Source organism: Phaseolus vulgaris, chromosome 1, assembly GCF_000499845.2.
Source record: "Phaseolus vulgaris cultivar G19833 chromosome 1, P. vulgaris v2.0, whole genome shotgun sequence".
Lineage (NCBI taxonomy): Eukaryota > Viridiplantae > Streptophyta > Magnoliopsida > Fabales > Fabaceae > Phaseolus > Phaseolus vulgaris.
The window spans coordinates 11,058,969-11,131,057 of record NC_023759.2 but is presented as its reverse complement, the minus strand read 5'-3'; the positions used below and the strand labels follow the sequence as shown (position 1 = coordinate 11,131,057).

General features: G+C 33.8%; 2 protein-coding genes and 1 pseudogene across 2 annotated transcripts; 1 reads left to right on the top strand and 2 right to left on the bottom strand.

Annotated features, from left to right (window-relative positions):
* Nucleotides 1–14,010: 14,010 nt before the first annotated feature.
* LOC137813564 (cyanogenic beta-glucosidase-like) lies at nucleotides 14,011–17,161 on the bottom strand (annotated as a pseudogene).
* Nucleotides 17,162–19,383: 2,222 nt separating this feature from the next.
* On the bottom strand, nucleotides 19,384–22,533 carry LOC137813563 (cyanogenic beta-glucosidase-like). The gene is made up of 13 exons (XM_068615896.1): nucleotides 22,323–22,533; nucleotides 22,163–22,232; nucleotides 21,960–22,018; nucleotides 21,762–21,837; nucleotides 21,596–21,673; nucleotides 21,413–21,500; nucleotides 21,054–21,309; nucleotides 20,811–20,926; nucleotides 20,474–20,691; nucleotides 20,329–20,360; nucleotides 20,128–20,230; nucleotides 19,896–20,004; nucleotides 19,384–19,802 (listed from the first exon to the last, which is right to left on the bottom strand). Exons 1-13 carry the CDS (start codon nucleotides 22,491–22,493, stop codon nucleotides 19,607–19,609), a joined length of 1,572 nt encoding a protein of 523 aa, XP_068471997.1. The 5' UTR covers nucleotides 22,494–22,533; the 3' UTR covers nucleotides 19,384–19,606.
* A 13,426-nt stretch (nucleotides 22,534–35,959) lies between these two features.
* Nucleotides 35,960–55,815, top strand: LOC137813562 (amino acid permease 8-like). The gene is made up of 7 exons (XM_068615895.1): nucleotides 35,960–36,221; nucleotides 36,983–37,216; nucleotides 38,663–38,756; nucleotides 39,077–39,294; nucleotides 53,405–53,532; nucleotides 53,813–54,034; nucleotides 55,253–55,815. Exons 1-7 carry the CDS (start codon nucleotides 36,158–36,160, stop codon nucleotides 55,673–55,675), a joined length of 1,383 nt encoding a protein of 460 aa, XP_068471996.1. The 5' UTR covers nucleotides 35,960–36,157; the 3' UTR covers nucleotides 55,676–55,815.
* The last annotated feature ends 16,274 nt before the right edge of the window (nucleotides 55,816–72,089 follow it).

Sequence of the window (72,089 nt, the reverse complement as noted above, 5' to 3'; positions counted from 1 at the left end):
CATGAGACATTGCCTTAGGTGTAGTTTTAAAACAAGAAATGTATCTAGGGTAATGTCTTTGAACCTCCTTTCTCATGGGTGACAAAAGTTTTCCTTTTAAAAGCTCTAGAGTTTTATCAACTCTAATTTGTCCCATGAGTTCTCCTTCATGAAGAATTTTTCTCTTATGTGTAAAGGTAGTCTTGTTGTTGTTGAAGATGGTTGTTGCCCCTTTAAGATTGTGTTTGATGAAGACTTATATGTACATTTCATTTGTATTTTGCTTTGCTTTAAGTGTGTCTTAGGTAGTGCTTAGAGGTTGTCTAAGAGTAGGCTTTTTTGCTGAGTAACTCACCTCATAACCACTGGCCATGTCATAAGAACAAGCATAAGTTTTCTTAAACTGTTTTTCACATGTTTTACATAAAACACGTTTACTGCATAAAAATAAATCTGTTGTTTTCTAAATAAACAGATTCATTTTTACACTGATGCCTTGGCTAAGTCTTGTAAAAAATTAGATTTTGTGCATCATGTATTTTGACTAAGTCTTCTATCTTTCAAAACGACTGAGTTTTAAATAGTTAAACTTTCTCTGTTTTCGTTTTGAAAAATAAATTTGTTCATCTGTAAATGAATAGATTCTTTTTGTCTCTGGTGCCATGTCAAGCTTAAACGATTTTCAGTTTTATCTCAGCACCAGAATGGTTGACTAAGTCTCCTCACTTAACAAATTCTCTAACTGCTTTTTGAAAATAAATCTGTTCATTTTATTTTCAATCTGTTCATTTTATAACAGCTTTAACTGTTTTTCAAAAATCTGTTATAAGTTGGTTTTCTATAAAATGCAAACTTGTTTCTGAGTTTAATAATCATTCATACATTTGCAAAAACAAGTTTTGACAGCAGAGAATTAAGTGTTTACAAAGGATTAGCATTTGTTCTTCAAAGATTTCAAAAATCACAAAGTGCTTGTTCTTGGTTTGGTTCCAAAAGCTTGGTGTGAGGTGCTGCTACTGTTCTAGCAATCTTGCCTACTGGTTTAAGGAAGATCTTTGTATCCTCAATCAGGTGTAGTCGTTTCACTTCTCATTTCTTGTAATAGTTTGGTTGAACACTCTTCTTGATAGGTTTTCTTGGAGAGTGTGTGTGTGAGCTGAAATAGGTTTTTTCAGCAAGAGTACCTAAGTTCTTGTAGGTTTCAAGAACAGTGGGAATTGTACTTGGTTGTACTGTGTTTTAGTGATTTCCACCTGGTTTTGGTGAAGACTGGATGTAGCTCAGTTGAGTGAACCAGTATAACTGCTTGTGTTCATTCTCTCTCACTCTCTGCAATTTCGTTTCTGCATAATTGATAAAACAACAAAGAAATAAATCTGTTCAATTGAAAATAAATCTGTTCTTTCTGGGCACTGTGCATACTGTTCTTAATTTCTGAAAAAGTTGTTTGAATCTGATAAGAACATATAAAATCTGCTAAAAGCCACTGGAACAGATTGACTGTGATAGGTTGTTCAAGAAATTGTCAAAGCTATTAATTGAACCTTAAACAATTGCTTAAAGTTGAAGCTTGCTGTTCTGTGATTCATTGTTCTTAATTCCTGGTAAACTGTCTGATTTCAATAAGAACACTGACAATCTGTTAAAGGCTAATCAAACAGGTTGTGTGTGATAAATTGTCTCACTAATTGTCAAGCCCTTAACTGAACCTAAATCACACGAATTGGAATTAAGGTTTGCTGTTTTTTGTGTTACACTGTTTTTCAATCTGACATCTGTGTGTGTGCATCTGGAAATTCTATCTGCATAATCTTGTGATTAACCTTGCTGTATTAAAAGTTTTTCAAACAAAAACAGTGCTGAAATAAATCTGTTCATTTTCACATAAATCGATTTATTTTCTGTAAAACTGTGTTAAACACTGTTTCTGCGAGAAAGTTTTAAAAGGTCAATTCACCCCCCCCCCCCTCTTGAACTTTGGCACTATTAAACCCAACAGTTGTTACAACCATTGTTTATGAGAATTTGTACATTTTGCAATGGTTGTCTCAATAAGACATGACAAGTTTCTTTAGGCACTAGCTCACATAAAAATTTGTCTTTGTAGATGCCTATAGATAACTTGACCTTCACTTGGTGATATCTTAGCACATATGAGAAATAATCTACTTCATCTTTATCTATGCAAGCTTCTTTTAAAGACTCTTCTTTTTTTTATTATGCTTGCAAGTGTTCATTTACAAGAGGTAAGGCTAGGTTGTTCAATAAGAAGCATATTTTCAAAGTTATTTTTAATTTGCTTGTCTTGTTGAATGACCTTATGGGAAGGAACACTCTTCTCCCACGCCTTTTGTTTCCCAAGGGTTTTCTCTTCATCCCTCTTATGTTTCATTTGTATTTGGTCTTTTACCACTTGGGAATGTGGTAAAGGGCTAAGTACAAACTTTTTGTGCTTGTGGATGAAGGAAATCTCGTTAGTTAGACCATCATGCAAGGTTTTCTTATCAAATTGTCATGGTCTACCTAATAAGATATGGCAAGCTTCCATAGGTACTACATCACATAAAACTTTGTCTTTGTAGTTGCCTAAAGAGAACTTGATTTCCACTTGTTTGTCTACACGTAGTTCCCCATTCTCATTGATCCATTGTAAATTGTAAGGTTTAGGATGAGGAACTACTTGTAGATTTAGTTTCTCAACCAATCTAGTGCTATAGCAATTGCAACATGATCCACCATCCACAATGAGAGAGCATATATTTTCTAAAACATTGCATCTTGTATGAAAGATGTTCTCTCGTTGTGTTTCGATGGATGCACTACGTTGATTGTGGAGGATTCTTTGAATCATCAATAAATCCCCCTCTAAAGGATTTAACCTCTCATCATCTTCCCTTTCCTCTTCTTTTTCGCTAGGTTCATCCTCACCACTAGTGAATTCATTTTTACCTTTTAAGAACAAAGATCTTTGGTTTGGACATTGTGCTTGCACATGTCCTCTCCCAAAACATTTAAAACATTTGGTGTCCCTAGCTCGGATGGGTGGGGTGGAGGTATCCTTCACTAAAGGGTTTGGTAGTTTCTTTTGGTTCCTCTTTAGATGAACTACCCTCCCTTTTATAATCTTTCTTGGGATAAGAGTTAGGATATGAACCTACTCTTTGACTTGAAGCTTTTCTTAAATTTTGTTGTTCAACTTTAATGCAAAGTTGAACCAAATCATTCAAGTCTTGATAGGGAAGAAGTTCAACCCTATCTCTTATCTCAAGAGGAGCCCACTTAGGAATCTTGCTATGGTGGTGGCTTCTTCCTCTCTAATAGAGGCTCTTTGTTGGAGTCTTTGGAGCTTGTCCATCAACTCCCTATTGTAGTAGGAAGGTATGTGGTGACATCTTAGGGCTCCCCTAAGGTCATTCCAATATTCAATGGGATGTTCCCTATGAAGACGTCTATCTCTCTCTAAAGAGGTCCACCAATACATGGCATTTCCTTGAAAGCTAAGGGTGGCTAAGGGCACTTTCTTCTCTTCACTTACCTTATGGCAAGCAAAAAGTTGCTCTACCTTCATCTCCCAATCTAGGTATACTTCTACATCTTCCTTACCATAGAAATGGGGTAGGTCTACCCTAACCTCCCTTGGGCTCTCTTGCTCCCTTTGCCTAGTTCTTCTAGGGGGTGGTTGGTAGTAATCATTGTTTCTAAGGCTTTCCTCCCTTAGAGACTCATTATCTTTAGAATGAGATGCATGAGTGTGTGATTTTTTTGAATTTTGAGATTTCTCTTCCTTTGCTCTAGTCAATTCATTGATTTTAGATTCATTCTCCAATTGTCTATAGGAAATTAATTGAACATCCTTTGCAAGTTGTTTCAAAAGGGATTTTATGGACTTCATATCACTTTCCATAGACTTTGCAGAATTAGAAGACATGACTAGAACTTTGTGTATGAAAATGTTTTACCTTGAGAAAAATGAGGGAAGTTAATGAAGGTAGTTTTCCAGGTAAGAGAGGTGAGTCACAATGGACTACTTAAATACCAAGTCTTGCCTTAGCCAAAAACTATCCCTCAAGATCTTCACACAAATCTTTCTCTTGGTAAATCACTTAAAACACAATGAGGATGTAGAAATCCAATTTTTTAATGCAAAAAACAATGCAAACTATCTAACAACCCAAGCAAAAATTATCAAAGCTTAAACAAGACAAAAGCAAAGCAAATAAGCGTAGCTAACTAAAGGCAATTGATGTAATTAAAGCAATTAACAAATGCTAAGCTAGATAGTTTTAAGCTAGTCGGCCCTAGGTGAGGCTTCTTGGACACTTGGAGCCCTTGAAGACACACTCACCGTCTAATTGCGTGATTAACAAGTAATTAACAAGAGTTTAAATGACACTCCCTTTGTTGTTTTTCCAAATGCACTCCCTTTGTTGTTTCTTCTTTGTTGGGCCTTCCAAGGTGTGTGGTGTATTTAGTATGTGTTTGTTGCTGCCCCTTGCCTTTGATGCTCTTGGGATTAGGTAATTAATTTCTTCAATCCAGCACCTATTAAGCAAAACTAGACTCCCCTCAAGTCAATTCCCACTCAACAAGTACCAATTGATAATTAATCCACCACCAAGCTTAGAGGTCAAAGAAATAAAGCAAGAAACAAATTAATTTGAAAAACAGTACCACACAAATGGAATTAAATGTGACACAACTTAGAAAGAGTTCAAATGAAATTAGACAAGAAAATAAAAAGGCACTCAAAGAAATGGATGGCACACAAAAAGGAACCTATGGAATAGCACTAGATTTGATTTAAAAACCAAAAAACAGCACCACTGAAACAAAAAATGTTGTGGTACAGAATGCGTGACTTTCACAGATTTATGCTGAGCTGGATCTTTAATATTTGCTTCTGAAAATTGATACTCAAACAAATCAAGATCTTAAAAAATATTTGGCGTTGGTTTCACTCCAAACGCATGCACCAATTAAATTTAATAATTTTTTTTAAAATCAGTGCTTAGAACCACCAGATGTAGCGTCAAGATTACACACTTTTTTTTGTAATATTTATCTTTTTTTTTCTATTTCTTTTTTTTCAAGTTATTCTTTTTTTTTTCTTTTTCTAACTCCTCAATCTAGTGAAATCCAGAGGCTCAGAATTTTCTGATGTTATATTTAATTTTCATAAGCAAAATCAGCCAAAACAGAATGGTGGAAAACAGAGGATTCTGAAAATCTGGAAACAAAAAACAGAATGATATACCAACAAAAACACAATGGAATTAGTGTAATGGAATTTGTGTGGATCTAGCACACAAATATGAACTCAAACTAAAAATAAAAAAGCACCAAAGGATCAAAACACAACAGATTTCAGATCAAGCATTCAAACAAAAAAAAACAAGAAACAAATAAACCAAGAAAAGTACTACTAGGATTTGTTGACAAATATGGAAACACATGACTTAGACAAAACTTATGGATTCATAAAATGAAAAGACTCAAACACATTAATATGAACAGAATGAAATTGCAATCAAGACTCATGCAACCTAAAAAATTAAAAACAACAACACAAAGTATCAAGAATCCTACACAAATTTGAAATAAGATGTTCAAGCACAATTTGAACAAAAACTACCGATTGAATTGAATAGAAAAGCATTCAAATCATATTAAAATCATAAAAACAACAAGATAAGATGAACACAAGATGAACAACTTGGAAATAAGAAGAACTCAAAACAAAAATTGCAAAGAGATACTCATCTTTGAAGAACCATAGCTTATGATACCAAATGATGGCATTCCTATGAGCTCTTCTTTGCTTTTTGGAGATGAAACTTGCAGAAGCTTAGTGGATGAGATGAGCAAGGCCTTCCTAAGAAGTATGGGTGCCTTGAAGGTGCATGAAGAGTGGGGAATTGGGGAGGTTCGGCCAGCCCCTTTGAAGGTGATGAAGTGAAGATTAAAACCTAGATGCTAGGCAAGGAGTAGTGTATGGCACAAAATTGGCAGCATAACAATACTCTATTTAATCTTGAAAATACATAATGTTGGCTCCTCCTTTTATAGGCTAAGGAGGACCATAAAGGTTAACCTAATGATAAGCAAATGCCATCTAAATGAAATGTAAATGACATCACAAGGAACCCATGGCACATGGCCGACCCTAGTGAAGGAATCCTTCTAGAAACGTAGCAAATCTTCGCAAATCTAGGTCAAATCCTCATGGAATCAAGTTTGTGCTATTTACACTACAACTAATACTAAGCTACTCTTGATGGGCCTTCATGTAGCATATACAAATAGCTCTCTCTTCCATCCGTAGCTTGGTCCAAGTCTTCATGGATTCGCTTGGCCATGGACCTAGTAGTTGGTCCTAGACGCTCTCCCCTTTGCACTACTCGCTCTTCTTTTGGATGCTCACGTCTTGGCTCTAGACGCTCTTCACTTGGCTCTAGACGCTCTTGGCTTGGCTCTTGTCTTTCATGGGAGGTTGAGCTTGGCCCTCTTCCATCAATCTTAAGGAGTGAATTAACAAGTTTCAAACAACTAGACAACACACACACACCCAACAACAAGGTCTTCAAGCTTTCCTCTTGGATTTGGAGACATCAAAGCATCTTGTTCAACAAATTATTGGTGGTCTTGAACACAAATTGGATGGCTTGTTCCAAGAGGAGGTCACCGATGTTAGAATATATGGCCTTAAACGAGAGAGGGGGGGGGGGGGGGGGGGGTTGAATTGTTTAAGAGGGGTTTTTGAAAACTTTTTCAGCTAGAACAAAATCCTTTGTATGAAACTCAATCAGAAATTCAGTTAGCCAAGATATTGAGCACGAAACAGCAAAGCACCAGAAAAACAATCGGTTGTTTATACCAGCAAAGCAATAACAACTGAATTTAAAGGAGTTTAAGGGAAGAAAGAGATACAGAAACAGTTTATACTGGTTCACTCTTAAACCAAGAGCTACATCTAGTCCCCATAATCCACTGAGCAATCCACTAAGCAATCAATACAAATTACACAAAAACCACCAAAGAAGTGACCTTGAACCCTTCAAGAAACACACTTCTTTTGGCACAACACACACCAAAACTGTTGATCTTGACAACCTCAAGAGCACACAACACTCCTTGGCAATAACACCAGAATTTACAAAAAATTCAGAACGAATTACACTTGTTTACAGAACAATCTGAAATCAATACAGATGTAATCCTATTCCACTCTCTCTTGAGAAAACCCAAAGCTTGAAGTGAATGTTCAAAACTTGAAAGCAATCTTTCACAACTGAAAAACTCAAATCTGTTTTTCTTGTTGTTATAAAACATAAACAAACTATTTATATCTTTCAAAGATTGGTCAAAACATTTAATAGAGGAGCGTATTCAGTTGGAAATCATTTAAAGCACACTTAACTAACCAAACATAATTCTGTTAGGATTTTCATGGAAACAATCGATTGAAACCACAAAACAATTGATTGTTTTGGTGTGACAGAAAGTCAACCAACCAAAACAGTTTTCAACCTTTTCAAAAACACCTAATAGTAAAACAATCGGTTGTTTCAATAAAACAACAGGTTGTTTTTCACTTAGTTTGAAAAACACTTTAAAACTTAAAAAGGTTTTAAAACACATTAGCTTTAGATTCAACAAAGAGTGGATTACACAATTAAACTACCCAGATCCTATCCTAGACGCAACAACACCTTTAGCCTTGCATCAAGCACACTTGGATTTGGATTCTTCAAAGCCTTTGATCACTCTTGATCAATAACCGGGTCCTTCGAGGACGACTCCTGCTCCACATGCAGTCTTGTTTGAGGAGTCGTCGATGTATAGCATCCATCCAACCGAGAGGTCTGACAGAGGTGTGAGCTCAACGGAGAAGTCAACCAAGCATTCAGACTTTATGGCACCTCTCAGCTCGTACCGGATGTCGAACTTCGAAAGCTCAACTGACCACCCTATCATTTTCCCTGCAAGGTCGGGTTTAGATAAAATTTTGAAATGGGGTAGTCAGTTCTTACTGTGATGAAGTGGTTCTGGGGGTGAGGGCCACCTTCTCTATCATCTGGTATCTTGTCTCAGCTGCATGGAACGTCCAACTGACAGAGTATATCAGTCGTTCTTGGTTCTCCACCTCCTGAACCAATGGGGCGCTGACCGCTTCTTCAGAGACTGCCAGATACACCACAATGAGTTGGTCAGGTCTCTACTTCTAGATGAATTCCGGCATCAACAAAAAGTCCTTTAGTTGTTGGAAGATTTCTTCACACTTCTCATCCCAACTGAACTTAGCTGCCTTGCGAAGTAGCTACACCATCGGCCTCGTTCTGTCGGCCAACTGGGGGACAAATATGGAGAGGGCAGTAAGACGCCCTATCAGCTGCTTAACCTCCTTTATGTTTTGGGGACTTCACATCTTGGTGATCGTCCGACACTTATCCGAATTGGCCTCAATCCCCTGGTGGGTTAGCATGAAACCAAAGAGTTTTGCTCCTTCAACCCCGAATGTGCACTTCTCGGGGTTGAGCCTCATGTTCGTCCGTCTGAGGGATTCAAAGACCTCTTCAAGGTCCTTGGTGTGTTGGTCAATCGGACTTCACCACGATGTCATCCACGTAGACCTCCAGATACCAACCGATAAGACCCTTGAAGATCTTATCCATGAGTTATTGGTAGGTTGTGTTCCTGCCAGCTGACCAAATCGTGCTTCGTGCGTAGCTAAGACTCCGACGCTCAAGTCAGTGTGGTAGTAAACACCGTGCACCTCTGTATCGAAACACCGTAACTGTAGTGTTCTGAAGGTGCGTAATTGTTTTCTAACTAACTTCTCTCTTGTGCTCCAATCACTCGTGCGTACAGTGTGTAAGCTAGAAAATGATAAAACGTACCTCACTAAGCTTTCAGAAAAGCTTATATACCTTGGGTTTCAGTGCTACTGCCACGTGTCACTTATGACTTAAGCGCAACTCCACGTGAAGGCCTTACGACACTGTAACCCAACTTAGGGAAATCCCAACGCGTAAGTCTTCCCTCCTCGAAGTGCATCCGGTGCAGGGGATGACTACCTGGGTGCCAACTCATGCGCCCCAGCCTCTAGTCACTCGCCCTGGGAGTATCCCAACCTTCCTCTCGTACCATGCATGTAGATTACCCCTGGGACGTGGCCCTCTCCCGGGTCGTGTCTATCCCAGCGGCTCTCCAAAGGTGGCGTGCACTGCCGCGTCCCTACACCTCATGTATGGGTACTTCACGAGTTAGGTCACTCCCTGCTGGTAATGGGAATATGGCCTTGAAGCCACCTTTCTCTTCTCTTTATTACTATTCTGAGGTACCGAGGTCCGAGGCCTCCACGCCCGTACCGTGGCCTCTTACCGTGCCGCCCCCTCCACGGTCTTCCCTACCCGTGGGTATCGGGGGGTGGCCCCTCCTATCTGTGGGCGTGTCCTATGGTGCCGCCTCCTCCACGGTCGTTCCTACCCGTGGGTATCGGGAGGTGGCGCCCATCGGATGTAAGCGCCCCTTGGTTCAAACCCAGTCAACGCCCGAGGCTGGTCAACGCCCGAGGCCTGACCATCTTCCTTCTCCTCTCCCTGTGCCTTTGATGGGTCCCACCCAGTGTTTACTTTGGTCAACGCCCGAGGACGTGTCGGTACATAAGCCCCCCAGTCTTGAGCTGATAACTTGTTTTTAGCAAAAAGACTAAGGCTTCGCCCTACCGTCCTACGTGGCATTCTAGTGATGGGACGTTTCTGCGCTGTGGCGTGATACCTTAAGTCGCGCTCTAATCTCCCGACACGTGGCCCAATCGCACGACCACGTCTTAACGTTGTTTGCGCTTCTTATGTTTACGTTACTGTTTTCAAAAACGCGAGCTCCAGTCACTGTTCCATCACTTGTATTCTCACTCACTCTTCGTCTTCCTCTTCGAGCTTTCTCTGAACTCTCTCCTCACACCCAAATCTTCATTACTTCGATCATTCAAAGGTATGGCTTTTCTTCATCGATGGCTATTTCTCTTGACCTTTTGTACTGATATAACTGCCTGGGTCTGTTTACATTTCTCGTATTTTACTCTTCCCTTCTCATTTTCTTTGTTCCCCTATTTTCTGAACTTCTCGTGTGGGTAGGGTTTTTCTAGGTTTCCTTTCACCTTTGACGCCATAACCCCTGTTTGCTAAACCTCTGTTATTCTCCTTCTCAACTTTCTTTGCTTGAGCCATGGCGCGCACAAAAACCACAGCCAACCCTCTTCCTCCCAGAGTCAACTATAAAGAGCTATACTGATGGATTTCCTATGAGCTCTTCTTGGATGTTTGTTGAAGATGGTGCGGAAGCTTAATGGAAGAGATGAACAAGGTCCTCCTAAGAGGTGTGGAGACCTTGAAGGTGCATGAAGAGTCTGGAAATGGGGAGGTTCGGCCAACCCCTTTGAAGGTGGTGAAATGAAGATTAAAACCTAGAAGCTAGGGAAAGAGTAATGTATGGCACTAAATTGGCAGCATAACAATACTCTATTCAATCTTGAAAATACAAGGTATAGGCTCCTCCTTTTATAGGCTAAGGAGGACCATAATGCAACCCTAATGCTAATCAAAATGAAATGCAAATTTACATCACATGGAACACATGGCCATGTGAAGAATCCTTCTAGAAAGTGACCAAATCTTTAGCAAATCTAGGTCAAGTCTCATGGAATCAAGTTTATGCTATTTACACCACAACTAATACTAAGCTATCCTTAATGGGCCTTCACGTAGCTTATACAAGTTGCTTTCTCTCCCATCCACAGCTTGGCCCAAGTCTCACATCGGTAGCTTGGTCATGGACCTAGTAATAGGTCCTAGACGCTCTACCCTTCCTCCTAGACGCTCCACCTTGTGCTAGACGCTCATCACTTTGGCCTAGACGCTCTTGGTTTGGCTTTGGATGCTCATGTCTTGGCTCTTGTCTTTATATGAGATTATGCTTGGCCCTCTTCCATCATCCTCTCCCTCTTGAAAAGGATTTGTCCTCAAATCCAATGCTTTTTCTTCAGCTAGGGGGATGGCTGTGGCTGGATGGTGTCTATCATCTCCTCCTTCTTGAGAAGATCTATCCTCAGATCTACAGACTTGATCTCGAATAGCAGCCTCTTGCTTCGTCAATGTGTGTCCTCCCAAATCAAATGTCAATCTATGGGAATCTTGAAACAAAGGAAAGGAGTTAGTGTGAGCATTTGGAGAAAACTTAATTGTGTGAAGTTTCCATTTTTGTTTTTCTTTTGTTTTTGACAACTACTCACAATATTTCCCTTTTGATGATTGTATGTGTCCTCTAATCCTCTTATGTTTTCTAAAATTTCCAATAGTAGTTACTTTTCCCTTAGGCATAATTCCTTTAGGAGGTGGTAACAACTTTAAAAGGGCAAGAGGACCATGTTCACATACAACTTCAAATGTAGAAATATGAGTAATCTTGTGGACTACTCCATTGTATGCATGGTCAATAGGAAAAGGATTCTTATCCCAAGAATTGTGGGTGTCCCTCATGATTTCGTGAAGCATAAAAGGAAGAGCTATGTTTTCAAATTTTGGAGCTCTATCCATCACTATTTTTGAAGATAAATCATGGAGACTTGTCACTTTTCTTAGGAAGAGTTTATCCACATCCATGAAAAAGGAATCAAAACCTTTTATTGTCCTAGGAAGCTCTAATATGAAATTTGTGTCTTCCCAAGGATCATTTACAAAAGATGAAGGAGTATAGAGTTCTTGAGACTTTGCCTTAGGTGTAGTTTGAAAACAAGAATTGTACCTAAAGTAATGTCTTTGAACCTCTTTTCTCATGGGGGACAAAAGTTTTCCTTTTAAAAGCTCTAGAGTTTTATCAACTCTAATTTGGCCCATGAGTTCTCCTTCATGAAGACTTTTTCTCTTATGTGTAAAGATAGTCTCGTTGTTACAACCATTGTTTATGAAAATTTGTACACTTTGCAATGGTTGTCTCAATAAGACATGACAAGTTTCTTTAGGTACTACTTCACACAAAAATTTATTTTTGTAGATGCTTATAGATAACTTGACATTCTCCTGGTGATATCCTAGCACATATGAGAAATAGTCTTTATCTATGCAAGCTTCTTTTAAAGACTCTTCTTTTTTGCTTATGCTTGCAAGTGTTCCTTTACAAGAGGTAAGGCTAGGTTGTTCAACAAGAAGCATGTTTTCAAGGGTATTTTTAATGTGCTTGCCTTGTTGAATGACCTTGTGGGAAGGAACACTCTTCTCCTACGCCTTTTGTTTCCCAAAAGTTTTCTCTTTTTCTATTTTCTCTTCATCCCTCTTATGTTTCATTTGTATTTAGTCTTTTACCACTTGGGAATGTGGTAAAGGGCTAAGTACAAACTTTTTGTGCTTGTGGATGAAGGAAATCTCGTTAGTTAGACCATCATGCAAGGTTTTCTTATCAAATTGCCATGGTCTACCTAATAAGATGTGGCAAGCTTCCATAGGTACTACATCACATAAAACTTTGTCTTTGTAGTTACCTATAGAAAACTTGATTTCCACTTGTTTGTCTACACGTAGTTCCCCATTCTCATTGATCCATTGTAAATTGTAAGGTTTTAGATGAGGAACTACTTGTAGATTTAGTTTCTCAATCAATCTAGTGCTACAACAATTGTAGCATGATCCACCATCCACAATGAGAGAGCATATATTTTCTAAAACATTGCATCTAGTATGAAAGATGTTCTCTCGTTGTGTCTCGAAGGATGCACTAGGTTGATTGTGGAGGATTCTTTGAATCATCAATAAGTCCCCCTCCAAAGGATTTATCCTCTCTCCTTCCCCCTTTTCTTGTGTACTAGGTTAATCCTCACCACTAGTGTACTCATCTTTACCTTTTAAGAACAAAGCCCTTTGGTTTGGACATTGTGTTTTCACATGCCCTCTTCCAAAACACTTAAAACACTTGGTGTCCCTAGAACGGATGGGTGGGGTGGAGACATCTTTTACTAAAGGTTTGGTAGTTTCTTTGGGTTCTTCTCTAGATGTGCTACTTTCCAGACTATATTTTGCTCAAACCAGTCATCCCTTATGATGGCAGAGGGCCCAGCTCAGGATCAACCATTAGAGCTATGGCAATGAGGATACAAGAAGATTGAGACTATGCTACTGATGGCAGAGACACCTTTTTATATATGTTCAAAAATGTCATAACCTAGTGTAACTTTTCTAGAGTATAATTTATTTTTCTTGCTAAAATTAGTATAGGAAATTTACTTGCATTTTTCTTAAGTGAATTAGGGTTAAGTTAGATGTATAAAAACCTACTTAGGGTATAATTAGGGCTTCATTGCAGCCCATATTTACCCTCGGCGGGTCCTTTAGACCTTATTAAGTCACATGGAGCACACTTGAACATGCTTGCCAAGAGACTCTCATTTAGGTGCCTAATTCAAAGTCCCTTATGTTTGCAAGTCTACATATCCACTTTCCTAACAATGCTATATTAAATATTTTTATATCTTCTACCTTTAGGCCTCCCGATTCCTTAGGTTTACACATTGTATCCCATTTAACCCAAAGGATTTTTCCCCTTTCAAGTACCTAACCTCATAAAAAAATTCTTTGTATTTTCCTCAACTCTTTTTCAATCCTTAAAAGAATCTTAAAAAAAAAAAAAAAATAGGGAAAGGACCGTAAGGACTTATTTGAGTAAGCATATTCTCCTTGCAAACGAAAAATATTTACCTTTCCAACTAGTTAATCTTTTCCTCACCTTCTCTGTAATAGGAAACTAGGTCTGGAATTTTTTAGGTAGATCGAATTTTGCAACAATGGAGATGCTTTGTAATATATTACATTTTTTTGCTGATAAAAGGAAGAGGCAATTAATCAGATATTTTTTCTTCTTTGATGTGTTGCTTCCTCAGCGAAAATGTGTGTATGTATTTTAACTCAAATACATGCAAGAATTTAATGTTAAATGTTGTTGGTTGCATATATTGTATAAATGATAAAGATGGTAAATGAAAAATTTATAATAACAATGTTTTTCATTCTCTTGGTAACAACTGTATCAATTACAAAAGATCTGTAACAAGTATATGTATTTTTTTCATCTGAGTCCAATAGGACTTTACAATCAAAGAACAAAATAAATCTCTATTTTAATGTCTATTTAGAATAAAAGAATGTCAAATAAAAAAATCAAATAATTAGTTACAAATATAACAAATTAACAAAAATATTTCATAATATTATTTACTAGAGTCATAGAGTTTGGTTTCTTTCTCGAGGAAGTTCTTGTACCACATTGCCGAGAGTTTGTTATATCTTTTCAACCCATTTTTATAATCTATGAAGATCATTCCGAATCGTGATGTATAGCCTGAAGACCACTCAAAATTGTCGAAGAAAGACCATACATAATACCCTTTTACATTTGCGCCATTCCTATAATGAATAAATGAAATAAAAATAAATTAAAAATTATTAAGTTAAATAACAACATAAGATAAAACATTTGTACAAATAATAATTACTTACCTAATTGCCGATAGAAGATAATAGAGATGACGATAATGATAATCAATTCTGAAAGTATCCATGAGAGATTCTTCAAGTGATAAAGAGGGTTCATTATACTCATTTACACCTATAAAAGTGAAGAAGAATATATTCAAAATTAGGATACACATTGACCTTAACAAGATAGGGATACTGAAAATGATGTAGAAATATGTTAAATTGAATATAGACATGAAGAATAGTCATTTACCATTCTCTGTGATGTAAAATCAAAGGATTATTGTACTTTTCCTTGGTATATAATAAAAGATCACGAATTCCTTTTGGATAAACATATAGCCAATCAGAAGCAATCTGCATATAATTACAAAAAACGGTTAATTATATATTTTATAAAAATTAAAAGGTTGAAATCGTAGAACATTTTTATTTCTTAGTGAGTATAAAAGTACCTTTATTCCAATAGGTTTCCCATCACGTTCAACTGTAATCAATCAAAAACATAAAACACAATCTATTGTTAGTCATGATCATATTCAACTATTTATGCATCAAATTTAGGGTATTGATAAAATCTTAGAAAATTGAAGTCCTTACATGAAGCAGTGACAAGAGAATCAGTTATGTAGCTAGGGTTGGCATTGCTTAGTTGAGGTGCATCAGAGGAATATGTTGTAGAGTAATAGTTTAGGCCAATAAAATCGAATGAACCAACAAGTAATCTAGCTTGCTCTGTGGTGAACTTTGGCAATCTTGTTCTCACAAGTGATCTCATACTTTTTGGATAGTCACCAAAAGTTAATGGATTCATAAACCTGAAATCATTTAGCATTCAAATTAGATTTTTATTCACCAAACCAAATAGAAAATTTGTCAAGTTCCTATATGAAATTCTTAACACATCGTTTTGATAGAGTGTGAAAGGAACTCTTACCATCCATACATGAAGTCAATTGCTCTTTCAGCAGCCTTTTGATCAGATTTGGTATCTCTGAGTGGCAAAAACCAATTGGCTACCAAGGTTATGCCTATCACACCCTTTTGAGTTGTCTGCATATATCATATTCAGATATTAAGTTTTAAAAACAAATATACAAGGAAACCTTAAAGAACATGGCAAAGTCTACTCAATTTTAACATGCCTAAAAATTCAAGAATAAATTAATAATTAACTAACCTGATACTTGGTCTTGTAGACACGAACAGCTGCTGCATGAGCAAGAAGTTGGTGATGTGTAACCAAATATGGCTCCGTTGCAGAATCACCACCAGTGCAATTTGAATTCATCCATGCAGAACAACGACCTGGTGCCATCCCTCCATTTGCATAGCCATTTTGACTGTAACTCCACGGCTCATTCAATGTAACCCAATACTTCACCCTATCACCAAATTCCTTGAAGCAAAGTTCTGCATAATCTCGAAAATCCTTCCTGAAGAACAATATATGTTTGATTGTCAAATTATATTCCTATTGAGATGTTAAATGTGCTAAGCACTTATACAAGCTAAATTAATTTCAGAATTGAAACTTACACTATCAATGGACTTAAGAAACCACCATACTCGTCTTCTAGTGCTTGGGGAAGATCCCAGTGAAAAATAGTCACAAATGGTTTTATACCTGTAGTTGTTAATAGTTAACTAATAATGATCATGAAATATTATAAAACTAAAGTCCAAATACGATAAAATTTAAATCAGAGTTTAAATTCTAACCATTAGCGAGTAGCTCATTGATAAGGTTGTTGTAGTAGTTTATTCCTTCTTGATTTATTCCTCCACTTAGTTTTCCTTCTGTAAATAGTTTAATAAAAAATGGTTAATATAAAAGGAAGAATCAACTATGAAATACTTAGTGATTAATTACAAGAAAATAACTTACTGGGAAGAATCCTTGACCAAGATATGGAAAATCTGTATGAATCCAAATTCGCATCCTTCATCATTCCAACATCTTCCTATAGACACAGAAAAATATAATATAGATAATTTATGAACACCGATAAGTATATATGTTTTTGAAATAAATAATTCGTATATAATAGAATACAAAAATAAAATAAAAGTGCTGTGATCAAACCTTGTAAAGATGATATGAGTCGATGGCCACGTCTCCGTTGCTTCTATCCTGGATCTTACCTGCATATTAATAATTAAAAATTAGAACATATATTTGTTTATTATTGAAGATGACTCAGAAAAAAATATTATTGTTTATTAATTCTCTTCCACTCCCATTCTTTGATCTGTTTGTATGGGGGAGAATCGGAGACAGTGAGTTACCTGGATATTTATGAGTGAAAGTATCCCATACACTTGCTCCTCTACCACCTTCCATTGCTGCACCTTCGAACTATATGACAAACATAAACGAAATCAAAATCATGCAAGAAAGTAAATCAAAATCCCTTTAATTATGTGTTTGTTTGTAAGAAGTATATACCTGGTAGGAGGAAGATCCAGCTCCAAAGATGAAGCCTTCAGGGAAAGAGTTCCGATTGAGTGAAATGTCAATAGTTGGAGAAACTGAAACTGCTTCTTCGCATGTAACTTTAGAAGATCTAAGAAGAAGAAGAGCAAAGAGACCCAGAAAGTGAGAGCTGTAGAAGGCCATGTTATTTTTCTTAGAGGTTTGATGCTGTTTCTGTGAATGCTTCACTGTCTCTTTAAATAGGAAGGAATGCCAACTACCACCTCATACTTTGACCACTTGATTTCATAATAATATATATAACATACTATTTTTGACTTACAAGTTTTTGACTTAGAAGAGTGACTGAACTTGTACTTAGTTTGTATTTTTTATGAAACCATTACTAAATTCCCACGTTTCAAACTTTTCCAATAAAGTTTAATATCCAAATAGGCGGCTATGCAGCAATTTTTTAACAAGAAAACACAACTTTTACTATTGTTTTCAGAAAACACCCATGATGTTTTTAACACGAAGTTGCATGGAAAAGAGAAAGGGATCTGTGTCTAATAACTTTTACAATCATATTCTATGTTAAAAAAGATTGTACACCTATAAAGAAAATAAATTCTAATTTAAAACATATTCATTAAAATAACGCAATAAGTAACATATATAACAAAATCTGTAAGTTTCTGTAAAACAAAAATCTCTAAGTTAGAAGCAGAATACGTTTTTCTTTGCTAAAAGAATAACAGTATAAGCTAGGGAAAGAAATTGAAGAAACAATAGTTTATTTTATTTTTTATATGACCACTTGTGTCTCAAATAATGCTAATTATAACGACTTCCTAATGATACATACATGACGTATAATATATACATCAGTTAATTAATATGATGTCATTAACTTTCAAAAATTCCCCATAAGATGCAATAAAATAAATTGACAAATATTTGTAAATGACATCTTCTTTCTTAACAAAAGAAAACCTTTTACAACACACATCAAGTTAACTTTCTAAACCAAGCCAAGTTTAATATGATATAAAATTTAATTTTTTAAGAGTTAAAAATCATAAAGTTCACATGAATATGTCTCTTATGTCAATGTCTATTACAAGAATACAGTCAATTTTAAGTTGATGCTAACTTTTCAATAAATAAAAGTATTTGTGAAAGTGCTAGAGCTGATGTTACCAGACTCCACTCAATGTTAGACACTAATAGAGTTGACATGGTCAACTCTAAGTCATTAATAACTATTTTTAGCTTAATTTTGCTAGTATAATATTAGTGTCAACTTAGTCAGTATAGTCGATACTGGCTGAAATAAATACTAAATATAATTAAGGTAGGAATTAGTCTAATAGACATTAATGTTATTTAATTGAAGTTTTTATAAAATCTTGGGTATTTTTAATTAATGGTTCTTCTCTAGCCCAACTCTTTGTGCAAAAATAGAACTTCTCATCTTTACCTACTTTCCAGACTATATTTTGCTCAAACCAGTCATCCCTTATGATGGCAGAGGGCCCAGCTCAGGATCAACCATTAGAGCTATGGCAAGGAGGATACAAGAAGATTGAGACTATGCTACTGATGGCAGAGACACCTTTTTATATATGTTCAAAAATGTCATAACCTAGTGTAACTTTTCTAGAGTATAATTTATTTTTCTTGCTAAAATTAGTATAAGAAATTTACTTGCATTTTTCTTAAGTGAATTAGGGTTAAGTTAGATGTATAAAAACCTACTTAGGGTATAATTAGGGCTTCATTGCAGCCCATATTTACCCTCGGCGGGTCCTTTAGACCTTATTAAGTCACATGGAGCACACTTGAACATGCTTGCCAAGAGACTCTCATTTAGGTGCCTAATTCAAAGTCCCTTATGTTTGCAAGTCTACATATCCACTTTCCTAACAATGCTATATTAAATATTTTTATATCTTCTACCTTTAGGCCTCCCGATTCCTTAGGTTTACACATTGTATCCCATTTAACCCAAAGGATTTTTCCCCTTTCAAGTACCTAACCTCATAAAAAAATTCTTTGTATTTTCCTCAACTCTTTTTCAATCCTTAAAAGAATCTTAAAAAAAAAAAAAAATAGGGAAAGGACCGTAAGGACTTATTTGAGTAAGCATATTCTCCTTGCAAACGAAAAATATTTACCTTTCCAACTAGTTAATCTTTTCCTCACCTTCTCTGTAATAGGAAACTAGGTCTGGAATTTTTTAGGTAGATCGAATTTTGCAACAATGGAGATGCTTTGTAATATATTACATTTTTTTGCTGATAAAAGGAAGAGGCAATTAATCAGATATTTTTTCTTCTTTGATGTGTTGCTTCCTCAGCGAAAATGTGTGTATGTATTTTAACTCAAATACATGCAAGAATTTAATGTTAAATGTTGTTGGTTGCATATATTGTATAAATGATAAAGATGGTAAATGAAAAATTTATAATAACAATGTTTTTCATTCTCTTGGTAACAACTGTATCAATTACAAAAGATCTGTAACAAGTATATGTATTTTTTTCATCTGAGTCCAATAGGACTTTACAATCAAAGAACAAAATAAATCTCTATTTTAATGTCTATTTAGAATAAAAGAATGTCAAATAAAAAAATCAAATAATTAGTTACAAATATAACAAATTAACAAAAATATTTCATAATATTATTTACTAGAGTCATAGAGTTTGGTTTCTTTCTCGAGGAAGTTCTTGTACCACATTGCCGAGAGTTTGTTATATCTTTTCAACCCATTTTTATAATCTATGAAGATCATTCCGAATCGTGATGTATAGCCTGAAGACCACTCAAAATTGTCGAAGAAAGACCATACATAATACCCTTTTACATTTGCGCCATTCCTATAATGAATAAATGAAATAAAAATAAATTAAAAATTATTAAGTTAAATAACAACATAAGATAAAACATTTGTACAAATAATAATTACTTACCTAATTGCCGATAGAAGATAATAGAGATGACGATAATGATAATCAATTCTGAAAGTATCCATGAGAGATTCTTCAAGTGATAAAGAGGGTTCATTATACTCATTTACACCTATAAAAGTGAAGAAGAATATATTCAAAATTAGGATACACATTGACCTTAACAAGATAGGGATACTGAAAATGATGTAGAAATATGTTAAATTGAATATAGACATGAAGAATAGTCATTTACCATTCTCTGTGATGTAAATCAAAGGATTATTGTACTTTTCCTTGGTATATAATAAAAGATCACGAATTCCTTTTGGATAAACATATAGCCAATCAGAAGCAATCTGCATATAATTACAAAAAACGGTTAATTATATATTTTATAAAAATTAAAAGGTTGAAATCGTAGAACATTTTTATTTCTTAGTGAGTATAAAAGTACCTTTATTCCAATAGGTTTCCCATCACGTTCAACTGTAATCAATCAAAAACATAAAACACAATCTATTGTTAGTCATGATCATATTCAACTATTTATGCATCAAATTTAGGGTATTGATAAAATCTTAGAAAATTGAAGTCCTTACATGAAGCAGTGACAAGAGAATCAGTTATGTAGCTAGGGTTGGCATTGCTTAGTTGAGGTGCATCAGAGGAATATGTTGTAGAGTAATAGTTTAGGCCAATAAAATCGAATGAACCAACAAGTAATCTAGCTTGCTCTGTGGTGAACTTTGGCAATCTTGTTCTCACAAGTGATCTCATACTTTTTGGATAGTCACCAAAAGTTAATGGATTCATAAACCTGAAATCATTTAGCATTCAAATTAGATTTTTATTCACCAAACCAAATAGAAAATTTGTCAAGTTCCTATATGAAATTCTTAACACATCGTTTTGATAGAGTGTGAAAGGAACTCTTACCATCCATACATGAAGTCAATTGCTCTTTCAGCAGCCTTTTGATCAGATTTGGTATCTCTGAGTGGCAAAAACCAATTGGCTACCAAGGTTATGCCTATCACACCCTTTTGAGTTGTCTGCATATATCATATTCAGATATTAAGTTTTAAAAACAAATATACAAGGAAACCTTAAAGAACATGGCAAAGTCTACTCAATTTTAACATGCCTAAAAATTCAAGAATAAATTAATAATTAACTAACCTGATACTTGGTCTTGTAGACACGAACAGCTGCTGCATGAGCAAGAAGTTGGTGATGTGTAACCAAATATGGCTCCGTTGCAGAATCACCACCAGTGCAATTTGAATTCATCCATGCAGAACAACGACCTGGTGCCATCCCTCCATTTGCATAGCCATTTTGACTGTAACTCCACGGCTCATTCAATGTAACCCAATACTTCACCCTATCACCAAATTCCTTGAAGCAAAGTTCTGCATAATCTCGAAAATCCTTCCTGAAGAACAATATATGTTTGATTGTCAAATTATATTCCTATTGAGATGTTAAATGTGCTAAGCACTTATACAAGCTAAATTAATTTCAGAATTGAAACTTACACTATCAATGGACTTAAGAAACCACCATACTCGTCTTCTAGTGCTTGGGGAAGATCCCAGTGAAAAATAGTCACAAATGGTTTTATACCTGTAGTTGTTAATAGTTAACTAATAATGATCATGAAATATTATAAAACTAAAGTCCAAATACGATAAAATTTAAATCAGAGTTTAAATTCTAACCATTAGCGAGTAGCTCATTGATAAGGTTGTTGTAGTAGTTTATTCCTTCTTGATTTATTCCTCCACTTAGTTTTCCTTCTGTAAATAGTTTAATAAAAAATGGTTAATATAAAAGGAAGAATCAACTATGAAATACTTAGTGATTAATTACAAGAAAATAACTTACTGGGAAGAATCCTTGACCAAGATATGGAAAATCTGTATGAATCCAAATTCGCATCCTTCATCATTCCAACATCTTCCTATAGACACAGAAAAATATAATATAGATAATTTATGAACACCGATAAGTATATATGTTTTTGAAATAAATAATTCGTATATAATAGAATACAAAAATAAAATAAAAGTGCTGTGATCAAACCTTGTAAAGATGATATGAGTCGATGGCCACGTCTCCGTTGCTTCTATCCTGGATCTTACCTGCATATTAATAATTAAAAATTAGAACATATATTTGTTTATTATTGAAGATGACTCAGAAAAAAATATTATTGTTTATTAATTCTCTTCCACTCCCATTCTTTGATCTGTTTGTATGGGGGAGAATCGGAGACAGTGAGTTACCTGGATATTTATGAGTGAAAGTATCCCATACACTTGCTCCTCTACCACCTTCCATTGCTGCACCTTCGAACTATATGACAAACATAAACGAAATCAAAATCATGCAAGAAAGTAAATCAAAATCCCTTTAATTATGTGTTTGTTTGTAAGAAGTATATACCTGGTAGGAGGAAGATCCAGCTCCAAAGATGAAGCCTTCAGGGAAAGAGTTCCGATTGAGTGAAATGTCAATAGTTGGAGAAACTGAAACTGCTTCTTCGCATGTAACTTTAGAAGATCTAAGAAGAAGAAGAGCAAAGAGACCCAGAAAGTGAGAGCTGTAGAAGGCCATGTTATTTTTCTTAGAGGTTTGATGCTGTTTCTGTGAATGCTTCACTGTCTCTTTAAATAGGAAGGAATGCCAACTACCACCTCATACTTTGACCACTTGATTTCATAATAATATATATAACATACTATTTTTGACTTACAAGTTTTTGACTTAGAAGAGTGACTGAACTTGTACTTAGTTTGTATTTTTTATGAAACCATTACTAAATTCCCACGTTTCAAACTTTTCCAATAAAGTTTAATATCCAAATAGGCGGCTATGCAGCAATTTTTTAACAAGAAAACACAACTTTTACTATTGTTTTCAGAAAACACCCATGATGTTTTTAACACGAAGTTGCATGGAAAAGAGAAAGGGATCTGTGTCTAATAACTTTTACAATCATATTCTATGTTAAAAAAGATTGTACACCTATAAAGAAAATAAATTCTAATTTAAAACATATTCATTAAAATAACGCAATAAGTAACATATATAACAAAATCTGTAAGTTTCTGTAAAACAAAAATCTCTAAGTTAGAAGCAGAATACGTTTTTCTTTGCTAAAAGAATAACAGTATAAGCTAGGGAAAGAAATTGAAGAAACAATAGTTTATTTTATTTTTTATATGACCACTTGTGTCTCAAATAATGCTAATTAATGACTTCCTAATGATACATACATGACGTATAATATATACATCAGTTAATTAATATGATGTCATTAACTTTCAAAAATTCCCCTTAAGATGCAATAAAATAAATTGACAAATATTTGTAAATGACATCTTCTTTTTGAAAACCTTTTACAACACACATCAAGTTAACTTTCTAAATATTATTATGCACCAAGCCAAGTATAATATGATATAAAATTTATCTTTTTAAGAGTTAAAAATCATAAAGTTCACAATGAATATGTCTCTTATGTCAATATCTATTACAATAATACAGTCAATTTAGTCAATTTTAAGTTGATGCTAACTTTTCAATAAATAAAAGTATTTGTGATAGTGCTAGAGTTGATGTTACCATACTCCACACTAATAGAGTTGATGTGGTAAACTCTAAGTCGATACTGAGTATTTTTAGCTTAATTTTGCTAGTATAATATTAGTGTCGACTTAGTCGATACTGACTGAAATAAATATTAAAAATAATTAAGGTTAGCATTAGTCTAGCTAACATTACTGTGATAGTGCTAGAGTTGATGTTACCATACTCCACACTAATAGAGTTGATGTGGTAAACTCTAAGTCGATACTGAGTATTTTTAGCTTAATTTTGCTAGTATAATATTAGTGTCGACTTAGTCGATACTGACTGAAATAAATATTAAAAATAATTAAGGTTAGCATTAGTCTAGCTAGCATTAGTCTAGCTAACATTACTAAGTCAATTTTAAGTTGATGCTAACTTTTCAATAAATAAAAGTATTTGTGATAGTGCTAGAGTTGATGTTACCATACTCCACACTAATAGAGTTGATGTGGTAAACTCTAAGTCGATACTGAGTATTTTTAGCTTAATTTTGCTAGTATAATATTAGTGTCGACTTAGTCGATACTGACTGAAATAAATATTAAAAATAATTAAGGTTAGCATTAGTCTAGCTAACATTACTGTTATTTAATTTTAGTTTTTATATGTTTTTACGATAGCGTCGGTTAGACTGATATTAATTTTATTTATTTAAGTTAATGTTGATTAGGCCGACTTAATATAATATATCTTTCATATTTATTTAAGCTAAAGTCAAATTATTATAAGAATATGTGAGTCTTCATGACAATGAACAAAAATCATAGATTATTTTTAAATCCAAATACACAAATTTAAAGATGACAAATTTTCTCACTCAAAATTTCACTCTCTCGCCTTTTTATATCAATCTATTCACTCTCACCTCATTCATCAATACACATCTCCTTCAATTTTATTTCTTTTCTTTATTGTTTTCTTTCGATTTTATTTTTGTTGAAGCGATAGAAGTACTGTGTGAAAAACTATTTTTGACATTCTAAGGTGTTTTGAATTGGTTTCTAGACTTAAATTCAGTTTTATTAAAACCAAAATAGGGGGTGTGAGGGTGGAGGCAAACCTAATACAAAGGTTTTGGAAAGTGTTGAATTGTTACATTATGTCTTTATCTTTCATTTACCTAGGAATGTAAGGGGAAACCTAAGAAACTATCAAATATGGAAAAAAACCTTTAGAGAATATAAGGGAAAAAAAATCACTTGGAAAGGAAAGTATTTATGATTTGTAGGCAAAACATTTTTCCTGAAATATGTAATTACTACATTGTCACCATTTTATTTATCCTTTTTAAAAATGCTTGCAAGAGTGTATAAGGAACTACAAAAAAATAGAAAAAGGAGTTCTTATGGAGGTGGGGAAGATAAGGTCAGCGATAACTTAGGTAAGGTGGGAAAAAATATGAAAGGCTAAAAATCCAAAAGAAGTGAGGATCACTGGGAACATATTCAAAAGATAGGTGACAGGTTACCCTAGGCCAAATTAACTCAAGAACAAAAACTCTCCCCTTGTTTGTCATTTATTATTCATGAATGATCAAACAGTGAAAGACAGTTCAAAAATGAAAATTAGTTCAAAAACAAAAAACTAGTGAAAGAGGAACCGTACAGTGAAATCAAATATAAAAACAACAAATACTACATGGTAAAAACAACACATATAAGATAAAAAAAAAAAAAATAAAGTTCCTATTATAAAAATAATAGTTGAAAATCTATGTAAAAATCATGTTAGGTAGACAAAAACGACTCATTAGACGTGTTGAGCACAAACACAATTCCCTAATCTATGAAACCCTCAAACGTAACATGAAAATGGAGAAAAATAAATTTCATGGAAGAAGAATGTAAAACAAGGTAGAATAGAGTATCAAGAATCAGACACAAAACCATTTAACGTTGTTATACAAAAAGGCCTGTCTACAATAAAAAAACATAATTTCACTATGAATAATATTTGAGACTAACACACTAACTTTCTCTCAAGTTTCACAGTGAACTCTTGACTCTCACATTAAAGAATAATCGTCAAGTTAAAGTTACTATATACAAGACAAAATTGTCTTACAACTTCCAACTAAGGACGTTTCTCATAAGAACCAACCACATGTACAATGATTTAGTTACAATAAACGGGAGGTGTCAGTAGTTGCTGAGAAGTTCTTGAAAGAGGTAGACGATCCAAGATTTAATCTTCAGGTTCTTAGACCAAGGCTAACTCATCATACAATGACAAACCACTAGACGTTTTTTAGACCAATAGATATGACGAACTGATAAATGATCTCAAATCTCTAGACGATATAACACCTCTGAAACATCTAGGAAACCAGAACTTAGATTTTATCTAAATCAATTCTTCGCAAGAGGGTTACCTACTAAAATGACCCTCTAGACGGTCATTGTCTAGTCTACATAAAAGACCGTCTAAAACAACAAAATTTAAGACAAAAGATTATAAATGATGGAAACAAAAAAGAAAAAAAAACACTTTTATAAAAAAAATGCATGTTAACTAGACGATTTACTCTTTACTTATGAGACTGTATACTATGTACAAAAATCGAAAACAACAAAAACTCCTCTGACACTTGAGTCAAACATTGTCCTCAATGTGGGGATAGATGGAAAACTAAAGAAAACAACTTAAACAAACAATTAAAACAATGAAACAAAAGAAAAGGTTCAAAATCATAGTGTAGATAGTACAACATACTATTGTCCACATTTTAATAACAAAAACTGAGAATAAACTCTTAAGCCTTTTCAGTTTATGATTAACAAATATTATGTCAAATTTATGCCCATAAGCATTGGGTTTGTTGTTCTTGTCTACATATAATGGCTTGTGTTCATGTTATAAATGATATGACTGACTTCATGAAAAAAGGAAAAGTAAGAGCATCAACATAAGCAACTTTAAAATCAATAGATGCAACATCCTTGTCAGTGTGGTTATGAATATGATAAAGGATTATATCAATTGCTGCATTCAGCTGCTCTGGCCAAGAATCTTCACTTGCAAAATGGTGAGACATTGTATGTTTTATGAAATTAATAAAAGTATTAGAAGAGATATCGGCAGGCTTAACAAGAATATTAACAACATCAGGTGTATCAGTAAAATCATGAACAAAGTCAGCAAAAGCAATATTCTTGGTATGAATAGGTTTAGCATAATTATGAACAATAAAATCAATGTTCATCAATGAAGGTATGATCTAAGTCATTAAATTTATGAGCATAAACGGGAGAATCAACTCAAGCATCACTAATGAAAGCATAAAAAAACATAACCACAATTATCAATTACAAGTTCATTCATTATATCGGTAAAGGATTCATCTGTTAGAATAAAATTTTCCAAACAAGTGTTGGTCAAGTAATCTGGTAAAAAATTAGGTTCTAGTGGCTATCATTGATGAAACAATGGAGGATTAGTTGATATTGGATGGCTAGATGATATAGGAGAGATGTTGTTAGTATATTAGACAATGTGGAGTTATAGAGGCATTAAACGATATGTGTATATAAGACATTATGGATACACTAGATGATATAGGGATGTGCACTTTAATGTTAGACTTTATGGAAATGCTAGACAATATGGGGATGCTAGACACTTGATGGGGATTAGACTCTGTGGAGGGAGTAAACAACCCATGGATAGTACAAGGTATAGAGATTATAAACAATATATGGTTAGATGTTGATAACAAATATGGAGTTAGAAAATAAAGAATTAAGTGATAGCAGCGTTGGGTGTTTCTACGTTTTACTCGCTCAAGCGAGCTCAATCTCGCTTGAGCAAGAATTCACTTAACCTAAGTTATTTAGGTTAAATAAGCGGCTTGGGGCACAACCCTAGGTGTGCAAGATTGAGAGGAAAACACCATTGAGTCAATTGTAACCCAATTTGGAGAATATGGGGTGTGAGAAACATTAAAAGAAGCAGTTGTCAAGGAGAAACATCCTGGATCTTCTTTTCATGCTCTCCCTCCTTGTAACAGTCATCATGTGCGACTAATTCTACCCTTTGGGATTGGCAATAATTTGTTGAAACTCTTGTGAATTGAGGTGATATCTAAACATAATATTTTGTTCTTGATTGATGATTGGTATTGTTATTTTGTTTGTAATGCTTGGTTTACCATGATCTAGAATCTTAAAACTGCCTAGAAAGTACTTTCAAGGTTCTTACCAAAATGATAATACTTAACATATTTGAATGCTAGGAATTGATTTGAAATGTTAATTGTTATAAATGTTTGATCTTAAGGATAAGTTGTTTTTATAAATATGCGAGGAATTGGTATTTAGGAAAATCATAATAATTTTATATGCGAGAAATCTGTTAGAATTGATGGCTTAAACAAGAGGGGGGAGGGTGAATTGTTTATAAAAGTTTTTCGCAAATGATAACTAAGAATGAAGTTCTTTAATGATTTATAGAAAGGAGAATCAGAGAAGCCAAAAGAAATAAGCTATTAAAATTGTTATCAGTAAAACAATCGATTAATACTACGATATAACCGGTTGTTTATATTAGAGAGATAAAAGCAAGTATAAGCAGTTTATAAAGCATGAATATCAATCGGTTGAAAATACGAAATAACCGGTTGATTATGATAGCAAATCAAATATCAAACAAATTATAATAGAGAGAGAGATAAAGAGATTCACACAATCAGATTATACTGATTCACGCAACCCTGAGCTACATCCAGTCCTTAGAACAACCTCTGAGTATTCCACTAGCAATCAAATCCAGATTACTACAACACACCACAAAGAGGTGACTTTGAATCCCACAAAGCCTACTCACCCTCTTTGCAACAACACACCCATCAAGCCAGAATCCCACTGACTTTACAAGATTTTACTAACACTTACACAGGTTTATCAAAGTACAATTACAGGAAACTAAGCAAGAATAGAAAACACCTAGAATTACAAAATCAGAAGCCCTATGATCAGTTCTTGCACCAGAGCAAAGCTTTAACAAAAATCTTGCTAAACTTTGAAAAACTTCTTTCAAAAGCGAATCTTTAAACTCTCTCTTGATTTTGCAACAATGTGTTAAACTTGTATATTTAAAACATTTGAAAGAAGGCTATATTTATATTATTTGAAATCTAGCTGTTTAAGGCAACATAACAGAGTAAAATCAGTATTGTTCTCATTAAAACAGTTGAAACAGGTTTTCAAAAAACTGTTAGCAAAGCACTCATTTAACCGGTTGAAACCACGATTTAACCGGTTGAATGGATCAGGTAGTTACATAACCAATTCAAAAAACAGTTTTGAAACCTCATTGCCAGCTAAGTGACAAACAACCGATTGTGTCGACAATTCAACTGGTTGTTTTCCCTTTGCATGGAAAAACACTTTATTTCTTTTAAAACTGATTGATTAAGCTTGTGTAGGAATCACGGACTGATCTTTGCAAAGATTCTAAACACCCTAATCTAAACCCAAACCTAGAAAGCAGAACAGTTTCAGGCTTCATGTGGATTTGACACATCAAAGCTCCCATGTTCAAAAAAATCGATATAAATGATTTTTATACGGGCATCAATATCAATCAAAGGGCACAATATTGTCATGTTAATCAAAATACAAAAGAGTGAGAAGGATGAAACTCAATCCCTATTTTTCAATTGAAACAACAACTTTTTGACTTGTTTTCTTGCTCATCCTTACCAGCCTAACAAATCCCCACAAAACTTTTATTATTCTATTTTATATTTAGTGAATCTTTTACTTTATTGTTGAATTGTTCCTTGTGGGTTTGATATTTTTCCATAGGAATAAATTATTACTTCTGACAACGCGGTGCACTTGCTGTAAAAAGTCATCAATTCACTGACATAATTTTCATCTCTTCCCAAATTTCTACAATCCTTCATGCTTATGCAATAGTGTTCATCATCCGTAGAAGATACTCAAATCAAAACAAATGAAGATACAAGCTAGGATTGCATCAAAGATCTAAGAAGAAGAAGAACAAAGAGACCCATAAAGAGAGCTGTAGAAGGCCATGTTATTTTGCTTAGAGGTTTGATGTTGTTTATGTGAAAGCTTCATTGTCTCTTTAAATAGGAAGGAATGTCAACTACCACCTCATACTTTGATCATTTGATTTCATAATAATATATATTTTTGACTTACAAGTTTTTGACTTAGAATAGTGATTGAACTTGTACTTAGTTTGTTTTTTTATGAAACCATTACTAAATTCCCACATTTCAAACTTTTCCAATAAAGTTGAATATCCAAATAGGCGGCTATGTAACAATTTTTTAAATAGAACACACAACTTTTACTATTGTTTTCAGATTTATGTGGTTAGAGATAAAACACGATTTTGTTTTTAAAGGGTATGCCCATGATGTTTTTAACACAAAGTTGCATAGAAAAGAGAAAGGGATAAGTGTTTAATATATTTCTTTTTCAATTTTTTTCTTAGATAAATCCTCCTCCCTCAAGATTAGATGGTTGGAGTTATGTCCCTCAATCTTCATACCTGTAGGTCCTAGGACATTTGCATTGTTCTTTGGAGTTTACCTATGTATTGGTCGTAAATTCTTTATCTTGATGTTCTGCTAATTTCTTGGCCAACTACCCCATTTGTGTTTCCAAGTTCTAGATGGAATATTTAGTACTTTTTTTATTCTTTAAGAAGGCTTGCATAAATTTTTCGAGTGTATCTCTAACTTTGATGTTCTTTCTCGAGTGAAGTATAACATTGTTGTTGATATGGCTAGTAGGATTGATTTTGTTGGAGGAAACAATTTTTTCCATCCGTAGTTCTGGTTTTAATTATTCCTCCAGCCTTGCGTTCCTTGATTATTTAGATAATGAATTTGTCGAGTGTATTCTCTAACTTTGATGTTCTTTCCTGAAGTGAATGATAACATTATTGTTGATGTGGGCTAGTAGGATTGATTGTTGTTGGAGGAAACATTTTGTTTCCATCCATAGTTCTAGTTTTAATTATTCCTCCAGCCTTGTGTTCCTTGATTATTTAGATAATGAATTTCCTCTAATGTTGTGAGGTCACAAAAATTTGGGAATTGATTTTTCCCAAAGTCTTCACATGTCCTTGGCTGATTAGGATGTTGGGGAGGGTTGGTGGCATGTAGTTGTTGAGGTTGTTTTGACATTTGCCTTGTTAGGGCTTTAATCTATTGCGTTAGGATTTTGTTTTATGCAAGAAGTGCATAAGTTGTGTTTAATTCCAACACTTCTTTCTTGTTTTCAGCAGTTGTGTCATCTTTTGCTTGATAATATGTTGAAGCTAAAGCATCTATTGTTTTTGTTGCTTGCTTTGCATCTACAATCATCATGGTTCCTTCCATTGTTGCATCTAGGATCATTTTTGTCTAAGCCTTAGACCATTGTGAAAGATATTTAGTTGGGCCACGTCTTCAAAACCATGGTAAGGGTATTTTTTCAATAGTGTTTTGAAGTGCTCTCAGTCTTCACATAAAGGCTCATTTGCTCCTTGCCTGAATGTGGAGATATTATATTTAGATTTAATAAAGCGACAGAATGGAAAAACCTCTTTAGAAATTTCTCCTCAATATCATTCTAACTATTCAAGTTTTGATTAGGATAACATTTAAGCTACTATTTTACTTTGTCTCAAATCCCATAGTACCTATCAATTCATAGAAAGTGAATAAATGAGTATAGAGTTCCTCATGATCCATTCTTGTGAATCAATGATTACTTCTCAAGCTTAAGTGTTGGTTTCATCTCTAATGAACTTGTTGCAGTGAGCATGGTTATGCTTGAAAAATATCTTGGACCTTGTTGAAAGAATAGTCTCCCAACGTTCTTCTTGGAGGATTCACAATTCTTCCTCCTTCATTGTTTTTTATTTTCAATCATTTCTTCAATTTGGGTAATGTGGGATTGAGAGTTAAGTGAGGTTGAATCTAATCTCTTTTCTGAATCTCCTTAGCTTTGTTTGAGCTTCTTTCTTTCAGATCTTAAAAAAAAATCCATTGTCTTACCTAAACAAAAAATTGTTTGAAGAGGACTTGCCTCTTGTTAGCATGCAAATGTAAACAAAGAGATTTTTTTTTTCAAAAATAAATAAATAAATGAAGAAAGAAAGAAAAAGGTTAATCTAATCTAAGAAAGAAAAATCAGGTATAGATTTACAATTAAGGTGTTAGATATTAACAAAACTTTACTATGTACTTCTTCAAAACAAAACATGAAAATACCTCATAACAATTAATTCCTCAGTAACAATACCAAAAAACTTGGTGGTGGCCTAAGTTAAATCAATTTCAATTAAGTTAAATCATATTCTTTTTATTCGACAAGCAGACCGAATCAACCGTAGTACAGGTGAATGTCGTATCCACAAGAAATTAATGATATCAAAGTATAATTATCTTTTAAGATGAAGTGATACATAAAATGAAGTTTATTTGCATGTAATATTTATAAATGCCAAAAAACTTGGTGGTGGCCTAAGTTATATCAATTTCAATTAAGTTAAATCATATTCTTTTTATTCGACAAGCAGACCGAATCAACCGTAGTACAATTGAATGTCGTATCCACAAGAAATTAATGATATCAATGTATAATTATCTTTTAAAATGAAGTGATACATAAAATAAAGTTGATTTGCATGTAATATTTATAAATAGCAACTATAAATAATAATAATAATAATAATAATAATAATAATAATAATAATAATAATAATAATAATAATAATAATAATAATAATAATAGATATTTAGATCGAGATATGAAGTTTAGACAAATCATTGAAACAAGGAAGTAACAATATAACACACATGTTGGGATTAAAATAACTTTGTGAATTTCTTTTGTTATTGTTATTACGTTCTTACTTTAGTCAAACCAAGTCGATTCATTGCGCAAGATTATCTAGAGCAAAAGTCACTGTTATGACTTACCTCTTCATTAAGATGAAAAAGTTCACCATAGTCTCAACTTCGTGTTTTGCGACCATTGAATCCTATGGTTGGTTAAAGAGTGATGGAGATCAAGCTCAAGTGGACATGAAGGCCAATCATCAAGAGCAAGAAGAGGTTGAGGCTCAAATGGAGGACGCTCATGGAGTTCAAAGCCCATCTCAAAGGCTTACAAGGAGCATGTTCAAGGCTTTAGGAGCTAATGGACGTTTATTTTCTCTTTTTGTAATTTCTTTGTTTGAAGGTGCTTAGAGGGAAACATAAGAAACCTCTTTTGTCAAAGCATCTTTAGGTCTTTAGTTTAGGAGTCTTAGGGGGATGTGCGTTTAGTAAAGAGGTGTAGAAGTAATAGGGAGGTGCCAAAGTGGGAGAGGAAGTCACACCTTCCTCATGCTTGGCGCCACTTTCATGTATTTGGGGGGAATTTTGAATTTAATTAGCTTTGCATTTCAGCACCTCTAGGCTATAAATTAAGGTGCTGCCTTTGTATTTTTTAGATTTGAATTTTGAATTAGAGAAACTCTACTCAATTTGAGAGAGAATTGGAGAGCTTTGTGCCTTCCTCACTTAGTCTTATCTTGAGAGTTCTATGGTTACCTCAAGTGGCGGCATAGCACACTCATCTTGGAGTCTCCATCCTCTAAGTGGCGTGATCATCCAACCATTCCTCCGTCTTCATGAGCTCTCTCTTCTCCTTCCTTCCTTCTCTTTTTATGTTCATGTCTTAGTTTGATTCTTTGCTTTTTCAGTTCGGCTTTTCAATTTCCTTTGTGTTTTGCTTCGGTTCTTTTAGCTTTTGCTGTTCAGCTTTGCTTCTTCTTCTTTTCTAGTTGCTGTTTTTGGTTCAATTTGACAATACATGGAACTTCCATATGAGTTTGGGTTTTGGTACTAGTCTTGGTGTGTTCTTGAACATAGAACCTTGATCCAATTCTATGAAAAAGTGCCTACCTCATATCCAACTCAAGTTGATTCCTAAGAATGTCAAGAATCATTCATATTGTGCTATTGGAATCATATCAAAGAGGGTTTAGAAACATGAAATCGCCTTCCGACCTCATTCATGGCCTATGGACAATAAATGGTCGTTCCTCACCATGAAGCACACTACCAATTTGAATATAAAAGAGAAACATGCATCTATAAACAATAATAACTCTAAAAATATCACCTTGCCATTTAATCCCAACAAATAGATTTAGCAGCTCATGATAAGATCTTACGGTTAAAGTTCAAGATGACAAGCTAAACACAACAAAAATGGATCCTTGAGTATTATTACCATCTTGCATTCAAGATTTCCTTCTCTAGAGATTAACTTACACTTCTTTTGAGGTTTTGGCTTTGTAGCTAGATTGATTCTGAAGTTTAGACTCTCTGAGCCTAAACCAACGTAATTTCTATATCTAAACCTCTTTCTGGATCTCATTTGATCATCTTAACATCTATGTTTCTCTATTTCTTGATACCTCTCTATGCCTCTCGATGCTTAGAATGTTGCCCCAACGTCCCTATTACAGCTTTTATGAATAGGATTCAAAGGGATTCAAAGGTTTTCATCATGAACTTCGTGTAGGCCAATCTACTCCGCGGATTGACTGTTTTCATCCTTAAGCAATATTTTTGGGCTTCAATCCTCAATTATTGAGCTACATTAGATTCCAAGGTTAAGGATTTGTCAAAGATTTGCTCCATATTCTCTCTAGCCTTAAGCTTTCTTAATCATGAAACAAGATTGGCTTGGATTAGGCTTCAACCAAAATCTTCTTCTTTCGAAATTTGCTGCATGTTGGTTTGGGCCCTTCCTATGAAAAATTGGGTTTCTTCATGTTTAAGTATGCTAATTCGCTCAGCATATGTAGATGCGCTCATCGTTTTGAGTGTTTTCCAATGAGTTTTCTCTATGGACTCAATTCGTTGAGTCGTTCTACATGTGGTGGGCCTATTGGATTTGTTGCTCCATCCTTTTTTGCTTGTTAGAGGATTTTGGCATGATTCTTACTAACATTTGTACATATATATTTTACCTAAATTACATGTCTTTTCATCTATAATAATTACTATAATTAAACATTTATCATCTCCTCGCACTAGACGCTCCCCCATGCTCACCTTAGATAGTCCCCCCTCACATTAGATGCTCCCCACCCCCATCCAGTTAGATGCTCCCCCCTCCTTGCGTTAGAGGCTCCCCTTCCTCGCATTAAACTCTTCCCCATGCTCTCACTAGATGCTTCCTCTCCTCACTTTAGACACTCTCCACTCCCTCTTTGTGTTAGACGTTCTCCCCTCTATATGAGTTTTGAGAGTTTTAAGAGAAGATGGATCCATCCCACGATGTGATGATGTTGATGTGATGGTTTGAGTTCTAGTGAGTACCATAAGAGTTGTGGTCCGAGAATAGTTTTATTGGAACTCCATGGTGGGCACCAAATGTTCTTACCAGATCTGAGCTAGAATCGTTTGAGGTTTTATCGAAACTCTATGGTGGACATCAAATGTTCTTACCAGATCTAAGCTAGAATCGTTTGAGATTGATACCGAGCTGTTAGACGAGTTGATCTCTTCGTGAGAGGGTTGTCGAGCTCTGATGATGAAGACCGAATGATAATCCACCTACAAGATATTCTTCAATGCTCAAGTCATTAAAAATTTAGAAAATAAAACTATATTTATAAACTTTAAAAAAAACCTAGCAAAATATCTAATATGGTTACCAAATAATGGACTGACCAATCAGTTATCAAATATTGAAATGATTTTCATTTTATCATACATCAATTTTAAAATAATTCCAAAATGATGTAGACTCAATTATCTCAAATGAATATTATATTATTAATATTTTTTAATATTTTTAGTACAAAACTAATTAAATTATTTTGTATGACATAGCAATTAAATTATTTTTTAAAATATGTTATAAACGTGTGTACAGTTATAATTTATAAACTCTTTACATCCTTAAAAACAAAATATATATTAACAGCTTGAAGACTACCATAACTGATATTTTCCACGAGGGTGATTTGTTTCTTATTAAAATATGAATACTTTCTTCTCCAATTATTATTGTTTTTAATCTTTTATATAAATTACTCTTTTAAGAAAAATAAAAAATTATTTGCTAAAATCAACATACATATAAAATATTTTGTACGATAATTATATTTGTTTTAACATAATTTTTTTAATTTATACGTAAGTTCATTCTAATTTATTAAAAACATTTATTTTTTGTTTTCTATTTTTCTCAAGTTAAAATACTTGTGAAAACATATCTCACATGCTTAACTAATATTACATTTTCTCACCGATTTATTATTATATTTTAAAATAAATAACACATAGAAGTCTAACAATATATTTTCTTTTAGTTATGAATTTATTAATTATTAAAATAATTATATGAAAAGTTATACGAAATATTTTTAATAATTAAGGGTGTAAAAGAATTTAAACCGAGAAAAATCTTCGCAGTGATAAGTAAACGTTGCTTTGGGTACGCTCTGTTTGAATCTAATCTAATAGAATTTAAAATTTCCTATGCATATAAATAATATTCCTTTCTTATCATATTAGAGAAGATATCATATTTATCAGATTATTGAAAAAACGGGGAACTCAAATGGTGCATCGTTCTCGAAGTGTTGATACCTGACGGAACGAAAAGGGGATCTCAATGGAGAGCGTCAAACCTCTCATCGAACTGGAACCGGACGACGATGGCAGAATCAGAAGAACCGGTTCGTTTTCTTTCTAACTACCTCGAATCTTCAATTTCATCTCTGAATTTGTATTGATTTCAGTTCTGAACGCTATAATATTTAGATTTAATATCTAAATCAGTGTTTTTAAGTCCTTAGGCTCTCTGAAAGACTTGATTGTAGTAGCGTATTAATAAGTTTTTCAGTTCATATTTAAGTGAGAGCAACTTCATCAACTGGTTGACGCTCCGAGAGAGAATTTTAATGATACAAAAGTTAAAACAAGTTACCAATTTCAAGAATGCGTATTAACTCAATTATAACATGAAAGACCAAAACTGAAACGGTTAAAACTGAGTATCTTTTGTAGATTTGGATCTTCAAAGTTGAGTTAACTATCGCTCAACTCACTTTAGAAGTAAAATATACTGTAGTGCCCGTTTAGGCCCAATCAACCTGATGTAAACTTGAGGTTTGCAAATCTCTGTTGTGTATTCTGTCACAGTTATGTCGAGTTCATATGAAGTTTTCAATAAAATAACTTATCTTTGTTAAGAAAATTGTTAGTTGATGTTATGATTTGTTAAACATGTAGATACTATCAATAGTTGATTTCATCATCAAGAATGGAAATTAGTTCCTTTATCTTCTTAATTGAGGTACTTATTTTAGAGAAGTGAGATTCATTTTGTGCATTTGTATACTTAACCAGTTATCAGACATTCTTTTCCTAAGAAATAAAACATTCAAATCCAGATGAAGCTAAAAGAGCATATATTATGTTTGTGTTCTGTTTGCAGGGAATGTGTTGACGGCAAGCACACACATTATAACTGTGGTGGTAGGGGCAGGGGTGCTGGCTCTTGCATGGGCCATGGCACAGCTAGGATGGATAGCAGGCATAGGAAGTATCATCACCTTTTCAGCTATCTCCATTTTCACTTACAGTCTTGTAGCCGATTGTTACAGATATCCAGACCCTGTCACTGGCCAGAGAAATTATACTTATATGCAGGCTGTCAAGGCTTACTTAGGTATTCTCAACTTCCATAATTTCATTATTCTAATGATTTTTTTCTTCTAATCACTGCTACCGATTAGTTTGTAAGATACATCTTTACTGTGAGAAGTATTGACAACTAATATACCCTAAAAGTGGAAAACATCAGAGCTACATTGCAACTCTGCTAAGTTAAGAGTCAAAATAGTTGCCCTTTTACATGATTGAAAAATGTTGTTGTGGTGAACATACACATATTCACATATAAGAAGTTATTGAATTGTTAAATTTACTTTCTTTTTAATCAATAATTATAACTTTATTATTTGAAATATTTATTGGAGTAAAGTCAGCAGAATTATAATCTAACAATTATGATGTCTGCTACTTGGGTCCGAATGAAACTGTTGTGGAGACTAAAGGTCTTAGAATTAGCTTTAAATAAATATATATAATTAAGATAAAAATTTCACCAAAGATCACTTGCTAAACCTATTTTCGATCTCATTAATCTTATCATATGTTAGACTGGGGTTGTAACTTATAAGTAGTCACCCAAGTACCTAAATCATAATAGAAAACTTGATGATATTATCTAGGTAATTATGTTACATTTAATAATAAATCTTGGTAATTACATTATTCTAAATGTATCCATTAATAAATAATGGATGAACCTGTACCTTGAACAAGACTTCATTTATACCATCAAGTAGGAAAAAGCGATTATGACCATAACTTTTTATTGATCACGGGACAAATAGGAAAATGTAAATAAGAGCCATAGAAATTAAATATTGTAGCTTGGGGTCTTCATACCTTTAACCAGAACATTTTGTCATCGATTGATGATGAATGGACCTGGTGAAATACTTTTTAATGTCCTTTTTCCTTCACGAGCAAACTTGTGACTATAACAGAAAAGTGAAATAGATGTTACAATACTAAGTTATGGTTTAAGTGATTTTTTATTTCTATTTGCTACTTGAACATGTATTGATATCTCCGCCTTCAATTAAAAATTATTGGTGTATATATGAATCTGTTATAACTAAATCATTATCTTTATATGTGTACATGTTTCATGTTTTTTAAGGGTGTTCTATGCATCAGGTTAGTTCTTATGACAAATAAATAATTAACATCCAGTTTTTTTGTCAGATATGCCAAATGTATTTCTTTCTAATAATTTTATACGTCAATTATTATTATTATTTTTATTTCTTTCACACCAATATTTTTTGTCTTATCTATTAAATATTTAAATTTTTCTTATCTATTAAACATGTTAACTTTAAATTGTAGAAATTTTGGTAATATCTATTGGTTGTAATTTTCCCTCTAACTTAACTTAAGGTCTCAATTCCTCTCGATTATAACAACAATAATTATAAGTGTAGATACTGTGATTGAATTCTTTTTTTCATTTGTTCGTAGTCTGTTTCCATTGATTAATTTGGTCTTGCTATTTTGGTAATAGGTGGAACAATGCATGTGCTTTGTGGATTGGTTCAATATACCAAGCTCGCTGGGATCACCGTCGGCTACACAATAACTTCTTCCACAAGCTTGGTGTGCGTAATATAATTAAAGCTTATTTAAGAATTTATTTATTACAAAAATGCAAATGAGATTACCGCGTCTAACTTCTTCCATACTTATCATTTAGTATGATATTATTTGTGAATCATAATTGGAATACAAAATTACTTATCAATCAAAATGTTATTTTAATGAGATCCTAACTTGTAAGCAACTCCGGAGATGCTATTAATAGAATTTTGAATTAATCATTTAGAATACAACTATTAACTATAAAATTTAAAACTCTTGAATACAGATTATTTAACCTTTTTATGTCGTATGGTTTATGACGATGAGTGTGATATGGCAGGGCAATAAGGAAAGCAATTTGTTTCCACAGAGCAGGAAATGCAGCTTCCTGCAAGTTTTCGAATAATCCCTTCATGATCGGTTTTGGCATTTTGCAAATTTTCTTGTCTCAGATTCCAAACTTTCACGAGCTTACATGGCTCTCAACTGCTGCTGCCATCACCTCTTTTGGTTATGTATTCATTGGTAGTGGGCTATGTCTCTCGGTCGTCCTCTCAGGTAAGTGCTTTTAACTTTTCACCATTACTTACACAACTATCTGTTTTAGTTTTTCATTTTCGTTATGTGAGTTCTTCCCTTCATTTTAGTTATTCATAGGTCAAGATAATGTATATATTTTAAGAACATTGATAATATTTTTACTAAAATGTTATTATTAAAAAAATTAAAGATTAATTAAGAATTTAAATGAGATGGTTATGAATAATTTCTTTTGAAAATAAACTAATATTTTTTGGATACTTTCAATGACAATTTCTTTTAAGATAAACTAAAACTCCTAAATGTATATGTATACGGCAATTTACGCCAGCCACGTGATTAGGTGACTTTAGCTATATTGTGATGGTTGAAAAGAGAAATAGATAAGAATATGGGTGTTGTGGATGTGGTTACGCGTGTCTATCATGTCATGTGTGGAATGTGAATTTTTTTTCTCTTGCCCTTCGCTTTTATTAGAGAATGAAAATTGAGTAAGTGAAAAAAAAAAAAATGAAAGAAAAAGAAAGAAAGAGGAAAGTGAAGTTATTTATATTAAAAAAAAGAGTAGAAAACAAAGATAAGTAGAAAGTAACTAGTATTTAGATTAAGAAAAAACGAGAGAAAAATAAAGATAAATGAATGGAAAGTTTAGAGTGATTGTAATGTGAAAGATTTTTTTTAAATTGATATATTTAGAAACTATCCAAGTACTTTTGCATTTAAAAAAGATATAATTCAATATTAAGAAATGTTTAATTACGCTTCGAGTTATAGAATGTCTCTTGGATACTCGTTTATAAAAGAATTTTCCACTCGTTTATAATATCCCTAATTTTATAAAATAAATTAATGGAAAAAGGTAATTTAAAAACATATAAATTAAAATGAAAATTAATTTAAAATTAAATAAAAAATCATCATAAAATCTTAATCGAGAAAAAAATTTAGAATAACAAATTAAAATAAGTTAGTTATCAAAGTATCACAGTTTAAATTAATTTGTTTTATTATTATTTTAATATTTATATTTTAATATTTTATTTTTATTATAATAAAAACATAAATATAAACAAAATATTAATAATATTATCAATTATATTAAAAAATAATAACCAATATATAATAACATAATCATATAAAATATACTTTATGTGTATAAATATTAATAAAATATTTATATTAATTAGTTTTGTCTTCAAATATAATTAATTATACCACACAAATCTATTTATGATTGCAAGTTAAATACATAAAGCAATTTTCCTTAACCTTTTAGTTTCTTTTATCTTTTTATACTTTTTCCACCTTCCTTTGTTTGTTATGTTTCCGCGCAGACATGAATGACCGTTTGTTTACCTTTCTTCACATAGGGTAGAGTCGTGTATAGAGATTTGTTGAGGCGCAAAATTTTTAGACAAATTTATTATTATTCTTCTTTATATTAATTTTCGACCTTTTTAGCAGCAAAACTATTTATTAATGTTTTGTAATAAAATAATTCTAATATTTCATTATCAATAGATAAAATTGCTAATCCATTTAATATATCTTGTAACATTATTGCGCTTAAATAAGGTTTAAGTAATTTTAACTTTAAACAAACCCTTCCAAGAATAGCAATTTGTTATGGGTACTGTTAATAGTATTCTATAATCCTTGTAAACATCATCAGTCTTAAATGACATTTAAGTAATTTTAACTGTAAAAAAATTCTTTCAAGAATAGCAATTATGGGTATGTTAATAGGATTCTATAAGCCATACATGCATTTGGAAAAGAATAAAAAAATTATGCAATTTAATATTTTTATTAGAGTATTAAATTCTTTTAAAACTCTTCTCAACAATTTTATTTCTTAAAATAAATCATGACCGTTAATATTAAAATGTTCACTAAATCTTATAAAAAAAATTCAAAATTAATATAATATTTTTTAATTCATTTTCACTTGTTTTAATTTTTTTGGATTCAAATAAAAATCCATAATTGTTTCCATATAAGAAGAATTATATAAATCGAGTCTCAATTGAAGAAATAGACAGATCTACTTTATATATATAAACATTAAATACGAAAAATATCTCCAATTGAATATGTAATCTCATCATTAACACTTTCATCAGAATGTCATTTTTATGAATTTTTCATTTTTCATTAAACTTATTCTTGTTTGCATTAAAAATTGGTTGAACATTTAAATGCATTAAATTTGAATTTCTCTCATTTCAAATTATTTTGTTTTCAAATATTTTACTTGGATAAGAGAATTCAAATTTATTAATTTTTATTTACATAAAGTAGTTCAATTACCACTATATATATAAAAAATTTATTTAAATATCAACAATTATTAATAATTAAAAAATATTCAAATTGATGATATCATTTTAGTCAATCTTTGATGTTACTTTTTTCGTTAAAATTGGTCAAGATTTTTTTCATTTGACTGATGAAGCTTTTTTTTATACATGTCAGTCAAAATTGTTCTTTTTGTTGATATTAACCATAATTATTTACACTTATATTGATCAGGATTATTTTTTTATTGTTTTATCAATATCAACTGAAAAGTTATCTCAGTCTACATTAGGAATAAAAATCCCAACTAATGTTCGTTGAAAATTTTTCTTCCTAGCATTAGAAAAATAATCCTAGTTTCGGTGACAAAAATAGTCACTGTTCACATACAAAAAAAATCTACGCAAATCAAACAAATCTAGTTTACATCTGCAAAAGAATAATCTATCTAACATTGAAAAAATTCTGGCTAATGTCCAAAACAAAATAACAGTGGTTTGTGACAAAAACAATAAAACTAGTCGTAACAATCTAAATAAAAAAAACATCTCTTCTCAAAATGAATAAAAATATCCAACTAAAATTGAATTGAGAATAAAAAAAATTCAACTAAAATTGAATTGGGAAGATAATATGAAAAGATAATGCACAAATTTAAAAATATAAAAAACTTCAAAGTCTTACTTCCTAAACAAAACAACATATTTTGTTATAAAATATTTTAAATTTTCTATGAAAATGAATTAAGCGTTTAAATTCTTGTCCAAACACAATAGGCTCTATATCCATTTCATTAGCTAATTCTTTGGAATCTAAAGTTAATGCAAAGTTATTTTCCTTATAAATTAAACCTATTAAATGATATACATATATATAGCAATATCTAAAATATTAGTAGATTTTAAATTAGTTTTTAAAAGATTTATAGAGTCTAATTTAAAATATAAAATAGGTAGTAATTAAAATTTTGATAATTTTTTTTTCAAAAATATTATCTAATTTAGTCAATGATTAATTATATTTTATCTATAAATTTTTATTATTATTAATGATTTTTTTATAGTATTTTTTTTTATGAGATTATCAATGTATTGTTGCTTGCATTACGTTGGTGGTTCCGATGTAGCGAAAATCAAGATTGACAAATAGAATACTTGGGACTGATAGAAGTATTATCATTTTGTTGTAATTATGACTGACACTATTTTTTTCAATAAAAAGTAAAATTAGTTAAAAGGGAATATTTTAGGATGTCTTAACCTTATACAAATAACATGTTGCTAAATAAAAAAAAAGAAAATCCAAAACAGTTTACATCAGTACCACAACTCCCTGCATAAGCGCCTAAGAAAGCTTGCCTGCTCAAAAGATTAAAACATGTATCTCAAGCAAAAGGTCATCACACCTAAACAACAATTTTCATCCCCGAAGCTATCCCCAAATCAATGAAACATCTCTAATTAATACCAGCTTTAGAAGTGCCAAAGCTGCTTCTTTTAGGACCAGTTTCCAACTCTCATGCTTCCTTAACAACATTGTTTTCTTACTCTATAGGTGCTGGCAGCTAAAGCGACATACAAAGACTGGCACTTGCTGCCCAAAAAATCCGTCCCAACCCCACCCTTCAGTCTTCCAATTTCCATCATCACAGCACCAGTACAGTCCATTATTCTCGCTAACTGACAGCTACTAAAACTTCTCTATTGCCCCCTTTTTTGTGTGGATTCATATTCTTTATAAATACTGAGTAAAGCCTTAACTTGGCTTCCTCATCTACTCATTAAATCAATTTCAGCCTTCTTTGACCAGCACAAACAGTGGCATTCTACCTTTTAATTGGCTCTTTAAACTTTCTCCCTGTGCCATATCCTTCCAGCAATAGTAGGATCAGCGTATACCTTCCAAGTTCTTTCCCTATGCATTCACCTCTGATACATGTTATTCACTGCTCCCCTCCAGCTTTACCTGCATCGAGAAACACTACCTTCCACACCTCTCAACTCAACTACTTCAAAGATACAATACATGCCATAACAATGATTGTGAGTAATTCATACTATAATTATTGATACAATCCAGCCTTTCATACATTGAATATTGAAAATAAATTAGTTACACAGGTTTCTACAATCTAATCTTATTTTATTGTTATATTAATACAGGTTAAAGGTGATAAAATCCAATCAGAAAAAAAAATTTAACTTTCCTTTCTTTATGTTTCATCCATACCCATGATTGTACTTGTGCCAAAGTAAAAATTTTCTCTGCATCTATCTTTGCTTGGTTAAAAATAACCTTGTTTCTATGCTTCCATATACACCATAATACTGAGACCCAAAGGCTTTTCCATAACCTATTGCCTTCTTGATTTAAGCATATGCAAGAGAATTGTTCGAAATGATAAATCAACTCATTATGATTCACCGAACTAATCCCCATCCAGCTAAAGCACATATTCCATACTTTAATTGATTCCTTCCATGAAACAAGGATGTGTGAAGTTGTCTCCTCCTCCCTCCCACAAAAAACGCATAAAGTATCCCCCGATGTGACACCCCTTTTGTGCAGATTCTGTTTAGTTGCTATCCTATTCGAAAGGGCCCTCCACACATAAAACAGAGTTGAAGGCATAACCTTTAAATTCCAAAGATGTTCAAACACCACCGATACCCCCAAATCTGTGATTTACTAACTTATTATAAGCAAATTTTAGCGAGAAAGTGTATGATGGAGGGTCGTTCCATATCCGTAAATCCTCTTTATCTGGGTGTAGTGACACCTGTGATATAATTGCCATAAAATTCTCTACCATAGTTTTTTCCCACTCAAACCATTCTCTTCTCCAACTAAATTTCCACTCCCACCCTTCTGTAGATCATCTTCCGAAACTACCAATAGACTTGTCCTTAAGCTCAGAGTTATTATATATTCTTTCATATCTTTCTTTGAGTTGACCATTGGCTAGCCATTCATCTTCCCAAAATTTGACCTTCTCCCCAGATCCAACTTTCCAGACCATATCGAATTGAACCAGTTGTCGCCTTGGTCTAAAAGACTGACTTTGGATAAATCATTCCACCATCTAGATGTATTCCTGTTTCGTTTCGGTTCAGGTGAGTTTGTCAGCCTCCGCGGACCATACTTTGATTCGAGAACATCCTTCCAAAGTCCAATCTCTGGGGAACCCATTCTCCATAACCATTTTAGCCAAGAGTGCCTTATTGAACAAATCAATGCGCCTAATACCTAGTCCACCCTACTTTTTTGCTTTACAAATGTTCTCCCAGCTAGTCCAAGCGATTTTTCTCCCTTTCGCTCCCCACCCCCACAAAAACTTTCTTTGTAATTTTGTGATCTCCTTACACACTCCAATTGGGGCTTTAAAAAAGGATAGAAAGAATAGTGGTATGACATTAATGACAGATTTTATAAGACAAACTCTCCCCGCAAATGACAGGTTCCTCCCCTTCCATACCGAAAGTTTCTTTCTTATCTTCGATAGCACTGACTCCCAAAAGCAACACCTTGATGGATTACCACCAATAGTTAGTCCTAAGTATGTAAAGGGTATATCCATTAGACTGCAATGAAGTATTTTCGAGTACATTTTCACCTCATACCTATCTACTCCAATTGTACCAATTTTGCTTTTATGGAAGTTAACTCTAAGGCCAGAGCTTAATTCAAAACATCTTAATATAGCCTTAATGAACATGATATTCTGCACTTTTGATTCGCATACAAAAAGGGTGTCATCTGCAAATTGGAGTAGATTCACATCTACCTTTTTATCCCCGACTTTTGTTTCAGAAAACAAGTTTTTTCTTGTCGCTTGTTTTACTAGCCCTACCAGTCCTTGTGCTACAATCAGAAACAAAAATGGTGCCATCGGATCCCCCTGTCTAATGCCTCTAGAAGGTTTGAATTCTTTTGTCGGGCTACCATTTACCAAAATCGAGACGGTAACTGATTCAAGGCATGCTCTAATCCACTGTATCCATTTTTCGTAAAACCCTAATCTTCCCATCATGTAAAATAAGAACTCCCAACTCATCGAGTCATACGCCTTCTCGAAATAAAGTTTCACAATCGTCCCGCTTTTCCTCCTTTTCAAATCATCCAAAACCTCATTCACTACGAGGACACTGTCTAATAATCCTCTATTGGACAAAAAAACCGATTGTGATCCATTTATCACCTTCTCAATAACTTTTTTAATCCTATTAGATAACACTTTGGTCAGAATCTTGTACATACAACTTACGAGTGAGATGGGTCTATACTCTTCAAGAGATTGAGGATTCTTAGACTTTGGGATCAACGTTAAGAATGAAGCATTACAACCCTTCGGGATTTTCCCCTCTTTGTGAAAGTGTTCACTGCACCCAACACATCCTTATTTAGTAAACCCCAGTACTTTTTAATGAAACTGAAAGTTACTCCGTCTGCACCGGGGCTTTTATGACTATCGCAATTCCAAATGGCATCCTTAATTTCTTTTTCGTCAAAAGGATCAGTCAAGAATCTGTTATCAGATTCTGATATCTCCTTAAATTCAACATTATCCAACCTTACTCCAATATCCTTTATAGCCGACATCTTTTTCTTGTAGAACTCTGTAACCAACTCCTTTACCGTATTTGGCTCTTCCACCCAGTTGCCAGAGTTATGACAATGTACTCCTTTTATCTCATTCCTTAACCTCCTCCATTTAATTGACGCATGAAAGTATTTTGAGTTGGAATCCCCCTGCTTGATTCATAGTGCTCTTGACTTTTGTTGTAATAAAGATTCGTTCCTCACATTGATATCCTGTAATTGGCTCAAAAGTTCTCTTATTTCCTTGATCTTGTTCTCATCCATGGCGTTTACATCATCTCTTATATATAGCTCTTGTATTTTCCTCAAGATATCAAGTTTTATCTTATCAGTATACCCAAAAACATCTTTATTCCATCCTTTCAGGTCACTCTTTAGCATTTTCAATTTCTCTTTTAACACTACGATTGCGTTGCCCTGCACCAAGTAACTTTCCCATTTGCTTTTAACAAAATTGTCAAACTCCTTATCTTCCTGCCAGAGTTGCTCCCCAATCTGCCACATTTGATTTTAGCACCAATGCGCAGTGGTCATATATTGAACACATAGGGTTATGTTTATATAGGAAAAAGAAACATATGGGCTAAGCCCATTACATAAATATGAGATATCTAACAATATCTATAATATCTCATAATATCAAATAATATCTAATTATATCTAATAATATCTAACACTCCCCCTCAAGCTGGTGCATATAGATCATATGTACCCAGCTTGTTACAAATGTAATCAATCCTAGGTCCTCGTAAGGGTTTAGTAAAAATATCTGCTAATTGATTATTTGAATTAACAAACTCAGTCTTGATATCTCCTGATATAATCTTTTCTCGAATGAAATGACAATCAATCTCAATATGTTTTGTCCTTTCATGAAAAACTGGATTTGAGCTAATATGAAGAGCAGCCTGATTATCACATATCAGTGTCATTTGAGTAACCTCTCCAAATTGCAATTCTTTAAGTAACTGTTTAAGCCAAATAAGCTCACAAGTAGCCGAGGCCATAGCTCTATATTCTGCTTCTGCACTAGATCTTGCCACAACACTTTGTTTCTTGCTCTTCCAAGAGATCAAGTTATCACCAATGGAGACACAATAACCAGAAGTTGACCTTCTATCAGATGGAGATCCTGCCCAATCAGCATCTGAATAACAAACGACTTTGGTATGGTTATTATGACCATATAACAAACCTTTTCCAGGAGAGCCTTTAATGTACTTCACTATACGAATGACTGCATTCCAATGATCTTCACATGGAGAATTAAGAAATTGACTCACCACACTGACTGCAAAGGAAATATCAGGACGAGTAACAGTGAGATAGTTCAATCTTCCAACTAATCTCCTGTACTTCTCAGGATCTGAAAGAGGCTCCCCCTGATTGGGTAGAAGCTTGACGTTGGGATCCATGGGAGTATCAACAGATTTCGAATTCATCAACCCAATTTCCTCCAAAATATCTAATGCGTATTTTCTTTGAGAGATAACAATACCAGTATTGGATTGTGCTACCTCAATCCCCAAGAAATATCTGAGTTTGCCAAGATCTTTGGTCTGAAAGTGTTGACAAAGGTGTTGTTTTACTTGTGAGATGCCATGGTGATCACTGCCGGTAAGAACAATGTCATCAACATATACTACAAGATAGATACACCCAGCACTCGAGTGACGATAAAAAACTGAATGATCGCCTTCACTGCGAGTCATACCAAATTGTTGAACAACATTGCTAAATTTTCCAAACCAAGCCCTAGGAGACTGCTTGAGGCCATATAAGGATTTGCGAAGACGACATACCAATCCAGAAGACTCCCCCTGAGCAACAAAACCGGGAGGTTGCTCCATATAAATTTCTTCCTGCAAATCCCCATTAAGAAAAGCATTTTTAACATCCAGTTGATAAAGAGGCCATTGTTGAAGAGCAGCCATAGCTATGAATAAGCGAACAGAGGCCATCTTTGCTACTGGAGAAAAAGTATCACCATAGTCTAAACCAAAAATTTGGGTATAACCCTTAGCCACAAGACGAGCTTTGAGACGATCAATAGTACCATCAGGACCAACTTTGATAGCAAAAATCCACCTGCAACCAACAACAGATTTCCTAGATGGTAAAGGAACAAGTTCCCAAGTTCCATTATTCTGAAGCGCATTCATTTCATCAAGCATGGCCTGACGCCAACCAGGATGGGCTAAGGCATCACCTACAGATTTTGGAATGGATACAGAAGAAATAGACGAAAGGCAGGTATAAAAGGGTTGAGATAGTCTATGGTAACTCAAAGCAGTATAATGTGGAGAGGGATTACGAGTAGAACGTATACCTTTACGAATAGCAATAGGAAGATCAGGTTCAACAGTCGGAGGTTCAACTATAGGAGCCGGAGGGGGATGAGGTGTTGGCACCAGAATAGAGTCTGCTGATGGACGATGAGACGGTTGACGACGACTATACACCTGAAGAGTTGGCGGCGGTGGTGAATTGTTAGGTGCACTAGGCACAACAAGAGGAATATTAACTTGATTAGATGAAGAAATTGAAGGAGAAGGACAAGACTTAAAGTAAAGGGAAGATTCACTGAAGGTGACATCTGCTGAAATAAAATAACGGTTTAAAGACGGTGAGAAACATTTATATCCTTTTTGTGATCTAGTGAACCCTAAAAAGACACATTTGTGTGACTTAGGAGATAATTTATCAAGACCAGGACTAAAATTATGAACAAAACATGTGGACCCAAAAACTTTGGGAGGTAAAGAGTGGAGAGGGTCATGTGGAAATAAAATAGAATGAGGAATTTTGTTATCTAAAACTGAAGATGGCATGCGATTAATGAGATAACATGCACTAAGAACGGCATCACCCCAAAAACGCTGAGGAACATCACCATGGATTAAAATAGTACGAGTTGTTTCAACAAGATGTCTATTCTTGCGCTCAGCTACCCCATTTTGTTGAGGTGTATAAGCACATGAAGTTTGATGAAGAATACCATGAGAAGCCATAAAATTTTTAAAAGAATGAGAAAGATACTCACGTCCATTATCACTGCGCAAAATTCGGATGGAAATTCCAAATTGATTTTTAATTTCATTGTAAAATATTTGAAATATAGAAAACAACTCAGAACGGTTTTTCATTAAAAATACCCAAGTACATCTTGAATAATCATCAATAAAAGTAACAAAATACTGAAATCCTAAATTAGACTTAATACGACTTGGTCCCCAAATGTCAGAGTGAACTAAGGCAAAAGGAGATGAAGCACGTTGTGAGACACTACGAGGAAAAGAACTACGAATGTGTTTCCCTAACTGACACGACTCACACGATAAAGTAGACACATTAGACAAACATGGAACAAGCTGTTGCATCTTGGCAAGACTAGGATGACCCAACCGAGCATGAATGAGAGATGGAGAATCCATAATTGCGCCAACATGTGCAGAGATCTGTAGTTGATAAAGTCCATGAGACTCACATCCGGTGCCAATCATCCGTCCCGAACTCCGGTCCTGTAAAGTAACAGAATCTTTGGTAAAAGAAATAACACAGTCAAGGGAACGAGTGAGACGACTAATGGATAATAAGTTAAATGGAGACCCAGGGACATAAAGAACATTATCAATAGATAAAGATGAAAAAAGATTAATAGTACCAACACCATGTGATGGTACCTTATATCCATTGGCCATGGTAACTGAAGGTAAATAACCCGTAGTAGATAGGGAAGAGAAAAAAGATTTATTACCAGTAATGTGATCAGTGGCACCTGAATCTAGAACCCAAGGGCCATGGGAAGTGGAGTGAGTGAGGCCAACAAAAGATGTACCTGAATGTGCAACAGAAGCCGTGGAACTAGGGTTCTGACGATCCTCATACCATTTAAGAAATTCATTGAAAATAGCAGGCTGGCTTGGGGTATCAATTGAAGTATGGTCCATGGTAGAAGGTTGCACAGGGGTAATTTGAGCAACCGCAACAGATCTAGGAGGACGACCATGTAAGGCATAACATCTGTCAATTTTGTGGCCAAGTTTGCCACAATGGTCACACTTGTGACGCCCTTTGCCCGGCTTGTGAGCGCGAGTACGATCATTATGCTGAGATACTAAAGCAGAAGAGTCATCAACATGAGACGTTATATCAGCGGTGTGTTTACCTAGATATTCTGCCATTGTACCATCAAGACGTTTGGGAGCAATAATTGTGAGAAGATTTTGACACACACCATAAAGACGTTGAGTATCATTGGTGTATAATAATTTTGCTTGTTCCCAAACTTCTGAACATGTTTCATAGGTACGAAAAATTTGTTTTAAAGATGAGTGAATGGTCGATTTGATAACAATGCATAATTGAGCATCAATTTTCGACCAACGAACAACCTCATTTTCAGCAAGAGTAGGATGAGTAAGATGATCAACATAACCTTGACTCTTAAGCCATAATTTAATATCTGATGCCCAAGTGTCATAATTGGTTCCATCCAATTTGTCAATGGAAAGATGAACATTGACGTAATTAGTATAAATAGATGAATCCGGCATAATGACGGAAGAAGAAGCCATAGTGGCAGCGGAAGCGGAAGAAGCCATAAAAGATAAGGACAAATCCAGTCACCGGTTAATTGGCGGGAGCAACAAAGATGAAGGCTCCGACAGCGATTCCGGCGGTGTCTCCGGCGAAGGTCCGGCGAAGTTCCGGTGAAGGTCCGGCGAAGGTCCGGCGAAGGTCCGGCGAAGGTCCGGCGAAGGTAGGGGTGGTGGCTGGAAAAATTCCAGTGAATAGTGGATTCACCAATAAAAATTGAACCCTAAACCCTAAACTCTAACCTTATGCTCTGATACCATATTAAAGGAAAAGAAAGAATAGGGTAAATCCCTTGTGTATATTGAACACATAGGGTTATGTTTATATAGGAAAAAGAAACATATGGGCTAAGCCCATTACATAAATATGAGATATCTAACAATATCTATAATATCTCATAATATCAAATAATATCTAATTATATCTAATAATATCTAACACTCCCCAATCTGCCACATTTGATTTTAGCACCAATGCGCAGTGGTCATATATTAGTCTATCTAAAACATATTGCTTACAACCTGGCCAATGTTGCAACCATTCAAAAGTGGTTAAAAACCTGTCAAGCCTGCTCTTAGCTTTGCCATTAGGTCTATACCAGGTATATTTTCTTCCAATACAGGGTATATCCACCATCTTCATACTATCAATGAAATTATTAAAACCTTGCATTTCTCTCATATTACCACTGACTCGATTAATCCCCTTTCGTTCCCCTTCGCTTCTTATGGAATTGAAGTCCCCCAATATGCACCATGAGTTACAAGGTTCTTTCTGTCTAATCTCTTTTAAATCTTCCCACATATGCATTTTGATTTGCAGATTACACGAAGAATACACATTTACTATAACAACAAGAATATTACTCTCCTTAAAAAACCCAAAAAACACTATGAACCATCTATTGATTATGTGATTAGAACATTGAAATTTTTTTTTGTGCCAAATCGTAAGAATGCCCCCTGCCCCATTAGTTGGTTCACTGTAAAAATAATCAATATCATTATCTCCTCACAACTGACAACATTTATTTAAACTGAAATTTACCATTCTTACTTCTTACAAACACACCATTCTGACACCGTCCTTTCTAATAATATCCTTAATATACCTCCACTTCACAGGACTCCCGAACCCTCTCACATTTATTGATAAAATTCTCATTGATAACCCAGATTTTCGCCCACTTCCCTTTGGGATTTTAGAATCCTATCCCTTTTTTCCAATTCTTCTAGGTTTACCATAACATTTCCTTTGTCCCCACATGTAGCACCTAACTGTTTTTCCCATTCTCATAATCTAATCATTTCTAAACTTCCATGTTTTAACCAAAATAATCGATTGCATTTGTTTATAGTCATATCAGACACTGAATTACTAATCTGAGATAAAACTGACCTTAATTGCTTGCGTTCTTCCCACTTACTGTTTTTGTTTCATTCACCCACCCAGAAGACTCTTCTTTACGTTGTAGCCAAAGAATTAATGGGATTCAGTTCATTGACTTGTATTGTTTGGTTGTCCGCTCCTTCTGAAAACGGTTGAAACCCCATTTTTCTTTGCTCGTCGTAATAAAATACTTCAGAATATTAGAAGCGAATTAATGTTAAAGAACATTTTTTCTGAATCTTGTGAATAAATAAAGAGTGACTTTGTGTATTTGATGTAAGTTGCAATAATACTTGTAATCAAGTTTTAACAATTGTAAAGAAGAACTAGAGGTAATATGTGTAGAGTTAATCAGTATAAAAAATTTAAATGTTTCACTGTTTTACACCTGTACCAGCCTCTGGCTTTCCTTTACGAGCACTTTACGAATTTTTTTTTGAAACGTTTTCAAAGCATTAGATGATACCGTCTAATCCTCTTCGTCTAACAATTTTATTACAAAAATCATTTTAGGTCAATTCAACCCCTTCTGGTCTATTTTTTCAGTTATATTCATAGAAAAGACAACTCTTCTGCAAATTTGTTAGGCTCTGAGGCCATATATCCTTTCTAACTTTCTTTGGTAGGACTCGATCCCGCATTTTAACTCTGTCGACTTCAATAGTTTTGATTTCCATGTGTTTGTTCTTGTCCATGATTTGTGTTTGTCTCTTTTTGTTTACGAGATTATCTGTGTGTCGTTTCTTGCATTCTATTGGTGGCTCAACATAGTGGAGATCACGTCCCCAAATGTGTAGTCCGGCTAGTGTCACCTTTCAAGCAAAATTACACTTATTAAGGAGTCTAATTAATGTTTTTGGAAGTTCCGATAATAATAGTGTCACAAAGAGTACGCATGGAAGAGAATTCTCAACACTCGTTCAGAGCTTCTATTATATATTTAGGGCATGTCTGGAGACTTCCCTCTAAAGATTTTTAAGAAAAAAAAAGTGAAATAAAATTTTCAAAAACTAAATTAACTTATGTATAAACAAAAAGTAAAATTTTAAAAAAGTTGTAGAGAGTTTATACGAATTAATTTGTACCTAAGTTAATTTTAAATTATTGAGATTTTTTTTTAATTGTTATGAAGAAACTCAAGAAATATGTCCTTAATCCTTCAATAATGAATTAGTTCCTTATTGTTTCGTTTGATTTTAGAGAGAGAAAAAAGTAATTACAATTTGGATTTGGATGTGTACAGGAAAAGGAGCTGCAACCAGCATTACCGGAACCAAACTACCTTTAGAAGATAAACTTTTGAAGGTTTTCACTGCAATGGGAAACATAGGTCTTGCGTGCACTTACGCTACTGTTATTTATGATATAATGGTACTCATTGAACACTTTTTTTTTTTATAAGAGATCGAAGGTTACTGAAAATCATCATGAAAATATGAGTAGTGAAATTTGTTAACATTTGTGGTTTTTAATCAATTTCAACCAATCTCAATCACAGAACGAGTGTTAAAATAAGATGAGGGAGTGCTTACATTCCTGTTTTAAGAAAAGAACTGAAGCGTACAGAGATGCCAGTAATGTAGTTATAGCAAATTGGAATTACGAATTGTCACAGTGCTGAATCCCATTATTGGATTATGTTTTTGCTTAGGACACATTAAAGTCACACCCAGCAGAAAATAAACAAATGAAAAGGGCCAACGTGCTAGGGCTGACAGCAATGACAATATTGTTCTTGCTGTGCAGTGGCCTTGGCTATGCTGCTTTTGGTGACAACACTCCTGGGAACATCTTGACCGGATTTACCGAACCCTTCTGGTTGGTCGCACTGGGGAACGGATGCATCGTAATACACATGATTGGAGCTTATCAGGTTGGATCATTATTTTCCCAGAACTTCAATTTCTTTTTCATCTTTCAAAATTTTGATACTCATTTTTTTTTTTTGATTCGTAATTATATTGAAAGATATGCTTTTAATCCGCGTCATTAGATTTTTTTTAGTTGAATATGATAGCATAACAGAAAAACCAGATTAAAACTGGTTATGTTATGTTGCTTTTATATAATATTTCTATCTGCTGTTTCTCTTATATGTATCAATAATAGTTTTTTGGTTTTGTTTCCTTATTCCTCACTGTTCTCTACGTGGTATCCAGAACCTCTTGATTTTGGTCATGGCTGCTTCTTCCTCTACCTTTGAAAATTTTTCTTCTTCCTTCTTCCTCCTCCATGCTTCCTTATACGTTTCATACCCTATTTGTCTTAAACTGGATGACAATAACATTCTGATTTTGCAACTAGTTCTTGCCGCTGTTAAAGGTTTGAAGCTTCTTCATTTCTTGGACAATAAGATTATCCTACCAAATTTCTCACTTCTCATAATGTCATACACAATATTATCAATCCTACTTTTCTTCTTTATGAGCAACAAAATCAACTGCCTGTTGCTTGGTCTCAATGTCTCCTTCTATGCTCACAAAAAGGGTTAATTCCGTTCGATTTTTTCAAATTTGTAGATTGGGTATCATTATCATATTCATGCCAATAATTAATGGTAAGGTGTCCAAATTCGCTACTCAAAAGTAAGATACTGAAAATATATAATTCAATAAATAAGATTTGATTGAATTTTTTCTACCTTCTTAATATCATACCGGAATCATTTTAAAGGAGACTTTGTTGGATTTATTGTGTAACCCATAAATGTATATTCTGATGTAAATAGTTGATAAAATTGAGTTAGGTTTAAAATTTACTTCTTAATCTTCTTACTAAATTTCAGGAATCTAGTCCCATTTTTTTTAATTTAATTATACAATTTTATTTAATTAGTTAACTTGGCCAGTAATATTTAATGAGCATATAGTCAAATCGAAAGATATGAGGACCAAATTGGTAAAATGATTATCAAAGAAAGAAAACTGCAAGTACATATAAAATGGCGGAAGAAATGATTTTTATAATGTTGATAAAGTTAGAATAAGTACTTTTTAAGGGAAAATGGATATGTTTTCTCTACAAGTGAGGTAAGTAAAGTTGAGTATTTATGCCCCCCAATAAAGTGTCTGAAATCAATATTTGGTTGCAGGTGATGGGTCAACCATTCTTTCGTATAGTTGAAATGGGTGCCAACATGGTGTGGCCACATGCAGATTTCATAAACAAGGAATATCCATTGATGATGGGCAATGTAGTGGTTCATTTCAACTTATTTAGGTTAGTTTGGAGGACGATTTTTGTGATATTGGCCACAATCCTTGCCATGGTAATGCCATTTTTCAGTGAGGTTCTTTCCCTCCTTGGTGCAATTGGGTTCGGACCTCTAGTAGTCTTTTTTCCCATACAAATGCACATTGCCCAGAAACAGATTAGAAAACTATCACTCAGGTGGTGCTGCCTCCAATTTATAACTTCTCTGGGCTTCATTGTTTCGGTGAATGCTGTAATTGGTTCTATTCATGGGATTATTCAGGATTTCAACAAAACCAACCTTTTCAAGTCTAAGCAATGACCTAAAATAATTAATACAAATATTGTTCCTATAATAACGGTTGTCAATTCTCATTTTTTGTAACTTGTAACTATTTAAATAAACAGGTTGAATGATTGAATCAAGAAAAAAATATATATAACTAAAAGTAGATTGTTGTAGACTTCATAGAATATTCAATATTGTATTTTGCTCTTCCATGGATTTTAAGACTATTATTTATATGCATTTTAATCAAAGTTAAACCATAATCCGGGGTGCTACCCTTTTTTTGCTCTGATTATTAAATCATGGATTTAATTATTTCGTTTTCAAAGTGATACTATGAATAGGATCTCGTTGATGACTCGAGTTCACTTATTAATTTAAGTGCTCATTAACGGATATGTTTACTTTATTAAGAGAAAAATTACTAAAAATATTTGTATTGTTTAGTATGATAAAATCATCAAATAAATTATTGTAATTTCTTTTGTTTTAAATATATTTAAAAGTAAAACAAAAATATTTTAAAAATAGTATCTTTAAAAATCTTATTTTTAAAAGAATGTGATTTTTAAAAAATGTGATTTACTAAAAGAATCTATGTTCTCTCTCACATAATTGTGATGTGATGGAGGAGGGCCAAGCGCACCACACTATGAAAAGCCAAGCTCCAAGTCTAGACCGTCTAGAACCATGTGAGGAGCGTCTAGCCCATGATGAGGAGCGGCTACATAAGGAGCGTCTAGGAGGAAGCCTAGACCGTCTAGGACCAGGCACATTCACGTTCACAAAGGTCAAGCTACGGTTTGGGATGAGAAGGCCTTGTATATGTTACATGGAGGCCCATTAGGGGTGCCTTAGTAATTAGTGTAGTGTTAGAAAGCATAAACTTGTCTTACACATGATTTACCCTAGATTTTGTGCACTTTCTAGAACATTTGCTTCACATGGACGACCATGTGCCCATGTGCTCCATGTGGAGTCATTTCCATTTCATTTGAGAAGCATTTCATGTGTAATTAGCTTAGCTTTTACGGCCCATTAGCCTATAAAAGGGAAGGCCATCTCTTGTATTTTGCAAGATTAATGAGAGTAAAGTTATGCTGCCAACATTGTGCCATGCTTTGCTTCTACCTAGTTTCTAGGCTCTAATCTTCATCTTCCTCACTTACCATAGGGCTGGCCGAACCTCCCTACTTCCATACATATCATGCACCTTCAAGATCACCATAGCTCCTAGGAGGATCTTGCACATTTACAACCATGGCTTCCGCACCATCTTTCACATGATTCTAAGAAGAGCTTCATGAATATGCCATCATTTGGTATCATGAGCATAGGTTCTTCAAAGATGAGTAGTTCTTGGTCTTTTTCATTTTGAGTTCTTCTTTATTTCATGTTGTTCATCTTGTTTCCATAATTGTCTTGCTGTTTTTTAATTTTTACTTTGATTTGGTGTGCTATTTGGAAGATCCAATCGGTGCACTTTGTTCAATTGATCTTGAACAATCCTTGTGCAATTTGTGATAGGATTCCATACACCTTTGAGTTGCTGTTTTTCTTTTAGGTATTTGAGTCTTTATTGCACTTTTATTTGGTTCATATTATGCTCTTTGAGTCTTTTAATTTCTGAATCCATATATGTTTTGTCAAGTCATGTTCATCCACAATGTCATCAAATCATAAGTAGTACTTTGTTTGGCTTAATTGTTTCTTGATTTTGGGTATTTTTGCTTACTTTGAAACTACTGTGATATTGATCTTTTGGTGCCTTTTATTTTTAGTTTGAGTTCATATTTGTGTTTAGATCTTACACAAATTCCTTTTTCATCAATTCCATTGTGTTATATTTTGGTCTCTTGCTGTTTTTTGTTTAGGGTTTTTCCAGAATCCCCTGTTTTACATTCTCTGTGCTGGCTGTTCTATTCTAGAAAATTATTTTCACTCATAGGAAATTTTTGATTCTCTGGAATATGCAAGATTAGGCTGTTACAGAAAAGACAAAAAAAGAATTAGCTCAAAAGAGTCAATAGAAAAAAATGATAAATATTTTAAAAACAGTGTGCAAATCTGGGCGTTACAGTTGGCGTAACTGAACACTGAAATTGAAAAATTTATTAAAAAACAATGGCTCATGCGTTTGGAGTGATTCCAAAGCCAGATTTTAGTTAAGATCTTGAATATTTTGCATATCAATTTTCAGAGGCAAATTCCAAAAGGGCAGCTCAGCATAAATTGGGGAAAAACACATTCTCTGGCCCACAACAATTTTCCAGTGGTGCTGTTTTTTTATTTTGTAATCTAATTCTAGTGATATTCTTAGGATTCTTTTTGGGTGCCTACCTTTATTTGAGTACCTTTATTTGCTTGTCTAATATTCTTGGAACTCTTTCTAGTTGTCACAATCTAACTCCATTTGTGTGGTACTGTTTTCTTCAATTAATTTGTTTCTTGCTTTTATTCTTTGACCTCTAAATTTGGTGCTGGAATTTAGTCTCTTTTGGTGCTTATTTGAGTGGAAATTTGACTTGGGTAAGGTCTAGTCTTCTTGATAGGTGCTGGAATTGGAGAATTAAAGTCCTTAATTCTAAGGGGAAACAAAGGCAAAGGCAGAATCAAACACTTCTCAAAACACCACAAACACTTGGAGGGCCCAACAAGAAAAGACAACCAAGGAAGTGCCAATAGCAAAAAGAGGATCAACAAAGGGAGTTTTCTTAATTTCTTTGCAACTTAATTTGTGTTAATTACTTCTTTAATTACGTGATTAGACGGTGAGTGTGTCTTCAAGGGCTCCAAGTGTCCAAGAAGCCTCACCTAGGGCCGACTAGTGTAGAATTTTAATTAGCAATTGTTAATTGTTTTTAATTACATTACTTGTTTTTTTAGTTACGCTTTGCATGTGTGGTTGTCTTGTTTAAGCTTTGTTAATTCGTCTAGTTTGGCTAATTAGTTAGCTTGCATTGTTTTCTTGCATTTGATTTCTCAACTTAATTGTGTTCTAAGTGATTTACTAAGAGAAAGCTTTGTGTGAAGACATTGAGGGATAGTTTTTGGCTAAGGCAAAGGCTTGGTATTTAAGTAGTCCTTTGTGACTCACCTCCCTTACCTGGAAAACTACCTTCTCTGACTTTCCTAAATTTTCTCAAGGTAAAACACTTGTATACACAAAGCTTTAGCCATGTCTTCTTCTTCTCACTCTCCAAAGTCTATTAAAAGTGAAGTAAAATCTATAAAAACTCTTTTGAAAGAAGTTTCACAAGCTATGCAATTGATTTCATTTAGACAATTGGAGAACGAGGCTAAAATCAATGAGTTGACTAAAGCACAAGAAGAGAAATCACAAAAATAAAAATAAAAACACCTACTCATGCATCTAAAAGTAATGAGTCTCTAGGGGAGGGAAGCCTTAGAATCCATGATTACTACCAACCACCCCCTAGGAGAACTAGAAGACGAGAGGAAGAGAGCCCAAGGGAAGTAAGGGTAGACCTACCCCATTTTTATGGTAAGGAAGATGTAGAGGCCTACCTAGATTGGGAGATGAAAGTAGAGCAACTCTTTGCTTGCCATAGGGTGAGTGAAGAGAGGAAGGTACCCCTAGCAACCCTTAGTTTCCAAAGCAATGCCATGTATTGGTGGACCTCTCTAGAGAGAGACCGACGTCTTCATAGGGAGCCTCCCATAGAATATTGGAATGACCTTAGGGGAGCCCTAAGACGTCGCCACATACCTTCCTACTACCATAGGAAGTTGATGGACAAGCTCCAAAGACTCCAACAAAAGAACATGAGTGTGGAAGAGTATAGGTAGAAAATGGAGCTCTACATGATGAGAGCATCCATTAGAGAGGAAGAAACCACCACCATATCTAGGTTTCTAAGTGGGATCAACCTTGAGATAAGGGATAGAGTAGAACTTCTACCCTACCAAGACTTGAATGACTTGGTTCAACTTTGCATTAAAGTTGAACAACAAAATTTGCGCAAAACTTCAAGTCAAAGGGTGGGTTCTTACTCCAACTCTTATCCCAAGAAAGACTTTAAAAGGGAGGGTAGTACACCTAGAGACGAAACCAAAGAAACTACCAAACCCTTTGTGAAAGATGCCTCCACCCCATCCATCTGTGCTAGGGACACCAAGTGTTTTAAATGTTTTGGAAGAGGGCATGTGCAAGCGCAATGTCCAAACCAAAGGGTTTTGTTCTTAAAGGGAAAATATGAGTACACAAGAAAAGGGGGAAGGAGAGAGGATAAATCCTTTGGAGGGGGACTTATTGATGATTCAAAGAATCCTCCACAATCAACCTAGTGCATCCATCGAGACACAACGAGAGAACATTTTTCATACTAGATGCAATGTTTTAGAAAATATATGCTCTCTTATTGTGGATGGTGGATCATGCTGCAATTGTTATAGCACTAGATTGATTAAGAAGCTAAATCTACAAGTAGTTCCTCATCCAAAACCTTACAATTTACAATGGATCAATGAGGATGGAGAACTACGTGTAGACAAACAAGTGGAAATCAAGTTTTCTATAGGTAACTACAAAGACAATGTTTTATGTGATGTAGTACCTATGGAAGCTTGCCACATCTTATTAGGTAGACCATGGCAATTTGATAAGAAAACCTTGCATAATGGTCTAACTAACGAGATTTCTTTCATCCACAAGCACAAAAAGTTTGTACTTAGCCCTTTACCACATTCCCAAGTGGTAAAAGACCAAATACAAATGAAACATAAAAGGGATGAAGAGAAAATATAAAAAGAGAAAACTTTTGGGAAACAAAAGGCGTGGGAGAAGAGTGTTCCTTCCCACAAGGTCATTCAACAAGTCAAGCACATTGAAAATAACCTTGCAAACATGCTTCTTGTTGAACAACCTAGCCTTACCTATTGTAAAGGAACACTTGCAAGCATGAGCACAAAAGAGGAGTCTTTAAAAGAAACTTGCATAGATCAAGACTATTTCTCAAATGTGTTGAGATATCCCCAAAAGAATGACAAGTTATCTATAAGCACTTACCAATTTTCGTATGAAGTAGTGCCTAGAACAACTTGCCATGTCTTATTGAGACAACCATTGCAAAATGTACAAATTTTCATAAACAATGGTTGTACCAACGAGACTCTCTTTGCACATAAGAGAAAAAGTCTACAAGAAGGAGAACTCATGGGACAAATGAGAGTTGATGAAACTCTAGAGCTTTTAAGAGGAAAACTTTTGTCACCCATGAGAAAAGAGGTTCAAAGACATTACTTTAGGTACAACTCTTGTTTGAAAACTACACCTAAAGCAAAGTCTCAAGAACTCTATACTCCTTCACCTTTTGTAAAAGATTCTTGGGAAGACACACATGTCATATTAGAGCTTCCTAGGACAACAAAAGGTCTTGATTCATTCTTCATGGATGTGGATAATCTCTTCCTAAGAAACGTGACAAGCCTCCATGATTTATTTTCAAAAATAATGGATAGAGCTCCAAAATTTGAAAACATAGCTCTTCCTTCTATGCTTCACGAAATCATGAGGGACACTCACAATTCTTGGGATAAGAATCCTTTTCCTTTTAAGCATGCATACAATGGAGTAGTCCACAATATTACTCATAATTCCCCATTTGAAGTTGTATGTGAACATAGTCCTCTTGCCCTTTTAAAGTTGTTACCATCTCCTAAAGGAATTATGCCTAAGGGACAAGTAACTACTATTGGAAATTCTAGAAAACATAAGAGGATTAGCGAACACATACAACCATCAAAAGGGAAACATTGTGAGAAGTTGCCAACAACAAAAGAAAAACAAAAATGGCAACTTCACACAATTCATTTTTCTCCAAATGCTCACATTATCTCGTTTGCTTTGTTTCAAGATTCTCATAGTTTGACATTTGATCCGGGAGGACACACCTTGATGAAGCAAGAGGCTGCTATCCGAGATCAAGTCTGCGAATCAGAGGATAGATCTTCTCAAGAAGGAGATGATGGACACCATCCAGCCACAACCATCCCCCTAAGAAGTAAAAGCATTGGATTTGAGGACAAATCCTTTTCAAGTGGGAGGGGATGATGGAGGAGGGCCAAGCGCACCACACTATGAAAAGCCAAGCTCCAAGTCTAGACAGTCTAGAACCATGTGAGGAGCGTTTAGCCCATGATGAGGAGCGTCTAGACTTCAAAAGGAGAGCGTCTAGCCCATGATGAGGAGCGGCTACATAAGGAGCGTCTAGGAGGAAGCCTAGGCCGTCTAGGACCAAGCACATTCACGTTCACAAGGGTCAAGCTACGGTTTGGGATGAGAAGGCCTTGTATATGTTACATGGAGGCCCATTAGGGGTGCCTTAGTAATTAGTGTAGTGTTAGAAAGCATAAACTTGTCTTACACATGATTTACCCTAGATTTTGTGCACTTTCTAGAACATTTGCTTCACATGGCCGGCCATGTGCCCATGTGCTCCATGTGGAGTCATTTCCATTTCATTTGAGAAGCATTTCATGTGTAATTAGCTTAGCTTTTACGGCCCATTAGCCTATAAAAGGGAAGGTCATCTCTTGTATTTTGCAAGATTAATGAGAGTAAAGTTATGCTGCCAACATTGTGCCATGCTTTGCTTCTACCTAGTTTCTAGGCTCTAATCTTCATCTTCCTCACTTACCATAGGGCTGGCCGAACCTCCCTACTTCCATACATATCATGCACCTTCAAGATCACCATAGCTCCTAGGAGGATCTTGCACATTTACAACCATGGCTTCCGCACCATCTTTCACATAATTCTAAGAAGAGCTTCATGAATATGCCATCATCTCTCACATAATTGTAGCAAAATAAGGTCAAGAACACTCAAACAGGGTTGATTTCTTGAGGTATGTATGATCATTGTCCGTAAGGACTTATTTGCTATATTTTGCGCAAGTTTTCCAAGATACAACAAGAACTTATCTTAGAATTAGCAATACAACTCCTAAGAGTAAAAGAACCCAAGAATACGAAAGAAAAGAAAATAAAAGATGAGAAAAGGTGTGTGCCTTGGAGAAGTGTAGATGCACCTATTTATAGGTGAAGAAAACCCAAGGTTGTTGATGAGAAGGAGAAGGAGAGCAGAACGTGCATGAAACTTCTCAATCATGGCGACACTGAATCTGGACGCATCTGATAGCAGTTACAAACCAGTCACAAAACCAATCTCCTCTACAATAACTCCAGGTTTGTGCAACAGAAAGGGTTGTGACTTTTGCGATATTTTAGTTTTTCAGAACAATCGCTCACATGTTGAAAAAGGCAAGAGATAGAATGAAAGAAAGAACAAAGTCCTAGGTTCATATAAGATGTAATGCATCATAAATAATATAGCAAGCTATATGAACTAGTCCTAGATTGATGAAGTTAACACACATGTAGATGGTATAGCAGGCTATATAATCCAAGACACATAGTATGTGTTGAAGGGATGTGAAAATCCTTAAATTTTTTGTTAGAAGTTAAAATTCTTATACCTCATAGAATTTTAACTACAAAGTTTACCCTCTTGATAATGCATTATCTAACACTTTCACACACTAAGGAATGAACAAATTTGATATTAAATCAATTATAGTGCTTGAAAAACTAACAAATGACTTATTTTTACCCATATGAACTTTATTCTTAGGATCTCCAATCACAAAGGTTGGGTTTCCATCAGTTGTTTGTTTACAAATGATTTAAGTCTCATTCCTCTTGATGTTTCTAGAATTAGTTTTTTTCCTAGGTTTTTTGTTAGAGGATCTGCCAAATTTCATTATGACTTGACATAATCAATGGAAATCATTTCACTCTTTAGCAGTCGCTTTACCAAATTATGTCTCAATTATATATGTATGTTCTTTCCATTGTAAGTTTTATTTTTAGTAATACTTATTGCCAATTGGAAATCACAATGCATTGATACAAATGAGGTTGGTTTCATTCATAACAAAATGTTTGCTAAGAAGTTTTTCAACCACTCAGTTTCACTTCCAGCCATTTTTAGAGCAACAAACTCATATTTCATTTTTGATCATGTAATAATTATTTGCATGGTTGATCTTCCATGTAACTGCACCACCCCCAAGTGTAAACACATAACCACTAGTAGATTTTATCTCAACTGAATCAGAGATTCATTTAGCATCATTGTACCCTTATAGTATAGCAGGAAATTAGGGCATGAGTCTTAAGTATTTCATGAGTCTTGCAAGCGCATCCCAATGATCCAAATTAGGACATTGAGTATGCTTACTCAATCTACTTACTGCATAAGCAATGTATGGTCTAGAAAAGCTTATTAGATATAATAAAATCTGAATTATCTGGGCATACTGAGTCTGAGAAATAGATTCTCGTATGTTTTTCTTTAATTTAGAGTTAACATCATAAGGGGTGTTCACTGATTTAAAGTCATAATAACCAAACTTTCTAAGGTGTTTTTTCAATATATTTTTCTTGAGATAGTAATATACTATATCCCTTCCTTATGACTCTAACTCTTAGAATAACACTTGCTTATGTCTTTCATCTCAAACTTAAATCCAAGAAAAAAATTTGTTTTAAAAACTATGTCATTGCATGTACCATGTCATCCACATATAAACATATAATGACATATTCACCATTTTTAGATTTAGTGTATTCATACTTATCAACATCATTAGTAGAAAATATGTCACAAAGTAAAATATTTTCAAGTTTTTCATGTCATTGTTTTGGTGTCTGTTTCAATCCAAAAAGATTTTAAAAGTTTGTACATTTTTTTTCTCTTAAACTAAAGCTACACATTCTTTATGTTAAGTCATATAAATTTCCTCTTCTAGCTTATCATTTAGAAAATTTGTTTTAACATTTATTTGGTGAATAATTAACTTATGGATAAATGCTAGAGCTAACAACACTCAGATAGAGGAAATCCTAATAAATGGGAAAAAATTATCTATGTTGGTTTTTTACAAATCGTGCCTTGTATTTTTCTATTCATCAGGATGATACTTATTCTAAAGATCCACTTACAACCAATATGTTTTGCTCCTTTAGGAAAATCTACTAAGGTCAAAGTATTAGTTTTCTTAATTGAATCAATTTCAGTTGTAATGTCCTTATCCCAATATTTAGCATTAGGAGTACTAGTAGCTTCCAAAAAAATTAGTTGCATCATTTTCAACTAGATAAGTGTAAAAATCATCTCCAAAAGAGGTTTTCTTTCTTTGTCTTTTACTTCTCCTCACATCCTCACACATGACATCCCTAACAGTATCTATAGGTTGTTCAAATGTACTATTAATCTTTAAGGGAAAAATATATTCTAAAAACTTAACATGTTTCATGTCAACTATAGTGTTACGTTCAATTATATCACTATTAAGAACAAGAAACATATAGGCAAGATTATGTTTCGCATAGCCTAATAACATACAATCAAAAGTTTTATAACCTACTTTCCTTTTCTTTGGATACCATTACTTTAGTTAGATACCCCCACACTCTTAGGTATTTAAGATTAGGTTGATAACCTTTCAACAACTCATAGGGTGTTTTACCAGTTTTCTTACGTGGTATCCTATTTTGTAAACTTGTACTTTCTTTTTCTGTTTTTTTGTTATGTACAATATGTCCTCTTTTCTCTTCACACCCAATGTATATAAACCCTTTTAGGGCTTTTTTGTAAATGCAGATTCAGATTCATAATACAATTCTTCTTTTTCCTTTCATGAAGTGCTTCATCTTTCTTCTTTATTGTTCAAGTCTCGAAGCCCTTTTCTTCCCTTTTGTAAATGTCATATTTGCACAAAGTTTATTCATCTGGTTTTCTCTGTTATGGTATTATAGCTCTTCATTGAGAAGAGCTCTGTTGTGCACACTCTGATTTCATCCTTTGTTCTCCTTAGATTCCTTTTTTTTTTTTTTTTTTTCTTTTTTATGTTTCGTATATCTTTTTGTTTTTGCATCCCTTTTGTTCTTTCTAACAGTTGAATGTTTCTTTACAATTCGTGATTTCCTACTCAAATGGCTGACGAAAACCATGATCGAAATGAAAACCCTAACCCTAATCAAAGCAAGAATTCTGTTCAAGGTGAATTTTTTTTCCATAGTTTCTTGTACGTGCATCCCAGTGAAATCCCTGCCACACCCCTTGTATCTCCCATTCTTGATTCCACAAATTACCTCTCTTGGAGTCGCTCGGTTATAACTGCATTGAGTGCAAAGAATAAAGTCGAATTTGTCAATGGTACTGCTCCCCGACCTTCAAAAACTGATCATTCCTTCTCATCCTGGATAAGATGCAACAATATGGTGGTGTCCTAACTTGTGCACTCGGTCTTTGTTCACATACGCCAGAGTATCATATGGATGGATAAGGCATTAGACATATGGAATGAACTCAATGCTTGCTTCTCACAAGGCTATTTATCTCGTATCCCTGATCTTCAAATGGAAGCTTCTTCACTCAATCAGGGTCACCTTTCTGTTACTAATTATTTCACTAAACTCAAGATTATTTGGGATGAGTTAGATAATTTTAGGCCTAATCCTGTATGTTTCTGTAATGTGCCTTCTATTACTGCTCAAAGAAAAAGAGAGGATCAGGCAATACAATTTTTACGTGGTCTTAATGACCAATACAATGATATAAAAACACATATTCTCCTCAACATGTCCTTATTATTACCAAAATGTTGTCCAACAAGAATGTCAGTTCAATAATAGTATTCTTGTAGCTAATATCAAAAGTGTTACCTCTATTACCCCTGTTACTTTTGTTAACCACACCAATACCATTACCTATTCTTTTTGTGGAAAGTTGGGTCACAGTGAGAGTGTTTGTTTTAAGAAAAATGGCTTTCCTAACCAAGAAAACAGAGTGTTTGGTAGTAATAAAAAGGTTTGTAGATACTGCAATAGAACTGGTCATACTATTGATGTTTGCTACAAGAAACATGGGTACCCCCAGGTATAAATCTCAGTATGGTAAGTCTTCTCAATCCAACAACATCTCCACTACCATACAAGAACAAAATTTTGGTAATCAAGATCAAAACAAGCAGGATAACAGAGGAGATTTCTGCATCACTCAACATCAATACCAAATTCTTTTAGATCTTCTGAAGAATGTCAACAATTCCAACAATCAAGTTCAAGTCAACCAAGTTGGTTATCTCTCTACTGATCATCAAGATCAAAATTCGGGTGTCACAGGTAATATCCAAAATCTAAAAAAAATCCAATTTTAATGAATGTACTTGGATTCTGGATTCTGGTGCCACTGATCACATTTGCTTTTCCTTGTCAAATTTTACATCATATAATCATATCAAACCTATCACTTTCCAATTGAAATTTTGTTATTGCTTCCTGCTCTGGCACAATTTTCTTTAGTGAAAACTTTATTCTTGAAAATGATTTGTATGTACCATATTTATCTTTCAATTTAATATATATTTTTCAATTGATTGCATCCTTTAAATGTGAACTGATTTTTTCTTCCACTAAGTGTGTGATACAAAATTCTAGAACCAAAGACAAGATTGGTGCAATTGATCTTGTACTGCAAAACATAACATTTGCATAAAAAAGTATTATACATCAAACCACTTGTATTGAAACACCTGAGCAAAATGGTATTGTTGAAAGAAAATATCAACACCTCTTAAATGTTAAACGTGCCTTGCTTTTTCAATTTAATCTTCCTACTGTTTCTTGGTGCTTTGTTATACAACATGCTAACTTCCTTATTAATTGTATGCCTACTTCACTGCCTAATAATGCTACTCCTTGTGAAAAATTGCATAAAATGCTTTGTGATATTTCTTTCCTTCGTGTTTTTGGGTGCTTGTGTTATTCTTCAACTATTCTTGCTCATAGAAGAAAATTGGACAACCGTGTTGTTCCAATCGTTTTCCTTGGTTTCAAACCAAACACAAAAAGTTTTTTGTTTCTAAATCTTAAAAACCATAAGATAGATTTGACAAGAAATATTATTTTTTTATGAAAAATATTTTCCTTACCATTCAAATCATATTCAAAATAATGACTCAAACAATCTTTCTTTACCTATTCATGAACACTATGCCTAGACTAATGGTGATATTCATATGCAAACTGAAAATATTGTTGATAATGTTTCTGATAATGTTCTTGAGATTAATACTAACGTTGATCAAAATGAGACTATTGTTGTATCTTCTAGAAGATATACCCGCAACAGAAGACCCCCCATTTATCTCCAAGATTTTGATGTGCCAAACTTCAAAAACAATGATGTGAGTACCAAATATTCAATCCATTCTTTTTTAAATTACAAATCTTTATCCAAGTTTTCAAAAATACAATACTGTTAATTTCTTCTGCTAAGGAACCTTGCAACTATGAGGAAGCTTTCCTTGGATCCAAGCCATGAAGGAGGAATTGCAAGCGCTTGAAGATAATGAGACATGGTCCTTACCTGGACTTCCAGTTGGAAAAATAGCAATTGAGTGTAGATGAGTCTATAAAGTCGAGCATCATGCAGATGGTTCCATTGAACGCTACAAAGCCCGATTGGTAGCAAAAGGATACAACCAAATTGAAGAACTGAACTTCTTAGACACTTTTGCTCCTATAGCAAAGTTGACTACCCTACGTCCACTTCTTGCTCTAGTCACAGCTTAGAATTGGACACTCAAGCAACTTGATGTGAATAATTCCTTCCTACATGGAGACCTAGATGAAGAAGTTTACATGCAATTGCCTCCAGGTTTTCACACCTCTTCTCCCAATCTTTTTTGTCGCCTAAAGAAGTCCCTTTATGGTCTCAAATAAGCAGGTAGACAATGGTATGCAAAACTCTCAAACTTCTTACTTTCACACAATTATAAAACCTCCATTGCTGACCACTCTTTATTTTTGAAACATGATGGCAAACACACCACGACGCTCTTGGTCTATGTGGATGATATTATTCTCACTAGGAATAATCCTATGGAGATATCTGCTATCACTAGTTTGTTACACAACTTTTTTCATATTAAAAACCTTGGTGGTTTAACTTACTTTCTGGGCATTGAAGTTGCTCGTAATGCCATTGGTATCCACTTAAGTCAGTGCAAATACACTTTGGATCTACTCAAAGATACTAGTATGTTGGGATGTGCCCCTACTCCTACACCAATGTTGCACACTGTCAAGCTCTCAGCCACAAAAGGTACTCCTCTTGGTGATGTAGAGTCCACTGCATATAGACGACTGATTGGACGACTCATTTATATGACCAACACACAACCTGCTATTTCCTTCTTAGTCAATCCTCTCAGCCAGTTTGTCTCACACCCAACTAGTGAACATCATCAGGCAGCAATCCGTATCCTTCGTTATCTCAAACAGACTCTAGGAAAAAGTATCTTCTTACACAGGTAGTCTCTTATTCAATTAAAAGCATATAGTGATTCTAATTGTGCTACTTGTCCAAAAACTTGCAAATCCATAACTAGTTTTTCTGTGTATTTGGGGGAGTCACTCATCTCTTGGAAGTCCAAGAAACAACAGACCATATATTGGAGCTCCTTTGAGGCAGAATATCGTGCTCTTGCTGCAACCACTTGTGAGATTTAATGGATAACATATTTGGTGCATGACTTACGCATTCAACACATGCAATCAGATCTTCTCTACTGTGATAACCAAACTGCCATCTAGATTGCTAACAACCTAGTCTTCCATGAACGCACCAAACACATTGAGATCGACTGCCATGTTGTCAGGGAGAAACTCAATGTTGGTCTACTCAAATTGCTTCAAATCTCTTATTACGCGACATACTTTTTCACTAAGCCTATTCCTACTGCTCAATTCAAGATCTTATTTTCCAAGCTTGGAATGAAGAACATCTACTCCTAGCGTGAGGGGGGCTGTTACAATATTAGAAGTTTTTTTTTTCTTTTAGGCTTTTGAGCCTATTGGGCCTTTCTTTTTCTCTTTTTTTGTTATGTACAATATGCCCTCTTTTCTCTTCACACCCCATGTATATAAACCCTTTTAGGGTTTTTCTGTAAATGCATATTCAGATTCATAATACAATTCTCTTTTCCTTTTCACGAAGTGCTTCATCTTTCTTTTCAGTTCTTCAAGTCTTAAGCACTTTTCTTCCCTTTTGTAAATGTCATATTTGCACAAAGTTTATTCATCTGGTTTTTCTCTTATAGAAGCCAAGAAGGCGAAGACAAATTGCTTTTAAAATCTAAACAAATTGCTTTAGATCTTTCAAAAATTATCTCGACTGATGGTTATCACGTCCAATTTGAATATATCGGAGTCAACATGGACCAATTTGAAGAAGCAATATCAAGTCTATCAAAACATGTTTTGAGAAGATTGTAATTTACTTTAATTTTATTAATTTTATACGTAGTAGTACATTTTATGATTTCAAGACCTTATTTGACAATTTTTATTTCATGTATTTGTTGTTTATATTTTCTCCAATATTTTTCATTTATCAATAGTATATATTTATTTGTATGTATGTCTTTTATGACATAAACGTTGTTTGATAATACTTTCTTGACCTCAAAACAGTCCCTCCTAAGGGAACCACTTTCCAAATGGTCTCAATTTTTTATGTATGGTTAAAATAACTTTCATAGTAATGTGATTTTTATAAAAACTGATTACATTAGTTTTGTCTACTTCTTTCAAAGGGTTTACATTAGTTTGATCTACTTCTTTTAAAGGGATTGATTCGACTCATTTAGTAAAATAATCGTATGTAATATTACATATTTATGACCTTTTGACAAATGTAGATGTATTTTTCCTATAAAATAAATTGTCCATCCTCGAAATCATGGTTTAATGATCCAATGTAATTCATCGATGGTAACTTGTTGAGTAGGTTCAAAATGTTATCACTCTTTACATAATGTAACATCTTTTTTACAACTTCGGTGGCTAATAAACTCCTTGTCTTAGTAATACCCATCTTATTTTTCTTCTCTTATTAAATGTGTTTCACAAAGTCCATGATGAACTTCTTCCGTGGCTATCACTTTCCCTCCCCAAACTAATAATATTAATAAAATAATAATAAAAGTAATAATAATAACATTAATATTATTAGTAATATATTATTATTAATAATATTATTAATATCAACATTAATAATATTAACTTTAATAATATTAATAAATATAATAGTAATAATAATAATATTAATATTAATAGTATTAATAATAATTAAAATAATATTGATTTTATTTTAATAATAACATTACTAATGATAATAATAATAATAATAATAATAATAACTTGATCATTAAAAACCTATAGTCTGATGGTTACAAGTTCTTGTACTTTATCGACCTACCGTAAAATGTTAATATTATCTTTAATAATGATATAGTAACAATATAATAGTATATAATAGTAGTAGAAAATAATAATAGTAATCAATTATAAATATGATTTTAAAATTGGTCACTATTTCACTTACATTGTTTTTTTTTTTTTTTTATGTATGAAATATGATTTTCATTGAGACACCTTAATAACACACCTCTCCAATCCCTCTTTTATATAATTTATTTACCTAATAGGATAACTTGTATTTTTGTATTTGATTTTCTTTTCCACTTGGTTATTCATGTTGTTAAAGAATTTGAGACTAAACTAAAACAAGAGAGTAGTGATTTGATTTTGAAAATTTTCTTGAAAAAATTAAACCAACATTTTGGAAATAAGTCTAATTAAAAAATGAATGCAATTAATTATGGAATCAAGAAGATAAAAATAACACACACAAAATCAATACAACAACAATAGAAAAATTATGAAAAAGATTACACAAAATTTATAAATCTACATCTAATCTTAACTATTCAACTCTAGAAAAATTGAAATTCACTATAATTAAACGTTTATTACAACTTAACACTTGTGAAACATATACAAGATAAAAAACATAAATAAATAGATCTTGAATACATTCAAAGAAAATATGTCCAACTCTTGAATCAAACTAAAAGAAATTCAACAACCACTCTTTACAGTCATCCCTCAATTCTCATCCTTTTTAATAACTACTTCATCAATGCTTATATTTAAACATCTCTTGAGTTAGTTTACCTCGAGTTACTTAGATTTTTTTTGTGGGTAATTTTATCTCTGAGAGTGTTGTGTCTTCTCAAATATAATTCAAAATAAGCTTTGTTGACTTAACTATCTCAAAGTCTACTATTTTATTTTCTCGAGATACATAACATTATTTGAACCTTCTTGAAGTTAATAATTTGTTTTGTACACTCTACTTAATTCTCAATTAAATATATTATACTCCAGCACTAGTATAAAAATAGAAAAAAGTACACTATTATTTCTCATTCTGATTCAAACTATTGTATGATTTTCATAACCATTTTATGAAAATATTTGTCAACCCTTACGAACCCTTCAATTGTTTAAT

What these genes read in the sequence shown, in the direction of transcription:
- LOC137813563 (XM_068615896.1), bottom strand. Translation starts at nt 22,493, where the DNA reads ATGGCCTTCTACAGCTCTCACTTTCTGGGTCTCTTTGCTCTTCTTCTT. An exon ending in TTGGTCAAGGATTCTTCCCA is followed by an intron (nt 21,674 to 21,761) that starts GTAAGTTATTTT and finishes AACTATTTACAG; the next exon opens with AAGGAAAACTAAGTGGAGGA. An exon ending in GATTTACATCACAGAGAATG is followed by an intron (nt 20,005 to 20,127) that starts GTAAATGACTAT and finishes TCACTTTTATAG; the next exon opens with GTGTAAATGAGTATAATGAA.
- LOC137813562 (XM_068615895.1), top strand. Translation starts at nt 36,158, where the DNA reads ATGGAGAGCGTCAAACCTCTCATCGAACTGGAACCGGACGACGATGGC. An exon ending in TGGCAGAATCAGAAGAACCG is followed by an intron (nt 36,222 to 36,982) that starts GTTCGTTTTCTT and finishes TTCTGTTTGCAG; the next exon opens with GGAATGTGTTGACGGCAAGC. An exon ending in ACTTCTTCCACAAGCTTGGT is followed by an intron (nt 38,757 to 39,076) that starts GTGCGTAATATA and finishes GTGATATGGCAG; the next exon opens with GGCAATAAGGAAAGCAATTT.